A 61,510-nucleotide genomic window follows, 5' to 3' on the forward strand; every position below is an offset into this window, starting at 1 on the left:
AACTCTGATTCTCAGTGTCCTCAACTGTAAGATGGGGCACAGCTTTTGTGAAGGTCAGATGATTCCCTGGGCCTGTCAAAGAAGAGAGGATTGTGGTTGTGGTGTTCCAACAGTTATGTGTTTGGGGCAGCAAGTCAGAAAACTTACACTGGCTTGAAGAAAAGAATATTTATTGTCTCGGCAGGAAGTCCCAAGTTAGGAAGGGCAGTAAGGCTGGTTCATTCAGTCTCTGTGATTCATTAAGTGTTCTGCCAGCTCATTTATCCCTTCAAACATTTATCAGGCACTGTGCTAGGCACTACCCAGCAGATGTGCTGGCTTTTTCCTCACACAGGCCTCCATCAAAGAAACAAGACGGCGCCACTGTTTCAGGAATCACATCCAGGTTCGGCAGCATCCAAAAGAAGAAGGAGAAATAGTTCTTCCTGTGTCTCTTTTTATGAGACACAGCCAACCTCTCCTCTTGTATTATTGGCCAGAATTGTGTCATGTGTCCCATGCTTCAGCCAATCAGCAGGCTGGAAGCAGCAGTTGTCTCAAAGCAGCAGAAGGCAATATGGAGAAAGGTAGTTTCCCCAGCCAGGTCTCGGTTCTGTGGGAAAGGAGGATGGGGAAACCAATGTTGCCTAGGCAGCCAGTAACATCTGTGACAAGCCTTCTCCCAGATGCCCACCCTTCTATCCGATCTGGGCAACATTGTCATGGAAAACGGCTATGACTTATTCTGGGGCTATAAAGAGGTCATTTCTCTAGGGGGTTTTATGATGGGCTGGCCCACAAAATCAAAACACCCTCTCAACTCAAAGAGACTCCATAAATTAGTGAGGTGAATGTTTAATTCATTCATTTTAAAAAAAATAACGAAAGAATTGTAGGCTATGAATTTTCCTCTGAGAACATTTTCAGCTAAATACATAATAACTTTTTCAACTGTGATTTTCTAAATATTTGGTGGTTTGGGTGTTGATATTCTATAACTCAAAAGCTGTTTAGGGGCAACTTAAAATATTTTCAGGCCATTGAGATTTTGTTTGTTCCTGTAAGATCTGAAAGATGACCTTTCCCAATGTCCTTCAAAATATAGGGCAGGTACTGGTGGTATGTCAAAATATTTTCAGGGGACACATTAGACATAGAATCACTTAGAGGAAAACGTCCCTCCTGATTAGGACATGGTCTCAGTTTGATGTTTCTGGGCTTTTGATGACCTCCCTGACACTCACTAATCTCTCTTTAATGGAGAAAAACCTGAGGATCAGGATCTCTGAAAGGTAGAGCTAGAACCAGGGGTGATGTTAACTTCTCCCGGACTACAGGGACTGAGCGTGGGGAGGGGAAGTTCCCGAGGAAAGTTGGAGTGTTGATACCTGTGCTAGACTGCTTCAGTGGCCCTGACTCTTCCCTTTAGCCATTCCTTTGCAGTACAACTTTGTCTTTCGACTGTGGGCAAAGCATAAGTTTGCATCCCTGGGTTTAACCATGTGACTTGTTTTAACCAGTGGGATGTTAGCAGACATGCCGGCGCCAGCACCCGGGAGGAGGGTGAGAGAACGTGGAATAGAGCTATGTCATCCCAGGCAAGCCTCGCAGAGATCAGAGGGACCCCACAGATGCAGGACCAAAAACATTTTTTTTTGTATGTCATTGAGTTTTGTGATTTTTTTCAAGTGCAGGCATCAATTTTGTGGCAATAGCTAATGAATACGGACAATAGAAGAAAGAGTAACTAGAATCTGGTGAGGCCAAAAAGAAACAAAAAACAAAACCCAAAAAACTGAATGTCCACTGCACTCCATGTTATAAATGGGGAAACGGAGGATCAGAGAGGGGAAGACACTTGCCCAGGGCAGCTGGCTGGTAAGTGGTGGAGGTGGGATTTGAACCCAGGCATTCTGCCCTCAGACCCCATCCTGGAGAGAAAACACTCTGACCCCTGAGGGGTGAGAGGTGGTGAGGCCAGATCGCTTCTGCAGTGGGGTAAGACCCTGGCTGTTGCCTGCCACTTCCGCTGAACCCTGGAGACTGTCAGTTTGAACATACGCTTAACTTTATTCCAACAAGGATTTCTTATTATGTGCGTGTATGTGTATTTAATAATGTTAAAGCACTTGTGTGTCATGTGTGACAGCAGGGTTTTTTTCATCCCAACTTTAAAGCGCTACTGGGAAATAATTAGTGCTACCAGAGTCAAAAACAATGGGACCCCATCAGAAAAGACAGTCTCAGAAACTCTTGGATCTTAATTGAACAATTACCTCTTATGCCTGTGAATAGTTCATTATTACATGCACTGTTATTATTGGCTGTTATTATTGTTTTAGATGAATGCTGGGGATTTTTTTTTTTAATCATAAGTCATTTTCAACCATACTGTTCATCTCCTCCCGGCGTTCGCACGCTTCTGACATTTCCGAATGTAATAATGTAGTTGGCAGTCAGTCTCCACACCTTGCCCGGATAACGGTGTATTCTGATCACTCTGGTTGCTTGGACGGGGTGGTGAAATACTCCAGGCCTCTGTTTATACTGTTATTAATTTTTGACTCCCTGGCAAAAGCATTTGCATGAGAATCGAGCACGTCCCGACTTTTATTTTTTAGGAATCTGAAGTCATGGGGGACAATGGGGAGATCCTTGTTCATCCCAAGCTTTTGAGACAGAAACAAAAGGAGGTGGTGGTGATGGAACCAGAGGACAGGGTAGAAGGGGCATTGGGCAGTGGAGACCCCAGCCCGAGGGATGGAGGGCGGGAGGCTGGGTCAGGAGAGGCCAGGCTGGGAGTCTTGTGTTTTTGGAGGGAAGCACAAAAAGGAGAGAACAAATGAACACACATAAGGCACCTGCCGTGTGTTAGGCGCTGTGCTCAGTGCTTGGCATTCATATTTCAGGAACCATGTGTGGGACCTCATGGACTGGTGTGGATGCCTCTCCAAAAGTCATGACTCTCTTCCTTATTCACAGCACCTCATTTTGTTCAGAGTTCTCCACTCTGCTCTACAGTCATGGGCTTTCGCCGAGCCAACCACTGTGACTCTATCTCCCTTACTAGGTATTGGTATAGGAATAGCCATGTGAACCGGTTCTGGACCATGAGACAGAAGGGAAAGTCTGCCAAAGGAGGAAGAATTCTGGGGGAAAAAAGAGAAATGTAAAAAACACTATCTTCTCTTTTGCTGGGCACTGTCAGGTCTGGATGTGATGCCCAGAACTGCAGCAGCCATTTTGTGACCATGAAAGGGCTTGGTGGAACAGACAGATGAAAAGGACATGGGTCCTTGATGACACCATTGTGCTATTGAATTAACGAACCCTGGAGCTACCCTACCATAGGGTTTCTTATGATTGTTTGAGATAATCAATTTTTTTTCCTCATTTATACCAATGAGTCAGGATTTCCTATTACCCTGCCAAAATCATGAAGATATAAGAACAAATTTTTCTGCCTATTTTGCAGATGAAGAAAGTGAGACCCACAGGCTGTGTGTGCTTAAGTAAAGGCATTTGCTTAAGCACACACAGCCTGGATGTGGTGGACTCAGGATTTGAATCCTCTGGCTTAGAAGGAGACCCCTGCTGGGGGGTGGCAGGATTTTTTTTCTTTCTTTCTTTCTTTTTTTTTTTTAGCAATTTGGCCTTTCCACAGCATGGGGACATTCTGTTTTTCTATAACAACAGGCTGTGATGGCTTCTAACAGGTGAAGATGGGACAGGTTGGGTGGAGATGGGACTCAAACCCAGATCCCCATATCCCAGCTCAGAGTCTTCTCAGCGTCATCAGAGACTCCCCCCTCAGTTTGGGATATACCCACTGGATCCCACAGATCTGCCTTTGGCCACTACAGGGTGGGGTGGCTGGTCGTGGAAACTGGCCACCAGGGGCTGCTGTAGTCACACCCGGGAGTCTCCTCGGAGGAGGCCTTAGGGAAACTTGGAACCTGGGGACGTGGTCGGGAGCCCCTAGAGTGAGCTCCCCATTAAGTGAGGCTGACGTTACAAGACTGAGGAAACCCTGCCACTGCCACTCCCACAAGGAGAAAAAGGAGTCTATATCTGCCTCTGGAAAGTCTAGGACCTAGTTGCTGTGTGCTCTCAGGCAAGTTGCCTCCCTTCTCTGAACCTTTTTTCATTTTCAAAATGGAGGATCATCCCCAGTTCTCAAGTGAGGGCTTCCTTTCTCTCCCTGGTGGTCTTTCCCTTCTTTGGGGCCTAGCTCTACACAGTGGACAAAGGCCAATTAGGATGTGAGGCCCAACAACTCAGGTCAGGGTTGGATTCTAGTTCTGGCTCAGCAGCAAACTCATTAGGAGTCTTTGTGTTGCAATTGGGGAAACTGAGGCCCAGTGAGGAGAAAGGACTTAGTTTCCCCAATTGCAACACAAGAGTAAGGACTCAGTATTTCCTTAAGTCTCATTTGTTCCTTGGGATGCTAACAGATAGGAACAAAAACTTAGGTGATCGGAAAAAGTTAGGGAAATGCTGGGTTAAAGCTGGAAGGGTATCTTGCCTGCAGGACTTTTCAGAGCCTTTAATATGCTAATGTGATTTGTGCATCTCCAAGGTGGTGGGGGGAGGGGGACATAGGCATCTATTTCTCAAACTCTTTTAACCTAGAAACCCACTTTCCAAGGTGAAAATCAGCCAGACTAGGCGAAGACAGAAATAATACATCTACAGAACAGGATCTGTGCTGCCTCGTGGATCTGACTACCTGTCTCCTCTGTTCAACACCACATGGTACGTGCATTGTAATATTAGTTTCACTTTACATTTGAGACATAGGTGGCTCAAAGAGGGGCAGTCACTTGCCAAAGGCCACATGCTGGTGGGCAGTAGCCTCAGGACTGGAACCTTTGGGCCCCACTGCTCTGGGGGTGGGTCCCACTCACAGGACTAATTTGCCCTGTCATCCTGATCACACATCACCTGATGCCATCCCAGTCCTTCAAATGCCTCCACTCCCTTTGACAGAGGCTCAGAGAACTGGAACCAAGGCTCAGAGAGGCCATATAAGTCACCCAGGGTCACACATGGAGTCTATGAGGACACTGAGGCCAGTTTTTCCTGACTCCTCCCCTCCTCCTGCCACTCTTTAGTGAGCTGGTGATGGTGATGATTTAAACAAAAAACCTTTTGTCCACCGGGTTTGCCCGCCCCCCTGGCTGGGCCCCCTTCCAATGGCCAGCGAAGGGGGCCCTGTGGCGGCCGTGTGGGCCCTTTAAGAGCACCTGGGACGCGCAGGCGCAATCCAGCGCAGGGGGAAACCCAGGCGCACGTGGAGTCTCAGATGCAGCTCAGAGCTGAGCGGTGCGGGTTCGAATTCGCTGCTTGGAGGCAAGGCAGGGCTCGAAATGGGAGCGGGATCTAAAGGATGGGATGAGTCAGGAAAACACGGAGCCACCCTGAAAAGGTGAGTGTTCCCCACGTGGATTCCCTCCACTCAAATGTTTGTCGAAGCCCTCCCTCCAGTCTGATGCCTCTGGAAGATGGGGTGATGTTCTAATTGCTGTTATGACCCGAAGTGGTAGTAATAGACGCGGTTCTGGGCCAGCCACACGTGGTTACCGTATTGGACAGCTCAGCTCTAACTGGGGGTGAACCCAAGACAGCTACACGGAGAAGAAGAGGCTCCTAGCGTCCTTATGAAGAGACAGGCTTGCACCTCGGGTGGGGGGAGGGGGCTGGATCGGCTGGCAGCGGCTCCCCTCTCCCTCGTTCACCCAACATGAAGTCCCAGCGGCGCGGGGTGTGGCAACTGAGGCCGGACCTGCGTTCTGGAGCCAAGCAGGCCATATTTGGGGGTCGTTGGTAGTTTTTAGTCACTGCATAGCACAACAGTTAAGAGCTTAGACTCTGAATCAGAGGGCTGGTGTTCTACCCGAGCTGCTTCGCTGATCTCCATCCTCAGCTGTGTGACTTTAGGCAAAGTGATTGCTCTTCTCTGGGCCCATATCACGCGCACCTGAACAGTTGTGAGGACTAAATACCATTTAGTGCTGAGCCTGGTAGCCAGTCTGCCTCCAGTAACTGGGCTGTCTGTAATTGTAGTAATGATAACATCGTTATCACCTGCGCTGCTCCTCCAATGTGGTATAAAGTGCAGGAGTGCCTCGTGCCAGAATGACGAGGCTGGAGGGCCCTTTGAGATCAGCTAGCTCAGCTCCCAGGGAGAAGAAAACTGGCCAAGGCACCCAGGAAGCCAGTGCTAGGCCAGAGCTAGAACCCCAGCTGGGTCCTGGGGCCATGCCCCGACTGGCTGTGCTCCGTGCCTGCACCTGCCCTGCTTGCAGACCCGCCCTGCAGAGGGTAAGATTCTTCCCAGGATAGGGGGCGGGTCCTCACCCCCGGTGTGAGGGACCTGACCTGGAGGGTGGCTCCCATCTCTGTCCTCTCTCCTGATGCCCCAGTGTGGGCGGGCCTGGTGGTGGGCCCAGGACGTGGGGGCCTGGGCTACCTGGAATTGGTGCTGGTAGCCCCTTAGAACAGCTGAGCCACAGGCTGCCAAGCAGCCGTAAACCTGGCTGTAGACCCTGCTGCTCTGTCCCTCTCCCAAGTACCCGCCCTGTGCTGTGGTCTCCTTGAATCCCATCTCTGGTTCTGGCGCTGCCCCCTTTGGGGATGGACCTGTTCCGGGTCACTCAAAGTACCATTGGTAGGATTTGCACCCAGGGCTAGCTCACTCCAGGGGCTGGGTTGCCCTGGGAGCTGCGATGCCCCCAGGCGTACTTCAGTGATGGATGAAGGTGGAGCGTCGAGGCAGCCTGGCCCAGGGTGTGGGGCTGGATGCCGGAACCTGGCTCCCTCTTACCATCCTTGTGGCCGTTTCTCAGATTCTCTGCGTCCTCATCTGTAAAGTGGGGATGCTTTTATTACATACCTGAGAAGGCTGTCATGAGACTCAATTATGTGTGGTCAGAAAAGCACTGTGTCAGCTGCCGTTTACATCCTATTTGTGATAACTCCCAGGGGCCTTTCACGCAGCGCTGACTTCCCTAGCTTGTCACCCAGCAGGACCCCTGCTCCTGCTCTCCAGGGCCTGGGTGGTGTGTTTGGTTCATTGACCCAGCTCAGAAGGGCCCGGGTCCCGCCCTGGACACAGGCTCTTCCTCTCGGAGCCTCCGTGTGCTGCCAGGCTCAGGGGTCTGGCCTTAGGGAGGTGGGTGTCTGCACTGCAAGGTCACATCCACGGTGTCCCCTCTGTCCCTCTTCTGCCCTGAACCTACCATGCCAGGCATCCAGACAGGGCTCCATGCATGAGAGGGGAGGCCTGAATCAGACTGGGGACTCCCCCTGTTCAGACATTGGGCCAACAAGCCAGGGGAGAAGGTGGGGACAGGACGTGAGGAAGAGTCTGTGCTTTACTGCTTGAACTACAACTTTCCACAGACTTGCTGTGTGACCTCAGGCAGGTCGCTTCACATCTCTGAGCCGCTTCTTCCTCTAGAACACCCCGTACCTTGCAAGCAGTGGTGAGGCTCCAAAGAGCTGCCGTGTATAGGAAAATGGGCAGCACACAGTAAGTGCCTGATAAATGCTGAGCATCCTGGAGCAGGGATGGTCTCCTGGACATCCCCAGGCACCAGGGCACGGGGTGGGTGTGTGCTGGGGCTGGCCAGGGAGATGGCCACTGCTCAGCCACTTTGGCCTGTCCCCAGCCACTCTGCCTCCAGGGAAGCAGGGATGGTGCCAGGCACAGAGGAAGAGCTGGGAAGGAATTTAGTGATGCAGGGGAACACCAGCCCCAGACCACCTCTGTACCCCTCAGGGAATGAGCCAGAGTGGCCTGGGCTCAGTTCTGTCTCGGCTGCTCTAGGACCGATCACTGACCCAACTGAGTGGCTGACACGTAAACAGGGTAAATGACAGTGTCCACTTTGAAAGAGCTGGAGAAGTAAATGAAACATTGCATACGAAGTGGCCCAGCAGAGGAGGGGCCAGGAGGCTCCTGGCCTGCTTCCGAGGGCTCCAAGCCCAGTCAGCAGGGGAGGAGACAGCCCCTTTTACTCCTAAGGGGAGGAAGGAAGAACGAACAAAAACAAGAGCTGCAAAACATCCCACAGCTGAGACACCATCTGTGTTTTCCTTTTTTTTTTTCTTTCTCTTCGTTTTTAAAACAATATAGTGCAGACCGCACTTCTCACAGTAGAATATAATGGTCAATTTTAGTATAAAAAAAAAACATTCTCAGAGATTCGTAAATGCACTTAGTGCTTGAACAGGCCTTGGAGAGAGATACAGTACCGCTTCTGGGGTGCCAGAGGGGCCAGGGCTTGGGGAAATCGGGCCTTGGAGACTTAATGGGGGGACCCCCTGCCTGCCTTATCCCCTGGAATGGTGTGGGGCAGGCCTTGGAGGGTGGCTTGCAGGAAAAGAGTTGGATTGGATCTCCCAATTAAAACCAGCAGGTTGCCCCCAGAACTGGCTCCTAGGAGAACCCCTGAAGGAGGCGGGGTCTGGTCCCTCTGACATTGTTAGCCCCTATGGCGCCTTTGTGCACATGGGTGAATGGTGCCCCTTCCTCAAGATTCAGGAAATTGCCGTAATAAATATACAAGTCTAGGATGCAAATGGTGTCTCCTCAGATGAGTTGCCTTGTGCAGTACACAGCCTGCACAACTGTGCCCAGAAGCCCTGTAAGATGTACTGAAGGGAAGGGAGAAGGTGGTAGTCCAGGGTTTGGAGAATGGAGATGGGATTCTGTGTTGGGAAGGAATGGTGAGGAGGGGAAAAGAGTCTAGAAGAGGGGGACCTGTAGTCCCCGGAGCCTGTATTCGAGTGGTCTTCGCCTGGAGAGGGCAGTGAGGGCGCTGTGGGCTCGATGACTTCCTCTAGGCCCCCTCTGCTCTTTTTCAAGGAGACTGGGGAGCTTGTGGAGGGAGGAGCTGTCTAAGCCCCGGGGGCCGCTCTGATCCCACCCCGACTCTAGACCCTAACATTTCCTTCTGCATCCCACTGTGGTCTGACCCCCTCCCCCGGAGAGCCGGAAAGAACCGCTTCTGTTTTAAGTGGTTTCTCTCTCCCTGCCTCTGCCAGCTTGGATGGAGGAAGGTATGGATGTCGGCAGCTGCCCCCCCCACCCCCGGCCCTCTGCGTGTCCTGGGGCAGCTGATGGTGGGGAGGGGCCTTGGCGAGTGAGGTCACCTTGCCACTCCATGTCAGCAGCAGCCGGCAGCAGCCGGCCTGGCTTCCCTGTGGGTATAAATGGGCACTCGGACACAGGGTGGGGCTGGCGCCCCCGCTCCGCGTGCTGCCCACCCTGTTCTGCGGCCTGCCTCCCCCCTGGGCGCCCTGTCCGTCTGTGCATCTGCCAGGCAGGCCTTATCTGTAGACGGGCAAGCGGATGTGGGCGTGCTGGTGGTCGAGCAGCCGGGGCACAGCCACCGTCTCGTAGCCCTTGCCCAGCATCTGCTCCTTGATGCACGGGGGCCGGATGTCGTTGATGAGATACTCCAGTGACTGCAGGCTGCTGCTCAGCACGGCCGTGTTGCACACGCTCTTGCTGGGCAGGCCTGAGAGGGTCTCCGCCGGGGGCCCCGCCAGCTCCCGGGCCGCCCCCGGCCCCAGCTCGGTCACGGCCACTGCCGCGGCTGCCGGATTGTAGCAGTCGCTGGTGGGGGTCACCAGCACGCTGTTCCAGGGGGCGGCGAAGTACTGGCCCACGGTGAAGCTGGTGGGCAGCCCCACGCCGCAGTTGACGGGCGACCCGCCGGCCCGCTCGTATACCCGCCCCCCACAGGCCTCGGGGGACTTGCTGGCTACCGTGCCGCCGCTGTAGGCCCGCAGCGGCTGGGGCGGGGGCGGCGGCGGCGGCGGCTTCTGCGGCCACAGCAGGTAATCCAGGCCTCCGTCTGCGTACCCTGTGGGCTTGGTGGCCCCAGCCAACGTCAAGGCCGGCGTGCTTCCCTGGCCCAGCTCGGCGCCCTTCCGGCAGTCGGGTGGGCCGGCAGTGGCCGGGTAGGCCAGGCTGGGGAAGCTGGGCACCGGGCCGTGCTTGGCTGGGCTGGGGTGGGGAACGGCCACGGCCTGGCAGGCGGCGGGCGCAGCGCCTGGGGCCTGGCACTGCTGGTTGAGCTGGTAGAGGATGCTGTGGATGGAGGGCAGGTTGGAAGGCGGCAGGGGCAGGCCGCGGCCGGGCAGGGGGATGACGGAGGCGGCGGTGGCCGCGGCCGCGGGCAGGCCGGGTGGCGGGGCGGGCGCCTCGGGCGGCTTGGGGTAGGCCAGGGACCCCAGAGTGCTGGGCGCCGGGTAGGGCGCGATGCCCACCTGCACGGCGGCCGGCGACAGCTTGGTCCGCTTGCCCTCGGCGCTCTTGAGCACGCTTTTGGTGAGCCCGGGGGCCGCAGCCACGCCGGAGGAGGTGACGGCGGCCTTGACGACGGCGAGCAGGCCCTGGTAGCCGGCCGTATGCGGCGGGTAGGGGCTGTAGCGCTGGCCACTGGTGTCGTAGCCGTTGACGGTGCGGCTGAGGTGCTTGTGCTGGGGCACGCGGATGTTGCTGGGGAAGATCTTGATGGAGAGCGGGCTGTTGGCCACCTTCTCGGCGTAGGCGTCCAGCTCGGCCGGGCTCGGGTAGCGGGAGGAATGCATGGAGCTGGCCACCGTCTCGCCTGTGGGGACACAGGAGGGGAGGAAGCACAGGTGAGAGCCGATCCTGCGACCCGGCGAGGCCCGGAGGCCGCACCCCGCCACTGTCCGCGGAAGGACTCGCCAGCCACCCCTCCCTCGCTTTTTCTGTCCAGTCACTTGCTCCTTCATTCATTCTTTCTAAATCGTTAAGCTTCGGATCAAAGTGTAAAGTACGTTAAAGGAAACTGCATACATCACAAGCTGGCCGCACTTTCACAAACAGAACACACTCGTGTGACACCTAGGTCAAGGGAGAGGCCTGTACCAGTCCCCAGAGGGCCCCCTGCGCCCCCTCCTCGTCAGTACCCACACCAAGGGAACGGCTCTCCTGGCTCCTAACGGCGCGGACTCACGGTGCCTGGGCCTGGCACAGGTGAGCTGGGATCCTACAGTGCATGCTCGTTTGCACTGTCGGGTCTCCGCCACTTAAGGTTATGTTTCGAGGTTCATCCGGGTGGCCGTGGGCGTGGCGGTCTGTTCATTCTCATGGTTGTGTGATGTCTGAGTGTGACTACCTCACAGTTTACTCATCCTTCCCACTGCTGATGGCATTTGGGTCATTTCTGGTTTGGAGCTGATACAAATAGTGTGACAGCCCCTGGGGCATGTATTCAGTGAGTCCTTCTGGGAATAGGCCCAGGAGCAGAACTGCTGGGACAAAGGAGAGACGAGAATGTTCAGCTTCAGGAGAGAATGCCCAACAACTTGCGGAAGAGACTGTGCCGGCTGCGCTCCCCGCACACCGCCCCCCCACCCCAAGCACGGGAGTTACGGGGGCTCTAAACCCTCCACTCCACCTGCCTGGTACCGTCGTCCATTGTATTAGGTTGGCCAAAAAGTTCGTTCAGGTTTCCCGTGCCATCTTATGGAAAAACCGGAACGAACTTTTTGGCCAAGCCCAATACCACCACTCTGGTGGGTGTTCATTCCGCCCCTTTACTTGTCCTCTCAGCGCCTCATCTGTAGAATGGGGTGATGATGGCCCATGGATGGCTCAGTGAGTTGCTACATGGCCTGGCGCGGGGCAAGTTGCCGCAGGTGGCTTTCATCCTGGTGCTCACCGACCCTCGTTCAACCAACAGGCAGCCGGGAAGGAGGGGTTTTGCCCCCGCTGGCTGCCCCTCCCCTCCCCAGGTCTGCCTGTCACCTGCAAGACCTGTGTGGTGGCCACTGCCTTTTTTGTGAGCTGTCAGCACGTCAGCTGAAGGGTGTACTTTGTTTTTTATTTATTTATTTTTTTGGGCCACGCCACACAGCTTGTGACATCTTAGTTCCCTGACCAGGTATTGAACCCGGGCCCTTGGCAGTGAAAGCGTGGAGTCCTAACCACTGGACCGCCGGGAAACTCCCTGAAGGGTGTACTCTGTGTGACAGGCTGACTGTCCCCACCATCAGTGGGCACAACTGGGCCCTGCTGTGGGGGAGGCGGGTTGCCGGTGGGTAGACCCCCTTCTCCCATCCAAAGCCCCTCCCTGGTCCTAAGACATTCCTCAGTGCCGCCCAGGACCCCCTCTGGGGTGGGGAGTGGAGCAGGAGGCCTGCGTGAGGCAGATGGAGAGACCCTGGGCTTTGGAGCTGGCTGCCTAGGTGGAGTCCTGTCTGGTTGCAGGGCTGTGTGGCCCTGGGCAAGTTGTTGGCGGGGCCGAGCCTCAGTTTTCCCACCTATGGAATGGGGATAAGGACTGTGGCAGATCTGCAGGGCGGCCTCAAGGAATGTCTGTGCCAAGGGGCCGAGCAGGGGGTTTGACAAACAGTAGGTGATGGGAGATCGTGACCTGGCTGGGCCCCTGGGTGAGGAGGACCCTACAAGGTCTCACGGTGCACTGGCCTCCTCTCGGACCTGTGGGCACCCCTGGGACCCAACAGTGACTCCTGCGGGGGTGAGCCTCAGTTTCCTCATCTAAAATGGGGTTACACCGCTGCTAACACTGCCTCCCAGGAGGGCTGTGAGGCTTTCATGAGTCGTGCGGTGGAGCGTTAGCAGAAGTGGGTCTCTCTAAGTGTGTTAAGACCCCTCCCACCTGCCTGGCACAGGGGTCTTCCTGGGAGAGGAAGGGGTAGGGCTTGTGCATGGCTGGGCCTGGCACTGTGGCTAGGACACAGTGCAGACCCCACCGCCTTCCTTAGGCCTTCCCACCACATCCCCTCCTTCCCAAGCCTCACCCGACTCCCTTGTGGACTTAGAGCCAGTCTGAGCAAAATGCATGCCGTGATGGGGGAGCCTCACCCCCAGGGCTTCAGAGGTAGCTTTCTGGAAGAAAGGGCATCCCTGCTAAAGGCAATGGCGAAAAGAGCGAGGAGGGAGGAGAGAAACATATTCCAGCAGAAGAAACTGCACAGGCAAAGGTCCAGAGGTGAGGAAGCCTGTCTCAGTGGGAACTATAAACCAGAATAAAAGCAGAAGCCCAGAGCAGGCACGCAGGGGAGGAAAGACCACGACAGGCAGCTCAGGAGGGTGTCGGGCCAGAGCAGGGCCTCTTCGCTGTGGGGCAGTGTTCTCAATGGTTCTGTCCCCAGGGCACACTGTTGACATCCGCAGACGAGTTCGGTTGTCATAGCTTGCAGAGAGGGTTCTATGGCAGCTAGCGGGTACGGGTCAGGGATGCTGCTAAACGCCCTGCGATGCGCAGGACAAAGACCTGTCAGGCCCCTGGTGTCTGCACTGCTGTGCTGGGAGCCCTCGCCCAAGGCATCGGCAGCTGTGGAAGGTTCTAAGCAGGTGAGGGGCAGGGCAGGCCTGCGTTAGGAAGACCATTCTTCTCTGCCCTGAGGCGCAGGGATGTGGTCTGACCTGGGCAGGACAGTGGGGAGGGAAGAGGGTGGCGGCACCGAGTACCCCAAGGAGGCTGGGGCAGTGCCCCTCCATCCGTGTGGCCTAATCTGGGCCAGGTGGGTGGAGCTGACCCCAGGCCCCCCATCCTGACCCTGCCTGGGGCAGCCCCCACTCCTAAGTGGCCTAAAATAAACTCGGTGTGGAGAATGGAAATGTCACTTTGGCCAACGGGGGAATCTTTCTCCGAGATTGGATTTAAACTACATTATACAAGCAATTTCATGGGCACTTAGCGCCGCTCGGAGAGTCCTGCAAAAAAGGAACCAGCTCTTCATTTACCAGCCATAAATCAGCAGTTGCTATAATGAGCACAAAAATGTCACTTTTATGCAATTTTACAGATGAACAAAACTGGTGAAATTAACTGTGGTAACCTACTATAGTCAGCAAAAGCGGCTGCCGGGGGAAAAAAATTATATCTGTATGTATTTTTGTTCCTCTTAAACTCTCTTCCCAAGCAAGTTTCTGCCATTGTGGTGTGAAAACTCATTTGTCCTCGCCCGTATACTTTCATTTGGAGTTTATCTTGAGTATCCAATGAGCCACCAACTGTGAAAATGATTAAATCTACAAAATCCATCTAATGGATGGAATAAATTAGGTGCTTAAAACCTTAAGAAGAAGGAAAAAAAAGAGCAATGCCTGTTACTAGTTTCCATTCATTGAAAGAAGGGGCCCATCTGGCCCCTCTGCTGGTCAACAGGGCTCAGCCAGGGTGGGTTGGTCCCTCCACTTTGTTGGAGCCGACGGTGGTGCCGTGACACAGAGGCCGTCCTTTGGTGAGCGCTTAGCATATGTGAGGCCCCCTGCCTACAGCTTTTCTCCATGCCTCTTGTTTGGAGCACCTGACAGCTCCGAGAGGTGGGAGGTGGTCCCATTTTACAGATAAGGAAGCAGACAAGTTGTGGCACTTGGCAGGCAGCCTCCAAGATCTGTCCCCAACCCCAGTGTTTCTCACCTCCTGGTATTCACGCCCTTCCACTCCACATGGGGCTGACCTGTGTGACCTGTAAGATACCCTGGAAGTGAAGGAGTGTGACTTGCAGGGCAGGGTCGCGGAAGGCTCTGTGGCCTCCTCCCCTCTTGGATCACTTGCTCTGAGGAAGCGGCCGCCTGTGAGGATGCCGGAGCAGCCGAGGGGGAGGCCCCCATAGAGGCACGTGCGCCTTCCCGGGGGCAGGTCTTCCAGCCCTGGCCAAGCCTCCAGAGGACTGCAGCCTCACGAGAGACACGGAGGAGCGGGGCCACTGGCTAGGTGGCCCCTGAGCTCCTGACCCACGGAAACCGTGAGAGACGGGGCGTGATCACTGATGCTCTAAGCCACTGAGTTCTGGAGCAACTTGCTACACAGCAGTAGCTAACTAATCCAGGCCCCCATCTTACAGAGGAGGAGATGGAAGCTTCCCGAGAACACACAGCCGGGGAGGGGCTGAGCTGCGACTTGCCTTCCATGTCATCATCCCCTCACCTGCACCCCAAGGCAGGCCCCAGCTGAGGCCAGGAGACTCAGGAGGCTCTCCCTCTTCCTCCTTAGAATTAGGAGGCGGACAGTCCTGAGGAGGGACTGTAGAGTCAGCCCGGAGGCTCAGAGAGGCAGGAAGTGACCCATCAGAGGGCACACGGCCGGGCAGCTCTCACGGCTGCGCTCGGCTCCCGGAGACTGCCGGCCGGCGGCCCTCGGCAGGCCTCCCCTGGACACGTGCTTGTCTCTGGGTGGGCGTGTTCCAGGGTCGCCCTGTTCCAAACCTGGCTCGATCGCTGCACCCCTGTGAGTCTTTGCATCTGCGGCCTCTTCTGTCTCCCTTGTTCCTGAAGGGCTTTCTGCTGAGCCACCCAGGGCGCCTCAACCCCAGCCTTGTCCACCAGCGTACAGTAGCCCTGGCTTGGGCGGGGGGGTCCTCTGGCCACCCGGGCCAGGCTGGGCCCCCAAGTCCCGCTGGGCGAAGGCTCCTGACCCTCCCCCGGAGGTGGGCGCCACCACCGGTGTTCAGTGCAATTGCACAGCCCCATTTTGGCAAACGTCATGACACAAAAAAGGCCTCACATGAAGGAAGCAGCCAGCCAGCTGTCTGTGGCAGGCTTCTATGCAGTGGCAAGGGTGGGGGGCAGCGCTCACGGGGTTAATGGGCAGAGGAGGGAGCCCCAGGGCCCACCTTGCCTGGTTCCCCGAGTTGGCCAGGGCGCCCCAGCGAAGGTTCCATCGGCGCCTGGTGCGTCGCCGCAGGCACCACGGCAGATTCTGACTGCCCTGGGCTTGTCCTGCTGCCCCAGCAGACTGGGCTCCCTGAGCTGGCTTGTTCAGTGCTGTCCCCACTGCCCACAGGACATGGAGTAGGAACTCAGGAATGTTGCGTTGAAGGAATGACGAGGCTGTGGCTAGAAGGACCCGTCCAGCCTGGGAGCCCCTGTTCACCGCCAGTCATGACACTTGGGAGAGTTGGTCCTGGGAGGAACTAAACCAGAGACAGCCCCATGGAGAGACGCCTCCCCCCAAGCCCGCATCCCCTGGGTGTCTCCTGAGCCCTCCCATGTGCAGGCACTGTCCTGGGCTTGGAGACGAGCAGCGGTCAAAGCAAACCAAAGTTCCCGCCCTCTCCGAGTTGACATCTAGTCGGGGGAGACAGACAATAACGTGTAATGCGTCCGGCAGCGATAGGCCCCGCGAACAAGGAGAGAGCAGGTGTCGTAGTTTATGTCCACAATTCTTTGGCGTTCCTCCCACAAACAGTGGAGGCTAATTTTCCTTTAAACACGAACTAACTAAGCGACTCGATTCTATTGAATAGAACGCGTGGTGACTGGTGACTATCGTGGCTCAGTGGCGCTGAGTGACTATCATGGCTATCACTAAGTGGCACTGGTGACCATCATGGCTCAGTCCTGAGGGCGTATGGCTGCCTCCTGGAGCTCCAGGTGGATCTGTCTCTCAGGAGATCCATCCCTGGAGTCATGTCCATCCCCGCCATCATGTTCTGGGAAGCCCAGGCCACGTGGAGAGGCCATGTGTGGGTGTTTCAGCCGACGGCCGGCACCCACCACCCGATGTGTGAGGGAGCAGGCCTTCGGAAGATTCCAGCCCCAGCCCGGGTCTTCCCGCAAGGCCCCCTACCCCAGCCCCGTTCCCAGCGACATCACGGAGCAGAGACACCAACCCCATGGTGCCCTGTCCATAGTCCTGAGCATACGACAGAGCTGTGTGAGGCCGCTGAGCTTTGGGGTGATTTGTTACGCAGCCGTAGTCATCGGGACAGCAGGGCGTGGGGGACGGAGAGGGATGGGATGGAAGGGCGCCTCGTTCGGACACGGCAGTCAGCGCAGAGGCTTCTCTGATAAAGCAGCTCTTCAGGACCGCGGAAGGAGGTTGCGGTGTGGGAGTGAGCTGCGTGGACGTCTGATGGGAGAGTGGTCCCGGCAGCAGAGGCTGAGGGGAGTGGATGGGTGCGCCGGGCGAAGCGGGGCCAGCGGGGGAAGGTCATAGGAGATGGACCGGAGAGGCAGGGGGCGCACAGAGCAAACAGGCTGGGCCTTGGGGCCATTGAGAGGACCTGGGCTTTGCTCCACAGGGGAGGGTTGGGAGCAGAGGAGGGACATGACCTGATGTGGGTTTTAATGGGACCCCTAAGGCTACTGGGTGGGAAACAGGAAGAAATCATCCCGGGAGCAGCCTGACTGTCCCTATGAGACAGAGCACCCAGGAGGCCCCTGGCAGAAACACACCTCGCTGGGCACTAACGCTTAGGGTGTTGGAAGGCTCTGATGATGCCAGGAAGCGGGTACAGTACAGGGATGCGGAAAGAGGTCACAAAGGGGGCTGTGTCTTCCTCCTTCCCTCTCGAACCAACACTTGAAGGAAAAAAGCCCTGGATGCCAACAGGGGCTGGCCTGGGAAGGAGGCATATATTATTTCTTCTCTGTGCTTTTCTGTAATTGCCGGTGGCCAGCTACACCTGTGTATTGCTTTAGGGTGGGGGACAGGCACAGGCTCCCATTCCTCCCAGGGTGCTGCCTTTGATGTCTGCTTCAAAGCATCTCCACTGCCCTTGGCCTTGAGCAGCCTGAGGCTCCCCGGCTCCCCATGTCATAGGGCAGCATCTGCTCCTGGGCAGAGCACAGAGGGTGGTCGGCAGCCTTTTGAGAAGGAATCACGGTCAAATCCCAGCTCTGCCACACACTGGCTGTGTGGCCCTAGGCAGGCTGCTGCCCTCTCTGAGCCTCGGTTTTCTCTTGTGTAAAATGGGGATGATACTGCTGTTGCTGACGTTCGAGAGTTTTTGTGAGCACTGGAGAGGGTGCCTGCCTTCAGTGGGTGCCAAGGTTGTTGGTGATGAATTCACTGAAGCCCCTTCACTGGCTCCAGGCCCCCAGCTGCCTTGCTTTTCTCTGTAAAACCCTCCCGTGAGCCCCCCATTTGCGTGAAGTCTTAGCTGCTCAGGGTGGCATTCAGGCCACCTGGCCTTGACCTCCCTCTGCAGCGCCCCCCCACAGGCCCCTGGATGCCTGCACGGTGTCCCCGGGCCTCCTGTACATGCTGACCGCCCCCCTCTGTTGAGTGCCACCTCTGGGTCCAGCATCGCCCCAAACACGCGGGCCTCGCCCCTCTGCCAGCCCCGTGGAGGCCCTGGGAGGTGGGCCCTGGGTTCCAGAAGAGAAGGATAGGCATTCAAGGGACAGGACATCGGTGAGGGTTGCAGACGCAAATCCCTGCGTGGTCTGCTGACTGCTGGCAGACAGATGGGTTGCCAAGGAGCCAGAGCCCAGGTGGGGCAAGGACGGAGGTGGGCGGGGAAGGCGTGCCCTGCCCTGAGGTGTTCTCTTTTGGTTTTTTGTTTTATATTTTTTGGCCGCGCGGCATGTGGGATCTTACTTCCCTGACCAGGGACTGAACCGGCGCCCCCTCTGCATTAGAAGCACAGAGTCTTAACCACTGGACCCGCAGGGAAGTCCCCAGAGGTGTTCTCTTTTGAAACAGTGTTCAGACACCAGCAGGACACACCACACACCTGGTGGGCAGGTTGTGGCTCGTGGGCTGCCAGTTTGAGACCTCTGGTGGCAGAGAAACAATTTGTGAGCCAGGATTTGAGCCCCGGGCATCTGTGCCCCAGGACCCTGCTCTCAATCACTGGGCACCGTGGACACCATGGCTGGACCGGTTCTCTCAGGTTGATGCCGATGGCCTGGACACCCTGCTCGTCTAGTCTGTGTCCGTCTGTCTCCCCTGCCCCACACCCCGAGGAGAACTGCCCCATCTCTGGGTCCCCTCCAGTGCCTGATCTGGAAGGGTGAACCTGGGGTGGGGTGGAATTGTCCATGCAGTGCCCAGCACACAGTAGGTGCCTGAATTACGTGCCAAGAGGATGAAGAAGAGGTGTTGCTTACACCCCCTGGTCTCAGCTGAGACACGGCCCCGGCCCCCATCCAGGCAGCCTTCCCTGCCTGCCCCCCAGCACTCCCCTGCTGTAGCTGTTGGCTTGTCTCCTGGGCTGGATTTGGAGTTGTTGGAGGGCAGGCCTTGCTCCTTCTCAGCACCCTGATGCCTAAGAGAATGTGTGGAACCGTGGCAGGTGCCCGGGAGCATTGCGTGAATGACGGTGCGGGGTCTAGCGAATCTCCCCCCATGAACTGGGCTGCCCCTGCCCCCCCCCCCGGCCATGGCCCCTGTGAAAGCCTTGTCGGGAAATGTGAAAGACTGCCTGGCTGGCTGGCGGTGCAGGCGAGCCGTCGCTGTCGTTAAGTTAATGTTATGGGCCTTTTACAGGTGTGTTAAATAGACGCAGTTATTAACAAGTACATTAAGCCAATTAAAAGCAGCCCTTTGAGTGGGATTTAACGTTGCTACAGGGAGACAGGAGAGTGGGCCTCAGTGGCACCCTGCCTTCCGGAAGCTGGAGGGGTGAGACTGGGGAGAGGTGAGCAGCTCGGATTCCGACTGGAGGCAGGCCATGGCCTTTTGACGCCCAGCTCAGCCACTTGCTGGGGGTGACCTGGGGCAGCCGCTGGACGTGAGCCTCAGTTTCTCGTCTGTAAGGGGCTGAAGGGGCGGGCGCATCAGGGGTTGCCGAAGTCAGCGTGATACTCTGTATGGGCAGGCACGTGGTACCTGCCCATCAGGGGGCAGGTGGAGGTGGGAGGGGTGGCCAGGGCAGGACCCCAGCCCAGGATTCCTGCTCCCACGCTCCGGGCTTCTCTGTGCTGCCCCGGTGGCAGCCCCAGGTGCCCCCAGGCACCTACCAGCCAGACGCCAGTCCCTGTGCGGCTGAGTGCGGCTTCCTGCTGAGCCACTGCACGTCCCCACCACCCTGCCCCCAGCGAAGTTGTTCCCTTGGTGGACCTCAGACTTTCTGACTGTAAAATGGGGCCATTGATAACTGTAGCTTTCCTAGAGGAGGGGTGGGAGAATGAAAGGTGTGCCGGGCACCGGAGCACAGCAGGTGTTTGGTGAGTTTTTTTTCCTTGTTATGTTGCCACAGATTTTGCCTATCACCTCCTCCCTAAGGCTCAGGAACTGGACATGATCTGTGTTGAAACGGGGCTGGGGTGGGGTGTCCAGGACAGGAGGGGTCCCTGGGCCTGGGGCCTGGCCCCAGCCCCCCGGGAGGAGCAGCCCGTATCCGCATTCCCCTTTGCTGCCGACACTGCCCTTGGAGGTGGCAGCCTTCTGAATGCTCAATTAACGTGACACTAATCAGCTGGTGGCACCAGCAGAATCCCTAATGAGGCTGTCCCAGAGGGGGGCAGGGGAAGGCGCTGGGCCGGGCAGACGCAGCTGTTCTCTGGCCTCTGCTGGGAGGGAGGCAAGGAGGGGAAGGGCGGTGGCCAGCCACCCTGACCTGCCTCCAGCCCGCTGCCCCGGTGGCAGCCCCAGGGCCTTGGAGGTCAGGCCCGGGTGTCACTCCAGGTGCCCCAGCTACCAGCTGGGGGTAGGGGAGTGGCCCCAGCTCCCTGGCCGCCACTTCTCCTAAGGGGACGGAGTGAGGATTAAACGAGGACGCGTGTCAGAAGGCCTGGTACATAGTGGTGCTCAGAGAAGGCTGGCTGCCTGCCTTCTAGCTCTTTCTGTGCCAGAGCAGGCAGTACAAGGTAGTGGTGGTCATTGGGCGCCGCACAAAGGGTCCTCTCATTCTCTAGGCATGTGTGTGTACACATGTCCAAGCTCACACACATGCTCAGATGCCTAGGGTCACACGTGTGAGCCACGTGTGCCCAGATATTCAGGGACATCCTGTACATGCAGAGACTGGCAGGTGTTCGCAGGCACACGTACCCGTGTCTACATCCTCCTTCCCCACTGGAGCCCCAGAGCTAGAGCCCTGCGGCGGCCAAAGTGTCCCTCCCCGTAGGCAGGTCTGGGAGTACTTCAGTCCCTCCCCAGTCTGACTTTCCTGCACCTCGGTTTCCCTGGCCTTCTCCCTGACTGGGCTCCGTCTCTGGGAGCCCACCCCTCACTCTCTCCCAGGACCCAGCAATGTCCATCCCTCGCCCTGGGCTTTGCCTGTGTTCCCATCTCACCCTGCTGCATTGGCCATGATGCATGTGGGATCTTAGTTCCCCGACCAGGGATTGAACCTGCGCCCCCTGCTGTGGAAGCTCGGAGTCTTAACCACCGGACCACCAGGGAAGTCCCTGTCCCTCTGTCTTCGTGGCAGCTGTCTTTGCCCTTTGGAACTGCTGCCTCATCTCTCCCTCCTTTTGGCCATTTTCCTACTCCTGTCTGTCTCCGTCCACATCCATGCTGGTCTGACCCCCCCATCCCTTCCCTCCCCACTCCAGTCTCTGTCTCCAGTCCTTAGTCTCACCCCCTCCCACCCACCACTGGCTCCCTGCCCCTCCCCGTTGCTGTCTTTGTGCCACCACATCGTGGTTCTCTATTTAGGATACTGGTCTGTTTTAAGTGCTGAAGACATCCTCTCTCAGTTTGGGGGCTCATCTTGACTTTTTCCTAGAATTCCTGTTGATGTATGGTGTTGGGTAAGGCTCCAATGTCATTTACTCCATATGTATAACCAGTTGTCCCAGCACTGCATATTCATCCCCAGTGATCTGCAAGACCCAATTCATCCTAGATGGAGCTGGTAGTGTGTGGATCTATTTCTAGATGCTCTGCTCCATCCCCTGGTCCCCTCTTTCCCTTTGTTAGTCCCATGGTTTCAGCCTTAAGCCATGGCAGTACTGGCCCTTATACTTCTTTTTTTTTTTTTAAATTATTATTTATTTGGCTGAGTTGGGTCTTAGTTGCGGCACATGGGATCTTTCGTTGCAGCACGTGGGCTCAGTGGTTGTGGTGTGTGGGCTTAGCTGTCCGGCGGCACGTGGGATCTTAGTTGCCCGACCAGGGATCGTCCCCTGCATTGGAAGGCAGATTCTTAGCCACTGGACCACCAGAGAAGTCCCTGGTCCTTATACTTTTTCATCAAAAGCACCTTGGCCATTCTTGGCCCTTTGTTCTTTCCTTATCAACTTCCACACCAGGTTTTCAAGTTATACACAGGATGGTCAGGATGTAGGGATTGGATTGAATTTTTTCCATATTGAATCTCTGTCCATGCACAGGACATATGTCTAAGTTTGTTCTGGTCTTTAAAAACTGTCATTATATAAACTTAAATTTTTCTCCATAGAGGTCATTTACCTCTTTTATCAATTTATTTTAGGTCCCTTAATAAATTGTAATAGTATCATAACTTAGATAAAATGGACAATTCCTACATAGACACAAACTACCAAAACTGACTTAAGAAGAAATAGAAAATCTGAATAGACCTATAACAAATAAAGATATTAAATTAGTGATCAAAACATTTACCCACAAAGAAAAGCCCAGGCCTAGAAGGCTTCACTGTTGAATTCTATAGAACATTTAAAGAAGAATTAATGCCAATTATTCCACAAACTCTTCTAAAAAAGAGACTAGGAGGGAACACTTGCAAACTAATTCTGTGAGACCAGTATTACCCTAATGTCAAAACCAGACAAAGACACCACAAAATAACTATAGACTAATATCACTTATGAATATGTACTTGGTCCTCCGTATCCACAGGTTCTGCATCCGTGGATTCAACCGAGGACCAAAAATTCCAAAAAGCAAAACTTGAATTTGCTGTGCACCAGCAACTATTTTCACAGCATTTACATCATATTTACAACTATCTACATATCATTTACATTATATTTACAAGTATTTACATAGTATTTACATTGTACTAGGTATAAGTAATCTAGAGATGATCTAAAGTATATTCAGGGGAATTCCCTGGTGGTCCAGTGGTTAGAACCCCACGCTTTCACTGCTGAGGGCCGGGGTTCAGTCCCTGGTCGGGGAGCTAAGATCCCACAGGCTATGCGGTGTGGCCAAAATAAGAAAAAAGGATATGCATAGATTATACACAAATACTATGCCATTTTATGTATCAATATAAGAGATTTGAATATCTGTGGATTTTTGTATCCATCGCCGGGGGGCAGGGGGGAGTCTTGGAGCCAATCTCCCATGGATACCATGACTGTACATGCAAAAATCAACAAAATACTAGCAAACTTAATCCAGTAATATATAAAAAGCATTATACACCATGACCAAGTGGGACTTATCCCAGGAATATAAAGTTGACTTAACATCCAAAACTCAATGAAATACACCATATGGATAGAATAAAGGACAACTACCACATGGTCATCTCAGTGGATGCAAAAAAGCATCTGATGTAACCTAAGGTACCTTCATGATAAAACATTCAACAAACTAGGATAGAAGGGACCTTCCTCAACTTGAGAAGGAGTATTTAGGAAAAATCCACAGATTATGTCACATTTAATGGTAAAAGACCAAATGCTTTCCCTCAAAAATTAGGAATAAGATTGCCACTTCTATTCAACATTGTACTAGAGATTCTAGCCAGGGTGATTAGACAAGAAAAAGTCATTCACATTAAAAAGCAAGAAATAAAACTGTCTCTTTTCATAGATGACATAATCTTGCACATAGAAAATCATATGAGGGCTTCCCTGATGGCTCAGTGGTTAAGAATCCGCCTGCCAATGCAGGGGAAACGGGTTCAAGCCCTGGTCCAGGAAGATCCCACATGCTGCGGAGCAACTAAGCCTGTGTGCCACAACTACTGAGCCTGCGCACTAGAGCCTGCAAGCCACAACTACTGAGCCCACGTGCCAACTACTGAGCCCATGTGGCACAACTACTGAAGCCCGCGCGCCTACAGTCTGTGCTCCTCAGCAAGAGAAGTCACTGCAACAAGAAGCCCGTGCACCGCAATGAAGACCCAATGCAGCCAAAAATAAATAAATAAATTAGCTTACAAAAAAAAGAGAAAATCCTATGAAATTCACTAAAAAAACTATTAGAATAAACAAGTTCAGCAAGTTTGCAGGATCAGTGTACAGAAATCAACTGTATTTCTATACATGCACAATGAACGGTCCAAAACAAAATTAAGAAAATGATTGCATATACAAGAGCATCAAAAAATAAAACTTAGAAGTAAATTTAACAAAAGAGCAAAAGTTACAATCTGAAAAAAAATTTTTTCAAAGAAATTAAAGAAGATTTAAATAAATGGAAAGACATCAGACATTCATGGATTAGAAGACTTAATATCAAGATGATAATATTCCCTACACTGCTGTACAGATCCAACACAGTCCCTATCAAAATCCCAGATGGCTTCTTTGCAGAAATTCACAAGCTGATCCTAAAATTCACGGGACCCAGAAGACCCAATACAATCTCGAAAAACAACAAAGTTGGAGGATTCACAATTTCTGATTTCCTGACTTACTACAAAGCTACAGTAATCATGACAGTGTGGCACTGGGATAAGGAAAAACATGTAGATCCAAAGAATTGAGAATCCAGAAATAAGCCCTCACGTTTATGGTAAACTGATTTTTGCCGAGGGAGCCAAACAATTCAATAGGGAAAGATTGGTTTCTTCAACAAATGGTGCTGGAATAAGCCACACGCGAAAGAATGAAGCTGGACCTTTCTTCACACCATACACAAAAGTTAACTCAAAATGGATCACAGACCTAAAAGTAAGAGCTAAAATTAGAAAACTCTTAGGCAAAAACAGGAGTAAATTTTCTTCCTTAATGTAGGGTTAGCAAAGCCTTTTTAGATACAACACCGAAAGCACAAGTGAAAAAAAATTTTTTTTTTTTTTGGAAAAAGAAATTTTTACTTCATCAAAGTTAAAACCTTTTGTACTTCAAAGGACACCATGAAGAAAGTGATAAAGGCAACCCTAGAATGGGAGAAAATATTTGTGAATCATGAATCTGATAAGGAACTTGTATCTAGAATATATAAAGAACATTTACAACTTAATAAAAAGACAGCCCAATTTAAAAATGGGCAAAAGAGCAGAATAGACATTTCTTCAAAGAAGATATACAAAGGCCTATGTGCACATAAAAAAATGCTCAACATCCTTAGCCATTAGGGAAATGCAAATCAAAACTACAGTGGTACCACTTCATCTGCACTAGGATGGCTGGAATCAAAAAGATGACAAGTTTTGGTAAGATGTGGAGACACTGGAACCCTCATACACTGCTGGTGGGAATGTCAAATGGCGCAGCTGCTTTGGAAACCAATTTGGCAGGTCCTCAAAAACGTAAGCAAACAATTACCATGTGACCCAGCAATTCCACTCCTAGGTGCATATGCAAGAGAAATGCAAACATACGCCCACACTGAAAATTATATACAAATGTTCATAGCATTATTCATAATTGCCAAAAATGTGGAGATGACCCAAATGTCCATCAGTTGATACGTAGGTAAACAAAACGTGGCATGTCCATACAATGGGATATTATTCGGCACTAATAAGGATGAAGTACTGATGCATGCTACAACACGAACCTTGAAAACATTAAGTTAAAAAAGCCATACATAAAAGCCCACGTATGACATGATTTCATTTATATGAAATATCCAAAGTCGGTAAATCTAGAGAGACAAAGTAGTTTAGTGGTTGCTTAGGGCTGTGAGGGGGCTGAGGGGTAGCTGGGCAGTGACCGCTATTGGCTATGGGGTTTCTTTTGGGGGTGAGGAGAACATGATCTGGAAGTTCATAATTGGTGATGGTTAGACAACTGTGAATTTATGCTAAAAAGAATTCACTAGTATACTTTTAATGGGTGAGTTGTATAGTCCCTGTTACCATACATGTAAAACTGTCCCCACCCCCAAGTGAAATAGTATCTTTTTGTAATACACATTTTCCAACTCTTTGTTATAGATACAGAGCTGGCAAACTACCATCTGCAGGCCAAATGTGGTGCGCAACCTGCTTTTGTAAATAAAATTTTATTGGAACCCAGCCATGCACACTCATTTCTGTGCGTCTGTGGCAGTTTTCGCACCACGATGCCGCAGAGCTGAGTAGCTACAATAGACACTGTGTGGCCTGCGAGGCCGAATGTCGGCTCTTTACAGAAGAAGTTGCCCACTTCTGCTGTAGAGGAATGAAATTGCATTTGTATGTTGATATTTTTTTTTTAATTTTTTTCTATTATTCCACTTTTATTTTTTAAAAACTTTGTTGAAATGTAGTTGATTTACAATGTTGTGTTAGTTTCAGGTGTACAGCAAAGTGATTCAGTTATGCATGTGTGTATATATATACATATATATTCTCTTTTAGATTCTTTTCTATTATAGGTTATTACAAGATATTGAGTATAGTTCCCTGTGCTGTACAGTAGCTCCTTGTTGGTCATCTACTTTATGTATTGTATGTTGATGTTCTGTCTGCAAATCTTGCTGAATTCTTGTTCTCTTGAGGTTTCTATGCAGACAGTCTGACTTCTTTCTAATCTTTAAAACTTGTTATTTATTATCCCCTGTCTTACTGAGATGGCCAGGACCTCTGTACAGTGTGGGAAGGCAGTGATTTGGGTCTCTGTCCTCCTCTGATTTTATCAACACTTGGGTTGGTTTGTGGTGGACTGTGGTTGTATCCTCCGTAATAGAAGAAGGAAGTTGCCTGCCGTCCTAGTTTGCTAAGAGCTTATTTTTATTCATTCAATCGTAAAAGGAGGCTAACTCCATCCGGGCCTGTCCTGGCTGTCACCTCTGAGCGTCTCTCCTCTCCTGGGCTCGGTTCCGAGGCGGGGGTGGCCCTGGACCATCCCTCCATCCCCGGGGCTGTGCTCAGCAACAGCTCTGTAATTGAATCTGCGGTGCGGCCAGCGGTGGGTTTTTAATTTTATTGGAATTTTAAATTGCTTTGGTTCTTCCTTATTTTATTAGTGTTAGTGGAAGCAGCTGCACCTGCAGGAATGCTTGTGGGGCTATGGCCCACAGGGGCAATGGCGCCAGCCTTTGGGGCTGGGGGCATTGAGCAGGAGTCAGGTGAGGAGGGGTGGGCGTTGGGGAGAAGCTTCATCTGTGAAGATGCGAGGGATGGGCTGGGGAACCTCTTATCCCTTTGTGGGTATGGGTGTGGGGAAAGGGGTCCTACCCTCTGGGGGAGATGGGGGCAGGTAAAGGGTTTGAGTCTGCTGCCAGGCCCTGGGGATTCTCTCCTTTTCTTCTTATTCCCACATCACAGCGGAGGAAACTAAGGCCTAGAGAGGGCCAGTCCGTCATTTGCCCAAGACCACACATACGTCCCATTCAGGGCACAGCCAGGATTTGACCCCCCAGGCCATCTGGTCTCAAAGCCTGTGTCCTGGGGGCTCCTGGGGAAGAGAGCAGGACAGTCACTCAATCCTCATCTTCAGAGGACCAGCCTGAGGCACAGAGAGGCTGCGTCCCTCACCCAGGGTCCGGCAGAGCGAGGCTGGACGCTCACACCAGTCTCCTAGGGTAGCTGCCACGGCCCCTCCCTCCCTGGATGACAGGTCCCTGAGTCTACCCCTGCACCAGCCAAGCCCCCGTGGTGCCTCTCTGCCTGGCCCATACTTTTAGCGGCGTGTAACTCAAAGTTTGTGTATCAAAACCATGATGAGAAAGTCAAATATTTATTAGGGGCACAGTCCTGAGCAGCTGAGAACAGGCTTCTGTCCCAGGGATGGGTGGGTGGGTCCTGTTTGGGACCCAGGGACTCTACCCAGCTGGGAGTAGCCCAAGATCTTAGGCCTGAGGTAGGGAAGGGGGATGGACTTTGCCTCCCGCCACATCTTTTTCCCTTTCTTTTTCTCCAGGTCACTTTCTCCGGTTAGCTGGAACAGGCTACAACAGCCAGCCACCTGGGCTCCTGGACACGTGGCTGCCCGTACCCCCGGCTCGGCCACCTGCCTGACCTCAGGTCCTAGAGAGGTAAACAGCCATTTCTGGTTCACTGACTATGTTCTGGGCGCTTGTGGAGGTCAGTCCTCGTGCAGCCCAGTGTAGTCAGGCAGCGCTGATCCCATTTCACAGGAAGAAGAGGGAGGGGGGGCTCAGACCAGGCCACGTCTTCTCCCCACCGGTTTTTTGACATTATTATCACAGATGGTCAGAGCTGGATGGCTTCTTAAGTCCATCTGATCTGACCCCTTGCTTTACAGAAGGGAGAATGCAGGCCCCAGGAGGCCAACTGACTCATCCAAGGTCACGCTACATGTGGCCCAGTCGAGACCTTTCTCCCTTAGTGAGAAACAGCATAGCCCAAGGTCTGGTCACAAAGCTCAGGGCCAGCCCTTCCTGTCTCGGTTCTGCCTGGGGGCCACAGGGACAAGAGGGTCAGCCTAGGCCTGAATGCCCGGGAGTCTTTCCAGGCCTTGACCAGGCAGCAGGGCACCCAATTCAATTTGCTTATCTCCCTTCTTGCCGCCCTCTCTCCTGTGCTCTTCAGTTACAGGCAGAGTCAGTGTCTTTTCCAATAAGTGCAAAGATGTCAAAGGGTCTGAGTGGGCAGGGGAAGCAGGACATCCTTGGTGGCCCTCCACGTTCTCTAGTTCCGGCCTTGAGGCAGGAAGGAAGGACCGGCCCAGGTCATTGTGCCCAGCCCTTATCTCCAGCCAGTTGGCAGCAGAGGGCAAGGCAGGAAACACTGGCACCTGGACAGTGGCAATCAGAGGTTAAAATGCACAGATCCTTTAAGCCAGCAAGCCCATCCTGGAAGAAGTTTTTGCACAGATATGCGTACGTGTACGAAGTTGATGTTCATTACAGCACCGTTCAGAATAGCAAGAGACTAGAAACAACCTAAATGTCCATCAACAGGGAGATGGTTAAAATGTTATATTCATCTGTACAATGGAATACGAGGGTACTCTGTCAGGTGAGGAATAATCTCCAAGACACATCGGTAAGAAAAAAGGCAAGGAGCTGAGAAGTATGTCGGGGTGCAAATGTTTACATAAAAGGTATTTACTGCCCCTCCTACGTGCATGCATTTTTCAGGAGGGTATTTAAGAAGCTGCTAATGCTGGTTTCCTCTGGGAAGGAGAGTTATTTTTCACTGTAAATTCTCATGCCTTCTGAATTATGTGCCACGGACAATCTATTCAGCGAAGTATCTAATTTTATAAAAGAGAACGTGTTCTCCCTGGAGGCCATGTAAAGGAGGGAAGGGGGCTGTGCATGAAAAACATTTTTCCTTGGAACCGAAGGCCCTTCCAGATTATCTGTCATTGTTCTATTTTTGATGAGGCAGACATGTATTCTGTAAACCCCTATCTCTGAAAGAACACCCTCAGAGGACCTTCAGTTCTGAGGATGTTGATATAACATCTTAGGTCCCCCTTGTCTTTCTGGAAATACCCTCCAGAGGCAAGTAATCAAAATTGAACCAGCACAGGACCTAATCAAAATATATAAGAAAAGGGAAGGAAAGGCAAGTTGTAAGTAATGGTTGGCAAATAAACACTTCCCATCAGAAAAATGTGGCTACAGAAGAGATGAAGATTATGGCCAAATATTTCATTGTGAAGGAAACAATGTAGTACGCAACTGTTTCCATAACGCAGAAATGCAAAGAGTAGGAGGAAAAAACTATTATAAAAGGAGAAATGGAATGAGCACAGGGAGAAAAAAAGTGGATGAAAAGTGATCAAAATGAAAGGGAAATAGGGAGTCAGAAAGGCGTAATTAGAAGAGGGTACATAGGGAAGATGGGCAAAAGACAGCCAATCTGTGCTTAACTAGAGTCCCCAAAAGAAGGAAAGTGAAATAATACAAGCCTTGGAACTGCCTGTCGAAAGGCACAGACTGTTCCAGGAGAAACAGACTCTGAAGGGCCAAGCTCAAGACACAGGCTAGTAAAGCAATGGCATGAAAGATGTGGAAAGATCAAAATGAAATATAAAGGAGGAGGGCTCAGGCTTCAACTTCTCCGTGGCAACATTCAACATAAGAAAAGAACAGAACAAGGTCTACAAAAATCCTCAAGGAAACAAAGTGACCCAGGAATTATTTTTTTGCTCATTCAAGTAGAAAGTCGACAGACCATTCTGAATGTGCGGGAATTCCAGGAGTGTTGTTCACAGGAGGCCTTAAGCCGTAGACTGAAGGGCAACTTCAGATGGTGGAAAAATAAGGCAAAAGAACTGGTGATGAGCATGGACCCTGTTTATCTAGGAGACTGAGATGGATAGAACTGTGGGAGTGTGGTGATGTAACCAGATGTTAACATCACAAGCCCTAGGAGTAAAGTAATGGTATCACTAAGAAGAGAGGGGATGGGGAAAGAGGGGAACAGTATAAGTACACAGGTGTCCTCATTCTTAATAGCTGGGATCAAAAGATATTTAAAGCTGATGTCAGTTAATAGAGGTTTAAAAGGATGAAGTGAATGCTGAGAAAGTGCTGTAGGGAGAAAAAGGAAATACACTAATTTCATCATTTTGTTCATTTTAGGGTAGATGGAATAGATGCTGTTACAAAGAGATAAAAAAATTAGGGGATTATTTAATGCTACACCACTAGAACAAGAACAGCAGCCTTCCCTATGAGTAGTAGGTACACAAAGCAGAGAACTTAGGTCACACAGGGAAAAACTTTTCAAAGCAATTAAAACAAAGCACAGCATGACTGAACTAATACCAGACATCTGTTATATCAATAAATGTAAATGGCCTAAACTATTAAAAATTTTTTAAAAGGCATTCAGATTGGATCACAAAGCTTAATTCAACTCTATATTATATGAGTCACATCTAAACAAAGTAATTCAGAAAGGTTGAAATAAAAGGACTGGCAAAGGTTTCAAGAAAAATGTGAATTAAAAAAGCATCTTAATAGGCAGTTACCATCTTAATAGGTAAGATTGAATCCAGGCCAAAAAGTATTAAATACAGCCAAGAAGGATGCAGTTCACTATGGAGATTTAAGGTACTAATACCTGTGCATTAAATTCCATTGCATCTTGGATACACAAGACCTAACTAATGTAATTAACAGGGTAGATATAACTGGTTAACACCAAACTCTGAATCCCGGAAACAAAGCCACATCTTTTCAAATTCCCATAAAAAGTCACAAAAATCACCGGAGATTGTATCACAAAGAAAACTTCACTAAAGTCCAAAAAAGTAGAAATCATAGATAGCATTCTCTGATTACAATGCAATAGAACGGGAAATAACAAAATACAAAGGCACCTACTACCTGGGTGGACAGATGGAACTCAAATGAGCCTGAAGCCAAAGAAGAAGAAATCAAAGCCAAAGTTGTAAAGTTATCTAGAAAATACTGATAATAAAAACACATGCTAGAACCTACAGGATACAGCTAAAGCAGTGCTGAGAGAATTCACAGCCTTAATTTTCCTTTTTTTCTTGTTTAGCAGTATAAAGATTTAAGCCTCTCAAGACATTTTTTAAAAAGGAAAGCAGGAAGAAGATTTTAATAAAGATAAATGCATAAATTAATGAATTAGGAACCAGAAAAGGGTAATTACTAATAAATGGATCCTAAAGATGGTTCTTTGGGAAAGGGGGGTAGATAACCTCATTAGCTAACTAACCTAATCAAGAAAATGCGGAGGGGAGCACACACAAAATATACAATATAAGAAAGAAGGGTGAAGTAATCACTTAAAAGAATTTATTTTGTGCAACCTCATGCAAATAAATTCAAAATGGGTACTTTTCTAGAGAAACATAATTTACCAAACTCATTCAAGAACAATTAGATCGATCATTACAGAAGAAATAGAGAACATTATCTCAGAGTTACCCAGCCCTCCATCTCCCAAATAAATACACTAGCCCAGACTGCTTCATGAAGGATCAAACAATCTTTAAAGAACAGATAATCCATTTCTACTTAAGCTGTTATAAAGCACAGAGGAAGAAGGAAAGCCTCCATTGTCTTTATGAAGCAAATGTAACACTGATAGCAAAACCCAACAAAAACTCTTCCAAAAAAAGAAAACTAAAGACTATTCTCACTGATGAAATTGAGGCAAAACTCCTAAACAAAATATAAAATCCAATTCTATGGTATGTTATAATGTAATATTTATCGTGACCACGTGGGAACCAACCAGGAATGCAAGGATGGTTCAATATAAAGAAATCTATATCATTATTCATATTAACAGAACAAAGAAAAAACCCATATGATCAGTTTCACAGACATTGAAAAGTCATTTGGTAAAGTTCAGATTCCATTCTTGATTTTTAAAGTTCTCAATAAAATAGGAATAGATGGACACTTATTTAACCTGATAAAATATCTGCCCCTAAACCAGCATTCTGTGTAATAAGGAAATCCTAGAAGCTTCTCAAGGGCAAAGACAAAGCAAAAATGTCTACTGTCACCACTATTATTTTTCACTGTGCCAGGGATAGTAGACAACACTAATAAATAAGACAAAGAAATCAAGGTATAAAACTTGCAAGGGGCTTCCCTGGTGGTGCAGTGGTTAAGAATCCGCCTGCCAATGTAGAGGACACAGGTTCGAGCCCTGGTCCAGGAAGATCCCACATGCCGCGGAGCAACTAAGCCCGTGCACCACAACTACTGAGCCTGCACTCTACAGCCCGTGAGCCACAACTGCTGAGCCCGTGTGCCACAACTACTGAAGCTCGTGCGCCTAGAGCCCGTGCTCCACAATGGGAGAAGCCATCGCAATGGGAAGCCCGCGTACCGTAACGAAGAGTAGCCCCCGCTCGCCGCAACTAGAGAGAGCCCACGCTCAGCAACGAAGACCCAAGGCAGCCAAAAATAAAAATAAATAAATTTATCAACAACAAAAAAATTAACTTTCCAGAGGAAGGAAACTTTAAAAGTGTGTAAGATCTAAATGAAGAAAATACTAAAACATTCCTGAGGGACACAAAAGAAAGTCTGAACAAACAGAAAGGTATATAGATCATGTTATTGGAGGGAAAGACATCATAAAAATGTCATTTCTTCCTAATTTATAAATTGCATGCAATCCCAGTAAAAACCCAAACAGGATTTTGTTCTTACCTAGATAAGTTGATTCTACAGTCCAGAGAGAAAACTAATGGAACAGCCAAGGAATTTCTGCATAAGAGGATGGTGAATAAGAAGCACCAGCAAATATTAAAATGTTTTATACACATGCTTACAGCATGGATGAACCTTGAAACACTATGCAGAGAGAAAGAAGCCAGTCACAGAAGGCCACATACTGTATGAGTCCCTTCCTAGCAAAGTCTGAAACAGGGGAATCTATAGAGAAGGGAGGAGCCAGGGGGATGAGGGAGTGGGTAAGGGATTTCTTCTGAGGTGATTAAAATGCTCTAAAATGAACTGTGGTGATGGATGCAAAGTTCTGTAAATACACTAAAACCACTGAACGGTACACTTCAAATGGGTGGATTGTATGGTACGTGAATAATATCTCAATAAAGCCATTAAAAATGTTTAAATGTGTTATAATGCTACAACAATGAAAACAGTATTGCACTGATATTTGAATACACTTGCATCCATACCCCACACTTTGCACCAGATAAATTATCAAATAATCAAAGATCGTATATTTTAAAAATTAAACCAGAGAAGAACTAGAAGAATCCCTGGGGACACCTTTTTTTTATTTTTAAAAATAATCTCAGCATGAGAAAGGACATTCTAAGTATGACACAAAATCCAAAGGCCATACTTCAAAAAACTCGTCCATGGCAGAATCAAAGACAAATGACAATTTGGGGGAAACATCTGCAATTCATGACAGACAGAAGTCTAATTCCATCATATACAAAGAGCTCCTATAAATTAATAAGGACAAAACCCAATGAGAAAAATAGATCAAGAAGATGAAGAGATAAGTCAGTCAAACCACATCCATCAAAATTACAAAAGCACATACCTTCGACCCAGTATTTCTTCTTGTAGAAATTTATGCTGTAGTTTTATTCACACCTTTGTGACATACCCAGTGACAGAGTTTGTTGCTGCATTGCTTGTAATGGCAACAGGTTGGGTATGTTCTTCTTAGGGGACTGGTCAAATAAATTATGGATCATCCGTGCTATGAAAAACTATATGGCAAAAGAATGAGGAAGCTCTTTAGAGGCTGACATATAGGATATACTGCTAAGTGAAAAAGTGAGGGGTAGGACAGTGGATAAAATATGTATATACACACATTTGCTTGGATGTGCATAAACGTCTTCTGAGAGGACACACAACAGCGGGGAGAGGAGGAGTTTTATCTCTACACCCCTTTATTCCTTTTGAATACTGGACCACGTGAGTATATTACCATGTCTGAAGATAAAATACATATTAAAAAAGCAAAAAGCAACAACGTAAACACTGTAAATGGCAACCACTCCTGCACTATAGGACAGAGGCAATAGGAAAGGGTGGGGACTGTGGTGAACTGGAGATGGGTGTCCCCTTTAAAGAGGCAATAGTTACATTCTAACCAATAGCTACAGGACAGGAACACAGGCTTATGTTACCAGATCCTCTGATTTGTGTTCGAGACACACTACATCCAGATTTTTATACAAACCTCTCCGTTTTTAAATGTGTCTAAATACTTGGGGAAAAAAAACAAACAAACAACCTATGGTGGTTAAAAATAATCAGATCAGAGGGTTTGGGAGCCCTGTCCTGGATGGTAAAGGAGGACAGACCCTTGGAGGTTACCAAGTCCAGCTCCCTAATGGCCCAGAGAGGGAAAAGACATGCCCAAGATCACCCAGCAATTCAGGCCGCAAGCTGGGATCCCATTCAGGACTACAGTGAACTTTTGAACAACGTGGTGGTTAATTCAGGCATAACTTACAGTTGGCCCCGCATATCCTCGATTCCTCCATATCTGCGATGGAGATACCTCCATATCTTCAACCAACCACGGACCCTGTAGTACTGTACTATTTACTACTGAAAGAGATCCACCTGTAAGTGGACCTGCACAGTTCAAACCTACATTGTTCGAGGGCTGGCTGTGTTTGCTTCCCCGTCATCCTCTCTGCTGATGCAGAGGGAGACAGGACACACAGTCAGGTCACAGAAGAAGTGCTGGGGTCGGGGCCATGGTGCTGGTAGTGGTCAGAGAAGGCTCCTGGGGAGGAGGTCACACCCAGTGGGAGTCAGCCAGACCAAGGGAGTGGGGAGGGGCCCCAGGGAGGCAGCACAGCCTGGGCAAAGGCCTGGGAGAACACGGACGGTCCAAAGCAGGGTGGTGGTGGGCAGATGTGCCGGAGCGTGGACGGCTTTCCCCGCCTGGGAGCTGCCCTGCGAGGGCCCGAGGTGGGGAAAGCTTGGTGTGTCCAGGAGAGAGGCAGCCCTGTGGACTGCGGGGTGGGCAGAGGAAGGGGTGGGGCTAGGGCCATAAGGAGGGCGTGTCACTCACACTTGCGCAGCTCCAGGCTCTTTGTCGGGCAGGCCAGGTGTTGGCCGGGGGCGTTCTGGGTCCTCTGCAGGCAGGCCAGCATGGCTGAGCTGGGGGCCCGCGGCGGGGGGGACGCGCTCTGCGGCAGGGGCCCTGTGAGGAGGGAGAGGAGGCGCTGGTCACCGGGGCTGCTCTGTGCCCACCTCCCCCCTCCCCGCCCAGCCCTGCTCACTGTGTGGGCCACCTCCTCCAGGGGGCTTCCCGACGCCCCCAGGCCTGCTCAGACCCTCTCCCCCTTCGTGTTCCCCCAGCAGGCCATCCTTCCAAGAGTGGTGGCCTCCAGCTCTCTTGTAACCGCCTGCCAGCAAATCCGTACCAACCTCCCCGCCCCCAACCTTCAGCCTTGAGCTCATCAAGGGCAAAGACCCCATCTGGTCATTTTGGGAACCAACATGGAAGGGTGCCCGGGAATGGCCAGTGGGCGAATGGGTGTCCCCACTTATTCAGGTGATGGTCTGCCCTCATCCCCGGCCTGGAGACTTCTCACAGCGCCCCTGGAGGGGAGATGCCCGGGATGGTGTCCCCGGGAGAACCAGAGGTGACCTGTGCTGAGCCCTGAGCCCAGGCCCCGAGGGCCATCAAGGCCCCCTGACCGAGTGCCCTACTCTGAACGGAAAGGGCAGGGCCACCCAGGGCAGCTCTGCCAGGCTGGGGCGAGGTCCCCCATGGGCAGCAGCTCAGATGTGGCTCCACACAGGTCCACCTGTGCTCATTCACCCAGATTCACACAGAAACGAGCATCTTTATCTTCACAGAACCCACTTTTCCGAGAACCCAGAGCCCCCGAGGGGCAGGGTGACACAGCCTGCCCTGGATGGATGGGGAGAGGGTGGGAGGTCTCCTGCCAGGGTCAGGGTAAGGAGAAGGCGGGCTCAACCCTGGACACTACTGATGTCCACCCAGCCTGGGCGCCCCATGCCCACCCTGTCCTGCTCCCACACCACCACCACTGCCAAGGCCTGAGCCACCAAGCTGGGCTGGGTTGAAAAAAGAAGAAAGCGGAGGGGAGGGTGTGTTGAAGGGGAAGAAAGAGAAGTTATTTAACACTAAACAGGTGTCTGGAGCCCTAAATTCTGCCGCTTTCTTCTAATAATGAAGTATTCATGAGGAAAAGCCTTTTTTCACTACTTTCTTAAGATACTAATTTCACAACAAGCTCCTTGTTACGGCGCAATTATTCCAATCTTGTATTTCCCCGAGACGGGTGCAGCCTCCTGTCTGTCCTGGACTCCCGGTAAATGAAAGACAATCACGTACCCACCTTTCATTATGCCCTATTTTACTTTCAGCAAAGGTAGCCTGAAAGAAATGATTTACTCTGAAAGGGACTTTTATTCAGTTTCAAAACCAATTTTCTCCTATTACTGTCTCAGAAAAAAAAAAAAAAGAGAAAGTGGGGGTGGATGGGGGAGGGTCGGTGGTTCTCATGCGCCACGCGCCCAGTCGCCAGCCTTAATGCAGCGATGCAATGAAAGATCTGGTATCCACTTCCTGGCTTTGATTTCTGGTAATTTTAAAATATGCCATTACAATCAGGCAGAAATTATACAGTTTAAAAAGGGAATGAAGTAGGGCTATTGCAGGGATGAAAGCCCTTGACTGCGGGAACGAGGCGCCGCTCCCTGGGGACGCGGACAGCGGGAGCGGGCCATGCTGGGGCCCTTTGGGACACACCCATACACATGGGGGCAGCCGGCCCCCCGGACACCTGGGGACACGTGGACATGCATCCCGGACATGCTCGCTGCATATGTTTTCCTGCAGGTGGGCACACCCCGTCATACCCTCGCCCACCCCGAATGACACGCTCCTCTGGCACCTCTCAGCATACGCGGGAAGTGCACGGACACGCAATCATGTGCCCATCTGGAAGGTAAGAGGCCTGTGCTGACCCTGGCAGCCCGGCCCCTCCCCCTGCTCCAGCCCAGAGCAGCAGCCACTCTCCCTCCACAGAGGGAGGCAGCACCCTCCCCGGGGCCACCCAGCAGACAGTGACTGGGTGAACCTGCCCCCTCTCCACTGGGCTACACTGCTCCCCACAGGCTGGGGCAGCGCTGGGCCAGGAAGGAGGGAGGCCAGCCACCTGGCACACCGAAGAAACCTGGGCTGGAAGCCTGGAACCTCCCCTGCCCCAGTGCCTGCTGTGTGACCCCAGGGGAGCTACTGCCCCTCTCTGGCCTTGTAATAGCACTTCCATGATCCTTCCCAGGTCATTTTTCTCCAGGGTCCTGGCCAAGCCCAGCCCCACTTTGGGAGGTCCTCCTCACCTCTGGCCTTTCACCAGGTGCTGGGGGCCCAGAAGCCCAGCCCCTCTCCAGCGCCCCCCCTCCCCAGGGGCCACGCACCCCAGCATGCTTTTCAGCTGAAAAGGGCAGGCTGGGACTGCAGTGCTAATCGGGTGAGGGGTAGGCTGCCTGTTCTGGGGCCTCTCTAGACCCCATCAGCTGCCCTCCCAGCAGGGCTCTGGTTTCCGAGTGCTCGGATGGTGGACGACCGGGCAGCTCTGGGAGCTGAGCGGCCACGTGGCCCAGCCCAGGGGACCACAGAGGATCCCCCAGAGGAGACGGTATCCACGTGAAGGCCTCAGCTCAGCTTTTCTGGTGCAGCCACCTGGATCATTTCGTCCCTCGCCACTGGAGGATCAGCAGCCTAAGAGGCTGTCTTCACTTGGAGAGGAGCAATTTCTCTCTCTACACCCCTAATCCCCCCAACCCACTGCCCATCCTCCCAGGAGCCCTGTGCCTGCTGCTGGGGCAGGTGGGCGGCTCCAGCGTGGGACGTGGGCAGGGGCCAGTTCGGTATCATCCACATCATCTGCAAACAAGACAAACAAAACAGAGCCCTGTTTTTGGCCATAAAAATTCTCTCTGGTCCCAGAGTAGAGCCTAACCTCCTTTACCTGGCCCTCAAGGCCGCTATGACCTGTCCTCCCCGCCTCCCACCCCCATCTCTCCTAGCTCCCTCCTAGCGCTCCCTCCAGCCTGGCAGCCTCCCACCTCCAAACCTTTGCCTGTGCTGGTCCCTCTGCCTACAGCACCGCCACGTGATCCATTTTAACTCAGACTCTGGCTCCCCTCCTCTGGGCATCCCCCCTCACAGCCCTAATCACACAGAGTTGTAATTGCCAATTTTCATGTCTGTCTTTCTCCACTGGACTGTGAGTTTCTCAGGGGCAAGGACCATGTCTTATTTGTCTCTTTCTCCCCAATGCCTGGCAAAGAGTAATCACTTTATAAATAGGTGTTGAATGAATGGCTAAATTAATGAATCAGTTATTGTCAGATGAAGTGATGGAGGCCCAGAGAAGCCAAGCGTCCTGCACAAGGTCACACAGCAAGCTTGGAGACAGGACTGGAGCAGGTACCTGAAACACTCATGATCTTCCCATGACCCACCCCCCACCCCCCGCTTGGCATCATCCCATCTGCAGAAAGCCGGCCCCTCAGAGCCCCCGCCCCAGCTCATTACTCCCCCAGCCAGGGACCGTCCTGGGAGCGCTGCTCATTCTGAAACCCTATCAGTAAATCGGGCTGTTTATAAGCCCAAGGTCTTTTGTGACTTTAATAATAAAAAAGGGGGGAGGGGGGAAATGTCGCAAGCCTCAATGATTAGAATGCTTTGGCACTGTCCCTGACGTGGGGGCTGATAAGACGCCTTATCTCGGAAGCACCCCTAGGAAAAGGTCCCCTCCACCAGATAACGCCCCCAGCTGTCGATATGCCCTTTCATAGCTGAGGCTTTAGATAAAGAAAATGTGACAGGGGAGGGGAAAGAAAGGAAGGAACTTTCCAAGTCCGAGGAGGAACTGAGTCTGTGCTGCTCGCCTTGGCAGAACAATGCATAGCAGAAGGATGTCTGAAGGCTCTCTTTATTTTTATTAAAAGAACAGGGAATTGGGGCCTTTGGCCCTGCCCGCCTTTTGTCATCTCTCCCAGCCTGTCCGGCTGCAGAGGGTGTTGGGGAGCCACCCCCCACGCTGCCAGTGGGAACAGGGAGCTTGAAAATTACAATACGCGTGTTTCTGCTAATAGTAGCAGTGCACATTGACTGAATGCTTCCTCTGTGCCACGCCCCGTGTGCATCCTGTCTGTTGTATCTCACAGCATCCTCCTAGCAGCTGCTGTGGTGGGTTCTGTTTTTAGCCCCATTTCACAGATTAGGAAATGGTCACAGAGAGCAGAAGTAATCTGCCCAAGGTCACACAGCTTTTGGGTGGCAGAGCCCGAGGGTGTCAACACGGCTCCACACTGTACGGCCTCCAGCCCTGGCTCCAGAAGCAAAGTCCTGCTTCTCCCCGCTGCCCAAGTCTTTGGTTCTACTCCAGGAGGGGCTGGGGTCACAGAGAGGGAGATGAGAGGAGGGAGAGGAGGAAAAGGGACTCTCAGGAATCCACCTACTCATCCCATAAACACTCATGGAGGACAACGCGAGAGGCTTGCGTGAGCAGAACAGTACAGAGGTGGCGAAAGCAAGGCCCTGCCTCCAGGAGGGAACTGTTTCAAGGCAGCTGTCATTTACCCAGCCCTTCATTCACTCATTCATTCATTCAGGCAGCAAACACTCCTTGAGCATCTTTTGGGGGCCAGCCCCATGCCATACGCTGGGAGTATGGAAATCGGTGAGAACATCCTGCCAAAACAGAATATCCAACCGGAAGTGACTGCCTACTCCCAAGGCCAGCCTGTTCAAAGTGGACTTCCCTGGCCTCTCCCTCTGGCCTCCAATATTGCTCTGAAGTGGCAGGTGGGCAGGACTTTCCCCCATGTATCCTGTAGGTCAGCAGTCTGCCCCTCACCAGACTGGGCTGGCCCTGGAGCACGTGGAATGCAGGGACGTACTTGGGCTGCATAGCAGGAGGAGGCTGTGACCCTGTGAAGGCCATAAGCGGTGCCGCTGCCAGCCCCCATCCTTCCCTCCTCCCTGGAGCTCCCTACTCTGGCCTCTGTGGCTCCACTCAAGGCCAAAGACCCGCTGTGGCTTGGAGGAGAAGGTCATGTGAGGCCTTCCCTGCGTCCAACGGGACTAGAAGTTCACAGTAGAGGGCCAGCCCCGGAGGCCTTAGGGTCGCACCTGCCTGGCAGGGGGCAAGCACCAGGGTTCTGATTGGCTGAGTGACCTTTAGGAAGCGACAGCCCTTCTCTGAGTCTCAGTTTCCCTTGCTGAAACCTGACGGGCAGTGGCCCAGCCGATCGTAGGAGGGCCTTTGAGGGGATGTTACCATGTGGTTTTCAAACACAATCCAGTGCACTACCTGTGTGCAAGACACAGGGCTGAGTCCACATAGGGTGGGTTCTAGATGTAGTCTGTTCTTGAGGGATTTGGAATGTTGAGTCAGGAAGCTGGTAAAACCCAGCATGTTAAGTGCTGAGTGGACAGTCGGGACTCTGAGTTCCCTAAAAACAGGCGAAGGAGAAGCGTGCTATTCCCAGGGCCTCACAACCTTCACGGGGAGGGGGCAGGAGTTCCCCCCGCCGCCCCTCAGTTCTCACCTCCATCCCCAGGGCTGCACTTGAAGCCTTGCTCTCCTTCACCCTGTCCTGGCCCCAGAGCCTGCCCCCAAATGCAGGGAAGAATTTGAAGTAGAGGCAGAAGGCCGAGGGCCTGGGGAGGGGAATGAGCATTGGATTGAGAGCCTGGAAGATCTGGGTCGGATCCTGGCTGTGTGGCCCTGAGTACCGGCTCCCTTCTCTGGATGGGTCCCCACCACCATGAGCCAGGCCAGCACAAATACTCAGGAAGCTCAGGGCCCCCTAAACCACAAGGGGCAGGGTTTGCCTGCCCTTGGCCAGGAGAGAAGGGTGGAGGGGCCCTTGCCCGAGAGTGCCATAGGGAACCTGGGTGCACAACACTTCCCCCACGATGGGTGGATCCACTGTCTGTCCTTCACTCCTGTCTCTATGGCTGTCGCTCACCCCATCTGCCTTCCTATCCTGACGCTTCCCTTCTTCCTCCCTGCTGTCTCCTTTCTCACTCCCTTCCTGACCCCACTCTCCCCTACCCCTTCCCCCTCCAACCCGCCCCAACTCTCTCCGCAAGGCAGCCAGAGTAGAAGCCCTCCCCCACCCCCTCCTGCTGCTCCCTCCCCCATTCCTGTTCCAAGCCCGAGCCCGAGGCCTTCCAGGGGACCCTGTTAATAATTAAATGTTAATCTAAAAAGCAATTTGAGCTGCGGCTAGGCAGATCTGGTTAGAGATTGCATTAGCATGGAGGAGGCAGGGTAATTTTCTTTAACCCCTCTCCTGATCTCTCAAGCCCGGGAATCTCCAGGTCACACTGGCACTGCTGATTAAACTGGCGCAGGGCTTGGCTGTGGATAAAGGGGCCTGTGAAAAGTGATTATTTCCCACTGCCATTTGGGCTGCAGCACCAGAAAGGAGAGTTTTACTTTCTTTTTTTTAAGGTTGGGGGAGGGGGAGGGCACTGGCCCCTTCCAGAGGAGGCCTCATCTACTGCCAAGTATTACCACTGCATCGGTCCCCACCCCCAGAGGCTCGAGGTCTCTCTAAAATGCGAATCTGGCCACTGAGCAAAACCTGGTTCCCTCTGTTCCTAGGACAGAGATGCCAGCCTCCTGCCTGGGGGACAGCACCCCTCCATTTAATCCTCACTCATAGTTTCTAGCACCTTGTCTGGGCCCTACCCTGGGCAGACCACTGGAGCCACAGATGCTGGTGGCTCTGGGCTGCAGGGGAGGCCAAAGAGTGAACCACCAGCCACGAGTTCTGGATGGCGGGCAGCAGAGTCCAGAGGCAGGCATCCCTCAAGACATGTCTCTCACCTGCACACTTGCAGGCCTTTGCCCATACAGCCCCTTCTGCGTGAAGCCCTTGAAATTCTACTCAGCATTCACCTGAAGCCCAGGTTCCTCAAAGGCTTCTTGGAGACACACGAGATGCCCGATAAATGTTTGATGAATAACTGGAGTGCCCCGAGCGGCTCTCCCCGATCCCTTCTCCATGGGTTCACGGTGCCATGACCAGTGCTTGTGAACAGTAGGCCCTCAGGAAACCGTCTCACGAAGGGAGGATGAGCGAGAGGCTGGCCCAGGGAGCTAGGGCAAGGCGGGGCTCAGAACGTATCCGACTGGGACACAGGGCTGCGGGCTGGGGTGGGCGGCGGTCCCCAGGCCGTTCAGCACCATGGCCAGCTCCCAGCTCAGGCGCCCTGGAAAAAGGGGCGGGGCGGAGCCTGAGAGCCTAGCTGTCGGTCGCCATGGGAACTACCTTGACGTCATCTGCCCTGGGCAGCACTCCAACCCACAGAGATGACCACGTGACAAATTAAGCACCTACTATGTGCCAGGTCCTGTGCTAGATGCTGAGGCAGATGCCAGGAGAGGGGTGTGCGCGTCAGAGGGGCGATTACAAGGCAGGGTGACAAGTGTACCCTTGATGGAGCCGTCCTACCTAGCTTGGGGGCTGTCAAGACAAAGGGGCAGCCCCACTGCCTCATAAGGAGGGTGACAGTATTGTGTCCCAGGCTTCAGAGCCAGATGCCTGAGCTTTGTCTCTTAACTAAATCCCAGCTTTATCCATTAAGTCTGGCCTTGGGCAAATGCCTCCATCTCTCTGAGCCTCAGTTTCCTCGTCTGAAAAAGGAGTTAATTCCTTACCACAGCTTAGTACGAAGAAAGTGCTAGGGTCACAGTAGTAACTCCCTAAGTGGTAGCCATTACTAGTATCATTTATGATGATTATCAACAGGTAAGTAGGAAACAGCCAAGTGAACAAGGCAAGGGGGAGGGGGTCCCAAGCAGAGAGCTACACAGACAAGCTTTTGGAGACCTGAAAGAAATCAGTGAGTATGGAGAACCTGAAGCAGCTCTGGGTTGCTGGAGAAGACCGAGAGCATCCTGTCCTGGCCTGGCAGGGTCACCAGGACAGAGGGGACAGCGGCAGGGTCCCCCAAACCTCAAGGTGGGGAGAGCCGCTTTCCGTGGACACGTGCTGGGTCAGGGCAAGGAGAGGCTAAGAGCAGGTGCTGGGTGCATGGGTAGGTGGGGGGCTCACAAAGGCTCAAAAGCCGCCCCATCAGTGATGGGGTGAGATGGGCAGTCACTGCCACCAGCAGCAGGCCTGGCTGGCTCTATCCCAGAGGCCCCCACCACAGTACCTAGGGAGTGAATGCGGGGCTCATTCGCAGGAAAATGAACCTTCGGGAAGCCCTGGCTGGAGAGCAAAGCCCCCACGTCTCAGAACCCCCGGCCAGTTTCCCTGAGAGCCTTCTTCTCTGAGAGCCAGCTCCCAAGGGGGGAAGTCTGGGGCGGGGTCCCATCCTACAAGTCATGTGTTCCTCTCCTGGTTCTGGCCTTGGCTCTTCAATGACAAAGTGGCAGTCACCTTCCAGCAAAGGGGTGGGGCGGGGGTGGGGAGTGGGGCGTGCGGTGAAGCCGTAATCAATACCAGACGTCATCAGCGCTGTGATGCTACTACAGCAGAAGGCCAGCAGAAAGGCCCAACCCAGTATTTTTGGAGGAGGGCATGGACCCTTCCAAGAGGAGCAACACGTTACCAGATAACTCTAGGGATAAGGGGTCTGGAAGAAGAAACACTGTGTGCAAAGGGCACAGGTAAGGTCCACTGTAGAGCCAGGAAGGGCTGGATGCGCCCAGCCATCCTCCCGCCTATCCAGGTCCCTACATCCACAGTTCAGGGTTAACCCAGCAACGGAGAAGGAGAAAATCTAATACTCAGAGCAATAATGGGAGCTCGTTTTTATTTTTAGTGTTCCCCATGGGCTCAGCACTTTACAGACATCACCTCATTTAACCCACCCCAGGCCTGGGAGAAGGAGAGAGATGATTACCATGGTGTGTGTACCCGTGAGGAAACAGAGGCCTCAGGAGGGGGAGGGGCTGGTAGAGGTGGGCCTGGGCCAGACGGGCATGAGGTTTAGACCCTGGGGGGAGGGGAAGAACGATGGAAGATTGGGCCCTGGCAGGAACAGCCAGGAGTGCTTAGGAGAGAAAAGCCTAGGTGGGGGCGGCCGATGAGGGCTAGTTTTTAAATCAAGGATCAACAGATGCTTCTGGGGGTCAGGCTGGGGCAGAAATCAGTAGAGCCTTCCAGGCAGGGGTGGGGGAACAGGGCAGGGCACTTGGGCATAAAAGTATTAACCCCTGAGAGGCAAACCCCACTTCTGTGTGGGCCAGGTCTCCCCATTCTGCCCTTGCTATGAGCGAGGCTGGGGATGCAGTGTCCCTAAGCCCTTCTCTGGTAGGGGAGCTCCCTCCGTGTCATCTGGCCACAGGGCGCCATGGTTTTAGTGCTGGGGTGCAGGGGCCAGACCACCTGGGTTCAAACCCCAGCTGGGCCGGAGCCTCCCCTGCCTCTGGGGAGTCTGATTTTTCCTCTTTGTGCTTCTCTGCATGTATAATTCTTCTATGGTAAATATGTCATCATTTCTGTTTTCTTAAAAATAACTTTTCGGAAGGGATTTCAACCACTGACCCCCTGGACACAAAGCTGGGGTGCTGTAAATTCACTGACTTGACCGGGAGACAGCGGCCAAGGAGGGTAGAGGTGGGCGGGGAGAGAGACAGGAGGAGGGGAAGGCATCGAAATCCAGGAGTGGAGAGACAGACAGATGGAAGCATATCGGGTCTAGCCCAGCTTCCAGCAGGTCCTGTGGACCACTCTTCTACAACAGGCCCCTGGTGCCACCATGTGCCCCATCACCTACAGGCCTCCACTTGGGCCCCTTCACTCCACACTCCACCCTGCAGGGGCCAGGCTGAGCTTTCCTATATGGAACTCACTGCCTTCCCCACTCAAAACTCCCCCGCTGGCCTCCAAGGCATTTCGAGCAATATCCTCGGCGGCCCTGCGCGTACCCCTTCCTCACTCCCTGCCCACTCTGTCACTCTCCCCTGGTGCACCTGGTCCTCTCACAGGCCGACCCTGGTCTCACCCCAGGGCTTCTGCAATTACAGTTTTGTCTCTACCTAAATACTCTAGATCCAGTGCTCTCCTATAGAAATACAATGTCATTATAAATTTTCTAGTACCCACAGGGGGAATTATGTTTAATAATATAGTTTATTTAATCCAATATATCCAGAATAGTATTACTTCAACATGGAAGCAGTATTCAAAAATTATTAATGCGGTATTTTATGACCTTCTTTCCATAGTAAGTTTTTGAAATCTGGGGTGGATTTCACACATAGAAGACATCTCAGTTCAGATGGGGTGGCACTCTCTGTGCCAGCTCCGTCCCCTCGTTCACACCTCAACTCAAACATCACCTCCGCCAAGAGGCCCTCCTTGATCACTCCGTCTAAGCTGGCAACGCTCTGCCCCGGCCACTATCCTGTCACCACTGTAGCTCCTTCACTGTCATTACCACTCTGAAATGATCTTCTTGAGGAATGGTTTAGCATCTACCTCCTGTACTGGAGCACAGACTCTGCTGTGTTTGCACACTGGGGCACACAGTAGGTACTCAGGGTGAGCAGGTGGTAGGGGGTGGAGGTGGCAGCCTGGGGCCCTCATCTGCCTGCCTCATTCCAAATTCTACTCTCACTGATGAGAGGCAGAGGCCTGTGTGTGTGTGTGCGCACATGTGGGGGGGACGTGCACACACACACGCACACATAAAGACCCCCCCCTCCCCCTGCTTCTGAAAAGCGGGCCCAGAAGATGGGCCTCCTTTCAAAATCAGCCCGGCGCAGAAAAACGGCTGTGACAGCACAAAGCCGAGATTGAATCAGCGACAGGGCCGATCGCCTGGTGACGGTTACAAATGATCTGATGTGGAAAAGACGGGATCAGATGTGTGCAGAACAACGTCTGCTCCGGCCCCTACAGGCCAGACAATGGGCTGCCGGGTGGGCAGGCGAGCGGGCAGGTGGCTCCAGAAGCCCAGGCCGGAACGTGCCGATCGGTGCGGGGCCCAGGCGAGACTTGGCCGTGTCCCTGCACCGACTCACGTGAGGTCTGATTGACCAGGACGGCCGTTCATGCCACGCAAGACCAGACCCTCCCCAAGTGCCCTATATCTGGGAAGGATGGCCCCAGTGTGAGACCAAGTCCCCAGCTCTGGGCAGCTGGATGATGGCCAAATTTTTCTTGATCAGACTTGTCATTTCCAAACACTAAAAGAGAAATATTACTTTTGTCATAGGGGAGGAAAAAGAACTTTCTCCCTACTTCTTGTACCCCACCGGCCCCCAGCTTCTGCTCTCAGAGCCAGGGGCCATGCCCCCTCCACACACAGCCACCGAAGAGGCTCCCACCTACCCCCAAGGGGTGGGGCAGGGCAGGGGTTTGAACCTCTGAGGGTGGAACTCCCTGGCTCTCAACCACCTCGTACTGAATGTCGTCCCACCTTGACCCTCTCCACAGCCCCCTGGCAGGAGGCTGGGTCCAGAGAGACTGCCTGGCTTGCCCAGGGGTGCACAGCCGGGAGGCGGCCGAGCCTGGGGCCTCACAGACCCAGCTCTAGTCTTCCCACTCTGAGGCCAGGCACAAAGCAGATGCTCAATAAATCCGCACTGAACAGAGGATACACTGAGGCCTTTCTTTCCCAAACACTCCCTGCATGCCCGGGGCTCACAGCTCTCCTCTCTGGTCATCTGCCCTGGCCCCTGGGGTCTCTCCCCTCCTTGTTGCACTGCGCAGTTTACCACTTCAATCCAACACACCCCTCTGCACGTCTGGAACACCCGGGACCCCAGAGAACCGAGCGGGTGTTTGTCAACGCAGGTGGGTGAGCGGCACGTCGGGTGGGGGGCCACGCAAGTCCCATCCCAAGCTGTGTCCCGGAGGCGCGAGGGCTGGGAATCCTCTGGAAGAGGGGTAGGGCTGCTTCCTCACAGGTCTGAGCAAGGGGCTGCTTCAGCCGGCAGCGACCACATGCTGAAGCCACGTCCCAAGCTTGAGCCCATCCTGAGAGGTGCGGGCACAGCCATGCCTCCCACGCTCCCGGGGGACACAGGACAAGGGTTTGTCTGAGGCCAGCTGGTGGGGTGGGGGCATGAAGCTGCGTCTGCTGGACCCTCAGGCCTGTGGCAGGGCCATGCCAAGGGAGGGCTGGGATTCTAAGTGGGCACCCAATGTCCCACCAGCCACCCCTGGGGGGGGGCACTGGGTCACCGCCCTCAGGGGGCCACCGCCCTCAGGGGGCCACCATGGCCCTGAGTGGTGGGCGTGACTGTAGGCCGAAGCTGATGCCAAATAACCTGAGGCCAATGAAGTTAACCCTCTACCACCACCACCAGGACGGCGGCCTGCTGGTCCTCACTGTCCAGACCTGCCAGACACTGCCCCCTTCACCCCGGACCGGAGGCATCCAGGAAGGGCCAAACAGCACCGCGGCTAAAGCGCAAACCCAGAACTGCTGTGTTTGTACCCCAGCCCTGCCACTTACCAGTGGGACTCTCTTGAGTCTGAGTTCCTTGGGGCCTCAGTTTCTCCATCTGAAAAATGGGGCTAGAAACCTCCCCTCCCTCACCCAGTCGTGGTGAGGACTAAGCCGGGTGATCAAGTACTGTCACTCGATCGGGGGCAGAGGCTACTCTGTTGCCCTCTTAGCAACTTCAAATCCACTGCCCACTAGGTGCCCATCGTGCTGGCGATGTCCACCCTCAGCTTTCACCATCATGGACCAGAGATGAACGCAAGGGGCTTGCGGAGGTGAAGGGATTTGTCTGTGGTCCTGCAGGGCAGGGGGAGGGGGCTGGGGAGGCGTCCGCAGCCCTGGCCTGGGGACCCTTGAGCCCCAAGTCCTTCCAGCACAGTTTCTCCTTCAACTCCCAGGGCCAAGCCCCAGAGATGCCCAGGTGGGGGTGGGAGCGAGGGGATGGCTCCAGTCACAGAGCCTTGCCTGAGCGCCAGCTGTGCGCCAGGCTGCGAGGACCTGAAGAAGAATCAGACACAGCAGGGAGGATCAGGCGCACGCCCCGCAACCCCAACCCTGGGTCAGACGGAGCTTCGCAGGAGCCCGCAGGAGAGGGCTCATTCCCAGGACGAGCAGCTTCCCAGCAGGGAGGGCCCCTGAGCCCCTTGACTGTGTGCTCCGGGGGCAAGGGCAGCGCCTGGCTCGGAGCCCAAAGGCCCCCAACAGGGGCTCCTCTGACAAGCCAGGCCTTGGAGGGCCAACTGAACGGTGTGGGGCTGGGAAGGACCCCACCCCGTGGGCAGGTGCCAGAGGTAGTACTTTGCAGTCATTCACCTACCGAATCTCCTAACCTCCCCGCGGAAGGGACCATTATTATCCCAGTCTTCCAGGAGGGGAAACTGAGGCACAGAGAGGGCCAAGTCACTTGCCCAAAGCCATCCAGTGAGGGACCGACGGATCAGGGATCTGAACTCGTCTCCACGTGGCTCTGCGATCCTGACCACCACACCCACATAGCCCTCGGAACGAGACAGCGCGCTGGGCAGGGATGGGCAAGGACTCCAGGGCTGATCCCTCTAGGTTCAAACCCCAGCTCTTCCTCTCCAGCTGTGCAGCCTTGGGCAGGTCAACTAACCCACGTGCTTCAGCTTCCCCATCTGAAGAAAGGGGTTCAGATCAGTGAGGCTGAATTTTGGCATACGATGAATTTCATGCATTTATTAAATTGGAAAAGAAAACAAAAAAGTGAAGAACGTGAAAGCCAGTGGACTTAAGACAGTGCCCTGCCAGGTGTGGGGACAGTCAGGTCGCTGGGCCTAGGGCACATTTTGGCCCTGGGCCGTGGGCTCAGCCTGGCCCGGCCCAGCCCTGCCAGGTGGGTGCCAGGCCTGGGGAGGGGTGGCAGCGGTGTCTCCCAGCCTCGCCGGGGCATGCGCCAGCACGTGCGTGTGCGTGGCTGTGTGTGTTGCTGCAGCGGTTTCTATGCAAACATGTTAATTTGTTTTCATTTTGTGGTTTTTTTTCTCTCGCAGGATAATTGGGTGAGTTGGAAGTCTTGGCGAGGCGCTGATTATAGCTGTTTGGATGGTGCCCTCGTGGGGCTCGGGCCCTGCCTCCTGCCTCCGGCAGTGAAGGCGGCGGCTGGGGGTGGCTTCAGGGGTGCGTGGAGCTGCCACTGGGTTCTGGGGACTCTTGTTGGCCGGGGATGGGGAAGGCAAGACATCCTGGGAGCCCCATCATTCCCGCCACCCAGACAACACCACATCAGTGAAGGGTACAAATCCTGCCCACAAACATCTTTTCTGTGCTCTGTTTGTTGAAGTAAAAAGAAATTGTGACATGGTTGCCAGTATTGAAAAGGAAAGAACTAAAATTCCATCTAAAATTCTCATTGTCTGGTTTCTCTTGAAAACAAACTAAAGCTGGCAGCTCTGGAGCCCACGTTCCCACGAGGCCCAGTGGCAGCTGCTTTGTTCACTGTGTCACCTGGTTGGCCAACGTGGGTACCTGAGTTTTCCACCCGGGAGCAGGGCACACGCTTTGGGATCGGATGGTCCAAGCCTCCAACAGAGGCTCTGCCCACAGAAGCTGTGTGACCTCAGCCGGCATCTGTCTTCCTGAGCCTCCTGTCTCATCCGTAAACCCCTGCCTCGCCCTGGGAGGATTAAACCGAGATGGCCGAGCTTTCAGGAGCATAGTAAGGGCTTGGAAGTGTTGGCTCCCTTGGGTAGAGGAGGGAGAGCTGGGGTGGAACCTGCCTGCTCCTCGGATGTCCTGCACTTGACCCCATCCCCAGACATGCAGCCTTGTCACTGATCTGTTTGTATCTGTTTCTTCCACTAGGCTAGGCAGGGACCTGGTCCTGATGGCCAGGGCTGCATCTTTGTTTAGACTTCACTGAAGGCCTACTACATGCCACACTGTGGACGGAGAGTTTGGAGAAAGAGGCTTGGGGCTGTGGCATTGGTGAGCAGGGTACAGGCCCAGAGGAGGGACTTGGAGCCCTTTAGGGAAGAGGAGAGTTGGAGCCACCCCTGAAGAGAAGGCAGGAGTGTGCCCGCACGAGCGTGGGGTGGGGAAGGCGCTCCCGGGGCTTCCTGGGAGCCCCGGCCTGAGCAAAGGCACGGAGCAGGGAACGACCTGGTGGATGCAAGCTGGTCCCAGGTTGCTGGACTACGCCATGGGAAGCCAAGTGGCCTTTGGGGGCTTCCTGTGGGTGGTTCTGGGCCTCCCACAGGGCTGGTATCACAGACGGGACTTGGTCAGTGGCTGCAGGCCAGGTGGGGGTCAGAAAAACACTAAGAGCTGGGCTTTCTGGGAAGCTACCTCCCCTGTGTTCCTGGGCTCCTTAGGGCCCTGGGACCCTGGACAAGCCACTTCAGCTATCTGAGCCTCAGTCTGCTTACCTGCAAAATGGGGCTACGGCAGGGACACAGTGAGCCAATCCCTGCCATGTGCTTGTGCTCCTAAGAGTTACCCTCACATCCCTGCCACCCACCCACTGCCTTGTCCTCTCACCTCTCCCAGGAGGTGGTAGGGGTGCCGGGACACCCCAGGCCACGTTTGTGCAGCCTGAGTACGTGCAGGCACTGAGCTTGGCACATTACCTGCCCCCTGGCCCAGCAACCCTGATGCTCCCAGGGGTGGATTCTATTTCATTCTCATTTTTAAGCCAAGGGGATCAAAGCTCAGAGAAGGTTTAATGGGTAAGGCAGCCCTCAACAGGTCCTGGGCTTGGTCTCCACTAAAGCTGCAGCTGCTAGCCCAGAGCCTGGCCAGGATGGGGATGGAATGGACGCCTGGTACCCTGTTGCCCAGGCAACAGAGACAGCCAGCAGCCTTCTTCAGGCCACCCCGGCAACTGAGGCGGCACCTCAAATTGCAGCTCTGGGTCTAGGCCCAAAAGGCAACTCCATGGGAAGAAAAGCCTTTGAAGTCGGCCAAATCCTGGCCCCAGGACCAGCTGTGTGACTATGACAAGTGGCCTGTCCTGAGCCTCAGTGTCTTCACCTGTAAGTGGGACTATTGCCCTTGACCTGCAGGGATGGTGGAGTGTCTGGCCCAGTGCTGGCGCACAGTAGGCCCACGGCAAACCAGGTTAATGGCTGCCCTTGGCTCCTCTAGCAGCCGGGGCCCCCAGAAAACAAGAGGCAGGCAAATAATGGTGGAAGGAGGTGGCAGGGAGAAGATGACAGGCTCCCTGGCCAGTCCCTTGGGGATGGCGGCAGGCTTCTGTGGAGGATTCAGGCCTCCCCGGTCACACAGGGTGGCAGCTGGCAGCACCCCCTCCCCCACTGAGCACCACACAAAGGAGCCTCTATTCCTGCTCTGAGCATTTGTCCCTGGCCGGCTGGGCTGCACCGCCTCTCCCCACTCCACTGGCTGCCCCGCCTGGCCCAAGCCTGCCCAAGCCTACACAAAGGCCGGTGTGTCCCTGCCGAGCCAGCCTGGCCTCAGAAGACCCCATCCACAGAGAGCTAGAGAGCTCAAAAGGGTCCTGGGGAGGGTTCGTAGAGTTGGCCAGGCCTCACATCCAGGCCACTGATGGGGAGGGGGCTGGAAAGGCATGAGAAGGGCTTTGGAGTGGCTAAACCTGAATCTGGCTCCAGCTTCCCCACCTCCTAGCTCTGCAGCCCTAGATCAGTTTGGACCTCAGTTTTCTCATCTGTACAATGGAGGCAATGATGACAACCTGCCCAGCTTTCTGGGCAGTGGAGGGTTTGGTTAGGTATACGGGCCTGGCATGCAGTTAGCACCCAGCACCTCCGAGGCAGGTCAGAGGCAACTGCGGGAGGGGGCGGCAGGCAGCAGCCCCCTATAGACCACTCCCCTCACTACCTCCATCCAGCAAGGTCTATGTCTTTTGGTGCTGTCCCTCAGGCCTGGGCCTGAGCCCCTTACTACCCCTGGCCCATCTGCAGGCAGTGGGATGGCAGCAGCTACTGTTTATGAAAACACCTACTGTGTGCTGGGACTTTTAGCTCCATCATCTCCTTCTGACCCTACAGTTACCCTGGGAGGGCACAGCAGGGTGGGCTCTGGAGTCCAGCAATCCTGGCTCCACCACTTCTGGCTGTGAGACTCCGGGCCTCACACTCCCTGTTGCTAAGAAGAGCAGCCCACCCTCAAAGGGTCCATGTAACAACTAAATGAGAAAAAGCCTACTTCATGCCTGCAGCCCGGAGCTTGGCCCCAGCCAGCCTGAAATCCCGACCTACTGGGCTATGACCCCCAACTCACAGGTGGGGAAACTGAGGCCTGGCTGGCAAGTGGCACAGGGCCTGGCATGCAGGGGGAGGGCAATAAACCTGATGGATCATTCTAGGAGGTGGGATTCAAAGCCAAAGTCTGGTGAACACTGAGCCCCTCTTTTCTCCTGGAGGATTTTGCAGACGTATTTTAGGCGTTTTTTTTTTTTTTTCTTGCTTCACAGTCATCCTCAGTCTGTGAAGGGTATAGCCGGAGACCCGGGCCGGGCGCCTGACCCATCTCCCTGGCTGACCCCCAGGAGCCCGCATCCTGCCAACACAAAGTGCCCCTGTCTCCCTTCCATGGGCGCGGGGCGGCCAAGTGAACAGCAGAATCCCAAGTAATTAAGCCGGCGTGCACCACCCGGGCGCCCGGGAACACTGTGGAGTTTCCCTTTTATGTTTATAGCAATTGTATGAAAATGTGCAACACAGAGCGGCACCAGCTGACAAATGAGATGAAACAGACAGGATTCCGGGCCGGCTTTTTTCCGGCCCTGATTGGCATTAATTGTGAGCGTTTACAAAGCACAACTCGGCGCCTGACATTTGCTTCAAGCGAACGTTTCCTTCTAATAGTTCTAATGATTACAACGGGAGCTGGTGATCACTGCCAGGTGGGGAATGGGCTGCCTGGTGTCTGCCCTGGGCTCCTGCCAGGGGCCTGGCTGGCCTGTGCTTGCTCGGGTCCCAGGGGTCCCCTTTTCGCCGCTACCTGTTGCAGGAGGGCTGCCCCAAGTACCGGGCCTCAGGCACCAGGACCCCAGCATGCGGCCTAGAGCTGCCAGTTGGTGAAGTTGATGGGGAAACCCACTGGCACAGGGATCCTGGTGCAGACCTGGGGGAGCTGGAGGGCAGGGGAGGAGGGAGGAGCAGCACACTTGGCTGGCCTGGCTCCGAGGCTGGAGGGGCTGAGTTTCCTCAGTTTACAAGGGACTAGGAAGGACCCCACAAACGCTGCCTGCTGTTTCCTTGCCGTGTGACCTTGGCTGAATCCCTTCCCCACTCTGGGCCTAACCTTCCTCACCTACAATGTGAGGGCGAGGAACATGGTCAGATCAGAGTTCCGGTCCCAACTCGGGCCTCTTTCCAGCTGCATGACCTTGGGAGAGGCCCTGGCTCTCTCTGGGCCTCAGTTTTCCCCATCAGTAGAATGGAACTCATAATCCCCACAGTTTGCAGAGTGGTTTCTAGACTCCAATAGAAAGGGTGTAAAAACCCTGAGTTTCTGGCTGGCCTGGAGCCTGTGTCTCATTCCCTCCCCAGAGAGTCCTCCAAATACTTCACTCACTCATGCATGCATTCATTCACTCGCTGACATTCATTCAATAAACATCGAGTGTCCTGATTAGGAACCTGGGAAGACATCAGTGAACAAAGACCTTCACTTGGGGAAGAGATATGACAGACAGATAACAGAAGCTTTTCACATGCAGTATCGCGTCTAGTTCTTATCCCCATTTTACAGAGGAAAAAACTGAGGCATGGAGGGGAAAAAAACAACAGTCTGACATCCCCCAGCTGGGATGAGGTGGTGCGGCAACAGAACCCTAGCAGGCTGCCCCAGAGGTGAGTGCTCTCAGATGACCAGCCCACTCAGCCCCTCCTGAGGTCCCAAGGAGCGCTGACCCCATGGACAGGGCTCATCGGCCCAGCCGGGCTGGGCACCATGCCAGGTGGTCAGGACCAATGGGAAGAGTGGAGTCTGTGAGGCCTGGGCAGCCTGCGGGAAATGAATTCCTGGGGCTGCATTTCCTGGGCTAGAAACGGAAGAAGAGGCGCCTCGTTCCAGGAGCCCCACTCGTGCCCACATTTGCATCGATACTGCGCAATGCCCATTCCATGCCAAGAAAGAACAGCAGATACTTGGACAGCTCCACGGCATGTGCAAAGGCCCGGAGCCCAGAGAAAACCCAGTGGGTTCAGGAACTTCTGGCAGTTTGCTGAGGCCAAAAAAGCCTCGTCTCAGCAGTCAGGCCCCACGGGGCCTGCTCAACCCCGCCCCGCCTAGCCCCCTGACTTTGCCGGGCCCACACTAAAGGAAGCCCCCAGGGTGGATCCCAGCTCCATGCTTGGCTCCAGCCAGAAAAACCCTGGCAAATGTTTCTTTTGGAGTCAGTCTGGGGGGATGGGGCAGGGAGAGACGTTTTTTCTTTTTTATAGGAATTTTTTTTTTCCCTTTTGCATATGGTGGCACAGATGGGCCCATGATCCATAAAAACTGTTTGCAATTAAACTCCCACTTTGCATGGCTGGATTTGTCAGTTGTGTGAGCCACAAGCACGGGGCTCCACGCTGACGGGGAGACGGGACTTGGGGCAGGGCGGGGCCACATTTTGCAGGACGGTTGCAGGCCCACGAACCTGCTCTGGGCTTGTGGCCCAAGATGATGGTGTGTTGAGACAGCCATGCCAGCTCCCTCTCTGGGCATCCCCCAGCCCTCGCCAGGAGTCGGAGTATGGCCAGGCAGCTGGGGTGGGGCTTGGCAGGGCTCCCCTACCCAGCGGAGACTTGGCCAGTGCTGGGTGCCCCGGCTGTGTGGGTAATGAGGGGGGAGGGGGGGAGGTAATCACCACTCAGCCCCTGCCAGAGACTGGGGCTGGGACCCAGGACAGGCAGGAGTGTGGTCGGGCAGCACGAGCCGTAATGGGGGTCCAGCGGGCAGAGTGCAATGCCAGGTTCAAGGCTGAGGAGCCAGAACCTCTGGCCCAGTTGGCAGAAAGGGTATCAGGTGGTGCCAGGAAGAGCTGCCGCGGGCCAGAACTGGCTCCTTCCTCATCCCCGGGGGAACTGGCAAAGCCTCTTTGTACCTCTTCGAAGCAGGTAGGGAAATCGAGGCAGTCACTAAGAATATCTCAAGGGCCTGGGCTTCCCCTTGCCACACCAAGGGACCCTCTGCATTTGGAGCCATTTCCAAGGGTTTCCAAAGTGGAGGTGAGGGGCCTGCACCCCTTCCACTAGTCCTGGCCTCAAAATGCCACCCCAGCTGCCACGCTGGCATGCCTGCTTAATTTGGGTTAATAAATGCATCATTTGGCTTTAGGAAATCCCGCGTTCACTAATAATTGTTCCCCGATGAAAAGAAATAAGGCCCCGATACCCCTTTCCCCTCACCCCCTCCAAGCTGGGAAAGAAAAGTCATAAAAATAGCTTGTTATCTCACCTATTGAGGCCCCGACTGGATGTTACTGCTAATTGGGTATAACATCCTTGTCTTGTTCTCTTAGAAGCTAAATCAAGAAAGCGCCACTGCTGTGAACTAATTATATCTCCGGCCTGCAGCCTGCAGCTTGTCTCTCCCTTTATTGAGTTAAAAAATGGTCACGAACCTTCATCTTTTATCCCCACCAAGCGCTGGGTCCAGGCTGCCTGCCACGCCTGGTGGTGAGGAGGGCGGACAGCCCTGTGGAAAGGTCTAGGAGGGCTTTGGGGACACGCAGCAGGGTTGGGGAAGGCGGGAAGTCCCTGCCCCAGGTACCTGCCTGGTTCCCTCCCCCAGCCCTCACCCCCAGGCCTGGTGTTCAACTTTTCCTGGAGAGAGAGACTGGCCTCTCTCCTCCTTGCAGCTGGGCCCACAGGGACACCAGGAGCGTTTCAACCCGGTAAGCATTTTCATTCATTGATTCATTCAACAAACATTTCTTGGATGCCTACCTACTATGTGCCAGGCAAGGTTCTAGGCTAAAGCCTCCAGTAGACCAGAGGTAGCCCCAAGCACCAGCTGACCTCACCCTGGGTTCATGGAGGCGCTGAATAAATACACTTAGACAAGACTGGATCATTCCTGTGCTCCAAGATCTGCCATAGTTCCCTACTACGGGAGGGCAGAGTCTAAATGCCAAGACCACCACAGTCTCCTCCACAGCCCCGTCCCCCCCAACATTCCAGCCACATCCAGCCATACACTAGTCCCTCAACCTAAACACTCTTGCCTGTGGCCTCTGAGCTGCTTCTCATGCTGTTCCCTTCACCTAAAAGGACCCCCTTCCCTTTCCCAGAAGGCCCAGCTCTGCCTGTCAGAAGTCCACCAGCCTTTAAAGCCTTGGCCTTTAATGACACCTCCTCCAGGAAGGCTGCCCGGTCTGTCCTAGGCTGTGGACTTCAAGACCTGGATTTGAATGCCAGCTCAGCCACTAAGTATGTAACCCTGCTCTGCTTAATGGCTCTTAGCCTCAGTTTCCACATCTCTAAAATGGGTTAAGACTTCTTCCTAGGAGTGCTGAGAGGCACACTGCAGGTGCTCTGGGGAATATGAATGAGAGGGTGCCCAGGAAGGACCTGGCTCTCAGGAAGAGCTCAATAAATGCTATTATTATTATCCAGACTGAAAGCATCTGCAATCTGCTTACAGCACTCCATGCTGAGCATGTGATGGGCTGTGCAACTCTGGGAGTTGGAGGAAGGTAACAGACTCTCACACCTCAACAGTCTTCATGGCTGAAGAACAACCCATATCCTCAGAGGAGATTCCCCAGAAATCCCTCGCTCTGGTACCCTGGTCCTCTGAACCGTGCAAAGATGGGCTAAAGGGACCCCTGAGCTTATTGAGGCCAGGCAGGCAAGCAGGCTTCAGCACATAGGCCCCACTGACTGACTGGTGCCACCTGCCCAGAGCCCTCCCTGGCAAGAACCCAAGGTCAGGGGAAGAACTCAGCGGGGGAAGAGGGCAGCAACTGACTGGCAATGTCTGCCAAGGGCACAGCAGTGTAAAGCAAGCCAGACCTGCCACGGATCTGCTATCCTTGACATCTTACAAAGGACACGGCTGAGGCCAGGCTAGAGTGGAGGGTGAACTGCTCAAGGTCGTGAGCTCATGAAAGCAACAGGTGGCCCAGAACTGGTCCCCTTAGCTCCTGCCCAAGGATCCTCCTGTGACAGCCCCACCCAGCCCAGCACCCTCACAGGCAGAGGACAGGCAAAAGCTTGTGTGGATAACGAAGGGGATTCTGCTGACCTGCCATGTGGCCCTGGGCTGAGCCTCAGTTTCACCATTTACACAACAGGGACAAAACCTTGCTGAGTCTCAGTTTCTCCATTTACAAACAGGGACAAAAACACCCTTCCCAGAACCACATGAGGATGTGGTTGCCGAAGCGGAAAGCTCTGTCTGGTACACAGCAGACACCAGCCGTGTCCTGTGATTCCCATAATAGGTGATGGTGTTTAGACAGAAGCCCCCAAAGCTAGCAATAGAAAGTGCCTCCTCCTCCAGGGAGCCCTCCCTGAATACTACAGCTCGAAGTAGTCATTTCCACCTCTGATTTCCTAGCATGCTTTTGAAAGACTGGGGGCCCCAGAGGGAAGGGGCCATATCTGGCTTGTTCATTGCTGTCACCCCGCCTCTGGCACAGTGCCTGCACACTGTGAATTCCTATATTGTGGCGACCTACCCACTATACTGTGATGGTGTGTCTAAAGCCTCACCACCTCTCAAGGCAACTGGGCTTGTTCATCTTTGCATCCCCAGCTTCTGGCAGGGAGCCTAGCACAGAGCGGTGAATCTCCCGGAATGAACGGATGAATAAAGAGCAAAAATAGCAGTTCCTGTGTATTGCCCGCTTGCTGTCGGTTCCTGCCAAACCTCACAGCTGCCCTCCAAAGTGGACCTCTGGCCCATCTGACAGATGAGGAGACTGAGGTCACGCAGATGCTGAGGGGCAAAGCCGAGCCCCCAGTTCAGGCCTGGGGACTGCAGGCCAGGAGGCTCTGCCACCTCTGCCTCTCCCAGTGCCAAGCTCAGGCCTGGACCCTGCGGGGCAGCTGCCCCTGCCTTGGCAGCGAACCCTGGAGCAGACAGCTGGTGGCTGGACCTCCCTCCTCCTCCCCCTCCTCGGCCCCCTGCCCCACAGACTCTAGGTCAGTAAGTTCTGAGTCATTAAGTCCCCATCCTCAGGAACCTGTTCACAGCCAGCCTCGGCCTTACCCCCTGACCTCCCAGGCCTTTGTCCCCTGTGCCCTCTGCACAATGGCAGGGGCTCCCAGGGCCCCAAACAGCTGCTGTGGCCGGGATGCTGGTTTGTTGTGAGGCCAGGATGACTGGCTGGGTCCTGGGCCTGAGCCCACCTAGCTCTGAAAGGCTCAGTCAAGCTCCCCCAAGCACTCCGCACACTCAAGCTCATCCCACCCACAAGCCTGTGAGAAAACTGCTATTACGCCCTTGAACAGATGAGGCAAGTGAGGCCCAGAGAGGCAAAGTGACTTGTCTGAGGACACACAGCCAGCGAGAATGGAGCCAAGGTTCATCCCAGTCTGCAACGCCCAAGCCCCTACAGAGGCTGCCAGACTGGCCTACGGGCACCCAGATCGTATTGCACCCCTCCCTGCCAGACACCTTCACTGGCTTCTGGCTGCTCTTCCCCTGGACAGGTCAGGTACTTAGCGCAACACTCCTAGCTTAACTGCACATCCTCCTAGCTTAACTCCCTTTTACCTCTGCCCTCTTGTAAGCTCCCCCTGCCCCTTTGGTCATGCCCCTGGGTTCTCAAACTCCCTCCTAGTGACATCCCCATTCACTCCATACTGGGCAGATCCACCCAGTCCTCAGGGCCCAGAGCAAAAGCCTCCTCTGCAGGAAGCCCTCCACGACCAGCCTCCTTCCCCTCCTCAGTGTCTCTCCTCCAGCCCTGCTCTGGCTCTGTCTATAATTCGAGTCAGTTGCAGACTCATCTTACTCCCCATGGAGGCTGCAGGCCATCTGATTCCTTAGAGCTTTGCCACCCAGACAGTGGCCAGCAGGGTGCCCTCAACCCAGGCTGATGCCCATTGTTTACCAAATGGAAACACAAAGGGGTGAGGGAGAGGGGAGCTGGAACCCATGCCTGCCCTTTCACCCTTCTCACTGCCCACGCTGCACCCCTATTTCTGGCCATCAACAGATCTCACACTTCTGCCCCTCCCTGGCTGTGTGACCTTGGGTAGTAATGTAATCTCTCTGTGCCCCTGTTTCCTCCCTGGTCAAATGGGGGTAGTAATAGCATTTGCATTTCTTAGGGCTATGACATAAACGCTGGGAGGTATCAGACAGGAATGATTACTATTATTATGTCTGTCTACACTCCACTCCAGTGGCCAGCGCGTGAATTTAGGGTCAGAGAGACTTAGGTCCCGACTGACCACTTATTGGGTGTATAATTCTGGGCAGGTGGCTCATCCCCTGGACCTCTATTTTTCCCATCTCTAAAATGGTACTAACTCCGCCCCTAGGAATGCAACCCGCCCACCCCCACCCCCCCGCCTTTTGTTCCAGGCACGCAGTAGGCATTCAGATATTTCTCAACTAACAAACCAACCAACGGCCCAGGTGGAAAGAATCCCTCCCCCTTCCAGCCTCCTCCCTCACCCCACCCCTCCAGCCTCCAGAATCCCCCTCCCCACCCCCAGCCCGTGCAGACTAAAATAGTCATTAGGCAGATTTCAAAAGATGTCAGTAGCTTATAATTATAGTCGACATCCTTCTGAGATAAAAGTGATTACCTTGGATGCAAATCACTTAGCAACCAATCAGGGCGGTGGGCGGCGCCCGCAGAGGTGACCGGCCGGCGCGCAGCCCTCCTCCCGCAGCCCGCCCCCCACAGGCAGAGAAAGCGCACAATAGCTCTTGACACGCAAATGGGTTAACACAATAAAGGCGGCTCCGGCCGCTGCTGGGGGAGAGCAGCAATCCCCGGCCCGCGGGAGGTAATAAGGCGGCCCTTTTGTGTGCGCCTCCCCGTTCTCACCCCCGCCCCGGAGCCCAGAGGAATCTCCGCCGCCCGATTGAATTACGGTCCTTGAATATGAGCTGCTCCGCTAGCTTCCTCCGGTTTGTGAGGGACTGGAAGGCGGAGAGGGCAGAAGGGAGATTGGGCAGGGGGGGCCCCTGGCCAGGCCCCAGGCCCCCAAGGGCTCACATGGGAGCCACGTGTGCTCACCACGTGGGGTGCTCTGGGAAGGTGGGTGGGAGACACAGCACAGGCAGCTGGAAGGGTGGGGGTCCCTGACCTGCCCTAGGGTCTTTGATCTTTGGCTCCAAGAGGGACTGGGAGAGCCATTCAAGGCCCTGTTCTGAGGATAAGGCTACCAGTGGCCATGAGAATGTGCATTTATGGAGTGCTTATGGTATGCCATCGTCTGTGCTCAGCCCTCACTGAATCCCTAACACGAGGCTGGGCAGTGGATGCTATTATCTGCTTCTTCTCACAGATGAGGAAACTGAGGCTCAGAGAGGCAAAGCTACTCACCCAAGGTCACACAGCCAACAAGGTGGACCCACTCCACAGCCTGGCTCTTAATCACGAGCCACTGGGCATTAAGAAACCCAGCCCAGTGCAGCCCCGGTCCAGAGCAACTGTGAAGCTCAGAAGGGATAGGGGGTGGGTGAGCTTATATGGAATTAGACCTGTGATAAGGATTACTGCGGGTGGAAGGTAGGGAGCTAACCTTGAGAGAGGAGACTGCTCAGAGAGTTGAGAAGGTTTCCACACACCCCCCTCCACCTGCCCCGGACTGGAAGGGATGTCCAGGGTCTCCGTCACTGTCAAGGGAGCCCTCACTGGATCCTCTCCCTGCTTAAATCTCTCCCATCACCTCAGCCTCCAGGACACACCCACCCCAGGGCCACCTCTTCCCCTCAGCAGCACACTCCAGCACTCAGGCTTGCTACACGGCCACTCCTAATGCCCAGAACACCTTTCCACTCCCCTGCCTGGCAGGTCTCTATGTGTCCTTTCTGAGACTCACATGGTACCATGTTATAGGGCCCTTCCTGACCCTCAGGCTGGGTTGGGAGCCAAAGTTGTCATTGCCCCATCAACATCCTTGACTTCCCCACCAGCTGAGGGCCAACCAAGAGGGTGCCCAGAATGGCTGAGGGCAGACTCACACCCCTCCCCGAGGTAAGCCCAGAGGGGCAGGTGACAAGGAGCCTAGGGCTGGCTCTCTTGACCCTTCCTGGAAGGCAGGTTTCATGCCATACCTTTCTTACCCCAGTATTGGAGAAAGGGGTGCTGGGGGTGAGGGGAACAGGCTGCTCACAAGGCCAGGACACAAGTTGCTACTCTGCTCAACACTGTCCTGTAGGTAATGGGGAAGCAGGATTCAAACCCGGGTTTCAGTGTGGGAAGGCATCACAGTGCCTCCATAGCAGATGGCCCCTGAGTCTTACAGGGACCCTTGTCCAACAAGTGGGGGTGCCTCCCTCCACCCATGGAAGGGGGCGG

The 61,510-nt window shown here is 53.6% G+C and overlaps 1 protein-coding gene across 1 annotated transcript; it reads right to left on the reverse strand.

The window, feature by feature from the left end:
• Positions 1-8,901: 8,901 nt before the first annotated feature.
• On the reverse strand, positions 8,902-35,308 carry FAM222A (family with sequence similarity 222 member A). The gene is made up of 2 exons (XM_082668253.1): positions 35,188-35,308; positions 8,902-10,604 (listed from the first exon to the last, which is right to left on the reverse strand). The coding sequence occupies exons 1-2, from the start codon at positions 35,267-35,269 to the stop codon at positions 9,316-9,318; spliced, it is 1,371 nt and encodes a 456-aa protein (XP_082524379.1). The 5' UTR covers positions 35,270-35,308; the 3' UTR covers positions 8,902-9,315.
• Between the last annotated feature and the right edge of the window lie 26,202 nt (positions 35,309-61,510).

Source organism: Grampus griseus (genome assembly GCF_964374135.1).
Source record: "Grampus griseus genome assembly, chromosome: 12".
In the NCBI taxonomy this organism is placed as follows: Eukaryota; Metazoa; Chordata; class Mammalia; order Artiodactyla; family Delphinidae; genus Grampus; species Grampus griseus.

What these genes read in the sequence shown, in the direction of transcription:
- FAM222A (XM_082668253.1), bottom strand. Translation starts at nt 35,269, where the DNA reads ATGCTGGCCTGCCTGCAGAGGACCCAGAACGCCCCCGGCCAACACCTG. An exon ending in GAGCCTGGAGCTGCGCAAGT is followed by an intron (nt 10,605 to 35,187) that starts GTGAGTGACACG and finishes GTGTCCCCACAG; the next exon opens with GCGAGACGGTGGCCAGCTCC.